This window comes from Mytilus galloprovincialis, chromosome 8, assembly GCF_965363235.1.
Source record: "Mytilus galloprovincialis chromosome 8, xbMytGall1.hap1.1, whole genome shotgun sequence".
NCBI classification, from domain to species: Eukaryota; Metazoa; Mollusca; class Bivalvia; order Mytilida; family Mytilidae; genus Mytilus; species Mytilus galloprovincialis.
Genome location: NC_134845.1, coordinates 93,539,193 through 93,602,317, shown reverse-complemented (window position 1 = coordinate 93,602,317; position 63,125 = coordinate 93,539,193). Strand labels below are relative to the sequence as shown.

The following is a 63,125-nucleotide window of genomic DNA, read 5'->3' as shown; positions in this document are numbered from 1 at the left end:
TGAAATGTGAAACTTTGAAAATTAATCAAAACACGAGGTCACAATTAATCACGGAGTAAATAATGCCACGTGTGGACACTAGTATTCATTGAAAGTATAGTGAATTTAAACAAACATCTGTTATGAGGAATTCAATGCGACCCCCTTTTCTGTGAGACATTCAATTTGATACAAATGTATCAAATTCTACTTTACTATGCACATCAGTCACTAATAATATATGTATCTCCGTGCCGGATTCAGAAATTTTCACAAGTGTCACAGGGCCAACTGACTCAGACTATGAGGTGGCCTGCTCCAGTCCTGTCTCTGTGATTCTCTAGTATATTATTATTATTTTTTATTAAACCAATCATGGGCCCTTGTCGGGCAAGATACAATGATTATATAAACATTAGTGAAAAAATACACAATATTATAAGTAATACACAAAGAATAAATTGATAATATGAGCAATGTAGGATATAATTAAGGTAAGAGGCATTGAGTGCAATAAGGTTGATTTAATATTAAAAGAATATGATATAAAGTTTATTAATACGGAAACAAAAAGTAAAAATAGAACCATGAATATAGTAGTCTCAGATATAATCAACAAAAAAATTCCCACAAAAGGGGGGGGGGTCATATCCTCTTAATCCGCCTCTGTTTCTATACTTGTTTGTATTGATATGCTATTGCTATTTTTCAATTCTTTATTAACCAAATGTTTTACAACATATAGGTACATGCATAATCAATATATACTAACTAAATATAGATTACTAAAATATACGATCATAACAAAACAGACAGTATTACATACACAAAAAATAAATACTATGGTATTAATGAATGGGTGTTTTTATAATGACCCTGTTATATGTCCAAGGTCTGTAATAATGGTCGAGGAAGTCTGTAATGGCCCGAGGCAATGCAGAGGGCCATTACAGACATCCGAGGCCATTTTTACTGACCGAGGACATATAACAGGGCCATTATAAAAACACCTATTTCTTAATACATTTATTAACCAACTGAACAAAAGTATATGTCTTGCTACCGACTTGATGTACTCTCTTACTCTTTTAATGACAGTTTAGTTTGAAAAAAATAATTTGTACTTCACCATGATAAAGCTTTAAATATACCAAATATCCAAGATATCAAGTTGAAAGAAGTTATGTGCTGAAAAACAGGATGAACAGTGATCCCTTTATATGGTTCTTTATAACTCTTTAATGGTTTACTCTTTACAACTTAATTTTATTAACTTTATTAAAAACCTTAACTGGGCTTAATACAGACAAACTGGGCATTAATACAGGGCCATTACAGAAAAACAGGGCCATTACAGAAAAAAACAGGGCCATTACAGAAAAACAGGGCCATTACAGAAAAACAGGGCCATTACGGGAAAAAAACAGGGCCATTACAGAAAAACAGGGCCAATACAGAAAATAGGTAATTTTTAATAAATAGTCATTTTTGGCAATAATGTACTTAGTTGGTTAATAAATATAAATATAATTCCAAATAGCAAATATTTGTAACAAATGAATTACAAATCATCTTACTGAAAACAATCATTTCTGAGCTTCAGTGCTCTAAATATATATTTTCCCAAGTTGCACAAGTCTTTTACATTAATAGTGCTTATTAATTGTAAAAGTTTACAAACAGATGGCTTACGCCAATAATATGGTTTTATCAAACATTCACGAACATTAGAATATAATGGACATGATAAAATAAAATGCATTTCATCCTCAATATCATGTACAGGTTCTAAGGTTTCTATTAACATTGCTACTATACTCAGGGTATTCGTTGTTTTGTGATAATTATGTGCCCTTCACGAATTTCTATTAATTCAAACACAACATAAGTCAAGGATTTGTATAGTCTCACTATGCAAATCGTTGGTTGGTAGAAGCTGTTATAAAAAAATATTGTCAGCAATACAAAAACATATAAAAGATAGTAAAATTGCTAATATTATATATACATACATTATATGTGTTTATGTGCAACAAGGATTTTATAATAAGAAAATTCTCACTACGATTCCCTCAATCTCATTAAAATCTGATGTTCTGATACGCTACCCTCCACTCAGAACATCGGATTTTAATGAGATTGCAATTCCTTGCAAATGCAAAAAAATGCAATTTTTCCGAATTTGATAATTTTTTGCGTCTTATTCAGCTATATATGTCACATATGCCAACACATGGTATGGCAGTTTTGTTGTTGTTTATTATGTTCAATCTACTTTTAAGTGTTTTCTTGTATTGATGGACCAGTGAAAAATTCAAATGTGTTTTTAATATTAGCATAATTATTCAACAAGTTGTGACACTTTCAGTATAGGGGTATCTCAGCTACCCCTTCTTTAATCTCAAGGTTATGCTTTTTTGTTTGTATTTTGTCCAATAATTTCATTGTTTTTTTTGTTGTTGTAATATTGTACAAAACAATATGTATATAAAAGATCATAAAAGGTAAAAGAATGGAACTTTTCTATAAATTACAACAAAGCGCATCAGACGTTCCGTAAATTTGATGGGATTCGGAAATTGGTTTGTATTTTGTTGGTACAGTGTGACTTCCGCCCTGATTGAGAAGTGAGAGGTATATAATACACAAGGTTCCTGATACAGTCACCGTAACTATCACCGTGGTCTGTGCGCATGCGCAAGAAACGCCCACTGAATTTCCTACTTTCATTTTTGAAAAATCTTCTATTTGGAGATAGATTTGTACGCATCTATTTACATTTTATCTGCGAAAGAAAATACACTTGCTCAGTTGATGAAGTGGCTATCTTTCTCGTCCTTAAGAGCACACATAACTTCTAAAACGTAAACAAACATGTGAAAGGTATGAAAAATAATGCATTGTAACAATGAAAACATACATCATCTTTAAATGCAAAATAACATTTTAAAGGAAAGGAGTCTTCACCCCCCCCCCCCCCCCTTTTCCTTTTCCAACTACAAAATGTGATCTGGTTCAAAAGAGTCGGACAATTAATACGTTTCATGTGTATGTGTCAGGTCAGTGTTCATAGGAGGTGGCCCAAATGATTTCTTGGGGAGTCCAGAAAGTTTTAAAAAGATTGTTATGGATCGTGCATGTATGAGGGGGATAGGACCTTTATTTTTTAGTTTCAGGATTTTGGGATTATCTATTTAGGTATCCAGGAATTCTATTTTTGAATTTCGGGATGTAGGGATTTAAATTTATTTAAATTCGGGATCTCGGGATTTCATGTTTTTAAGCCCAAGATTTTGGGATCATGACCCCTCCCACCCTGGTCATGTACATGTATGAGGGTGATACTTGTAATCCCCTGGGAATCTTGGTACCCCTGTCTTCACGAATAACCGTAAAAAAAATTGCCAAATGACATTTATAACAGTAATTTTTGATGCATGACAATAAAAAAGTACACATTCCTTTAGGCCATATTAAAATCAATAGATTTTGACACAGTCAAGAGTGGATAAATATCGTATTGCACAAGATTTGGAGGTGAAATATATTTCTCTGTCTTTTCATGTCGTCACAATGGGAATTTCAGATGCAAGCATGAAAATTTTACGTCATAATCAAATATTGACCAATGAACAACTACAATGTAAGATCAAACTAACCACACCTACATTAAATGAAAATAATCAACAGGTCGGAAATGCGATATATCGAGTTAAAAAATATTTATAATAAAAACAATATTTATAATAAAAAAAATATTTATTTTTTATCACCAATGTAAACATACATGATATATATTACCATTGTATATATCTATCACCATTGCAAACATCTATCACCACTGTATATATCTATCATCCTACTGTTTTTATATCTCTCACCAATCTATATATCTATCACCTCACTTTATTTATCACTACACTATATATCACCAATATATTAAAATCTCCACACTAAATATATCTATCACCACACTATATATTTATCACCACTCTATAAATCTATCAATCCACTGTATATATTTATCACCATTCTGCATTAATCACCACTTTATACAACACTGTATATATCTATCACCACGCTATCTATTTATCACCATTCTGTATCAATAGCCACTTTATAGAACACTGCCGTATATATCTATCACCACACTATATATTTATCACCACTCTATAAATCTATTAACACACTGTATATATCTAAAACCACTGTATATATTTATCACCACTTTGTACAACACTGTATATCTATCTAACACCAAAGGTGTTTTATTCAGATCTTTCTATATATATTTTCCATTATTTATCACAATATATATCTATCACCATCTACAATATCTATCACCTAACTTTATCTCTCTATCACCATACTTTATATATATACCACTTCAGACATAGATATCCACTAACTATATATTTATGTCTTTACTATACATCTATCACCTCACTTAATCTATCACTACACTTTTGTATCATCAACATATTTATCCATCACCACTTTATATTAATATCACCACACTGAATATATATACATGTATTACCACTTTTTAAATATATTACTGCTTTATAATTCAATCAACAAACTGTATATAACTAAAACCATTATATTTAACTATCACTGTTCTGTATAAATACCAATTTGTTCAATACTGTCTATATTATCACCAAAAGATGTTTATATTTGTATCTCTCTGAATACCTTTTGCACCATACTGTAGTCATTAACTGCCTCCCTTTATATGTCTATGGCCTCACTGTTTATATTTATCGCCTCACTAGATTTCTTTAAGGTAGCTTCACATTTCTATCCCCACACTTCATATATCCATCACCTAACATTATACACCAATCACCTCATTTTTTTCTCTTTCACCACACTATATATATATATGCATCACCACTCTTTATAAAGCTGTCACCACACTTTATATCTACCACCTCACCTTATTTATGTATCACATCACAGTTTTACCTATCATCTCTCTTTATATTTATATCAACATATTGAATATATCTATCACCTCTCTTTATATATATATATATATATATATATATATATCACCACACTAATAATCTATTACTTCTCTATACTTAAATCAATACATTTTTTATATTTATCACCATTCTGTACAAAATCATGACTTTATACAATGTTATACATATTCACCATAAAAGATGTTTATATTTTTATTTATTACCACTCTATGTATATATCTATGACCTCACTGTATACATAGACTATCAACTCTCTAAATATATATCACCATATTGATAAATATAAACACACCTTAATAGAAATCTATATCACCACACTTTATGTATCTATCACCACATGTTATGTCTATCACCACACTATATACATCTATCACCACACTATATACATCTATCACTACACTTTATACATCTATCACCACACTTTATATATCTATCACCTAACATTATACATCTTTCACTTAACTGATCATATATCACCACACTTTATGTATCTATCACTACACTATACATCTATCACCTAACTGATCATGTGTCACCACACTTTATGTATCTATAACCACACTTTATACATCTATCACCCTACTACTCATATGTTACAACACTTTATATATCTATCACCACACTTTATATATCTATCACCTCACTATATACATCTATCACCTAACTGATCATATGTCACCACACTTTATCTATCTATCACCACACTTTATATATCTATCACCACACTTTATCTATCTATCACCACACTTTATGTATCTATCACCACACTTTATATATCTATCACCTCACTATATACATATATTACCTAACTGATCATATGTCACCACACTTTATGTATCTATCACCACACTTTATATATCTATCACCTCACTATATACATATATTACCTAACTGATCATATGTCACAACACTTTATATTTCTATCACCACACTTTATGTACCTATCACCACACTTTATGTATCTATCACCACACTTTATATATCTAACACCTATCTGATCATATGTCACAACACTTTATATATCTATCATCACACTTTATATATCTATCACCACACTTTATATATCTTTCACCTCACTATATACATTTATCACCTAACTGGTCTTATGTCACCACACCCCATATATCTACCACCTCACCTTATTTATCTATCACATCACACTTTTACCTATCATCTCTTTTTATATTTATATCAACATAATGAATATATCTATCACCTCTCTTTATATATATCCCGGCGAGGGAAGAACAAAAAATTTGCGAAAGCAAATTTACAGATCTAACATTGTTGGGTTGATGTTTAGACGAGTTGTATATATATTTAACATTTGTTGGGTTGATGTTTAGACGAGTTGTATATATATATATATATATATATATACAACTCGTCTAAACATTAACCCACCAATGTTAGATTTGCTTTCGCAAAATTTTTGGTTCTTCCCTCGCCGGGATTCGAACCCATGCTACTGTGATATCGTGACACCAAATAGACCCGCTAGACCACACGACCACCTGGGCTCTACAATAGTAGAGCTTTTGCTGGCCGTGTGTTACCTTTCCACGTCAGTTTTAATCTAGCGGCGTACTGCAGTACATGATATATAAGGCATGAAGATGTTATTGTTACAGATCAGCTAAATTATCTATAGTAAAGGATCCTACAAATTAATGTAAGATACAGTCACAGAAAATAATTATATTTATAAGTACGTCTGAGTCAGTGACAACTCTGCCACACTTATAATCTATGACTTCTCTATACTTCTATCAATACATTTTTTATATTTATCACCATTCTGTATAAAATCATGACTTTATACAATGTTATACATATTCACCATAAAAGATGTTTATATTTTTATTTATTACCACTCTATGTATATATCTATGACCTCACTGTATATATATACTATCAACTCTCTAAATATATATCACCATATTGATAAATATAAATCACCTCAATAGAAATCTATATCACCTTACTATATATCATCTCTGTACTTAATTTATCTATCACCACACTATTTATCTATCATTACACTTTTTATTTTATCACCAAACTGAATACATCTACATTGTTCAAATCTATCACCATATGTTACATTTCTATCACCACACTTTCTTTATCCATCACCACACTCCCAAAAGCTATCATTACTATATGTATTTCTATCACCACATACTGTATATCTATTTTCACACTATTCACACTATGCAATTATCACCACAATCTAAAAAATAAATTTGTCTTTCCTTGTACTATATAGATCTATTACATATTTTTTCTTTATATATTAAAGATTCGTATATCCATATGTTAAAAATTAAAAAAAACAGCTTTAATATATGTTAACAAGTAAGAATGGGCTTTATATAACAGTTTGTTGATATGGTAGAATGTCATTTGATTTACTGAATTTGTAATGTTATTTTTTATATGAATTTTTCCAGATTGCTATTTAACAGTGGACCTTGATAAATTCTGATGGAAAGGAAGTAATACAAAGGTACACATCAAGAAGAAAACTGCTTCTCATTTTGATTATTCATTTTAATCATGCACAACTTGCCAGAATATTCATCATATTTGGAAGAAGAAAAAGCTATGTCATGAAAAAACTGCTTCAAATACAGTTGGTGTATCTAGAGGAAAGAAATGGATTGATTCAGGTTTTTTTTTATAAGCTACCAACTATCCTGATTATATTGGATATCCCCACACTATATATATCAACAACCACACTGTATATATATAACAACACTAATAGTACATATAACTACACTTAACATGTATATCATTCAACACACTATTGATACTTGTCACCCCTCTGTATATATCCATCACCACTTTGTTAATATGTCTATCACTACACTGGTTAAACCAATCACCACACTGTTTATATTTGTCACCACACAGTATATATGTATACCTCATCTTTGCTTATATATCACCACACTGTATATATAATCGCTATTCTGTATATTCTTCACCGCACTATATTTACAAATTACAACTCTATTACAATTACAACTCTATTACAATTAAAATTACAATTTTCGCAAATTTACAGATCTAACATTGTTGGGTTGATGTTTAGACGAGTTGTATATACATTATGTACACAGCCATGTATCACCATCATTGATGGCGATCCGATGGATACATCTGTTGTAGAGTTGTCACTGACTCAGACGTACTTGTATATATATATATATATATATATATATATATATATATATATATATATATATATATATATATATATATATATATATATAATATATAACTCGCCTAAACATCAACCCCACAATGTTATATCTGTAAATTTGCTATATATATATGTCCTCACTTATCACCACTCTATATCTATGTATCACCACTTTATCATATTTATATTTATAAATTACCACACTATATATCTTTCACCACCTCATCTTGTTATATATAATTAAACCCTTAAAAGTAAACAAAACAGTAATGAAGTAATTATTTATAAATATTTTGTAAACCTTCATCAGTATGATCATGATGTAAAATGAATCACATCAATCTTCTTTGAATAGATTATAACAATTTTGAAATTTATACAATAAAACAGTTAATACCGTATAACTAAGTTGTAAAACTTGTGTCTGATCCATTTGTCATTTTGGACAATACATTATGTTTAAACTAGTTAATACCGAACATCTTAGTTTAAACACTTGTACAATTCTAAAATATAACATAGGTTATATAGCTTCTTAATATTTTAAATTTTAAAACAGTAGAGAAATTCCAACAAATTCGGCTTTTCCATTGATATATGTTTGTATAAGCTTGTAAACCTATAATGACTTCATGTAGGAATTATTATTTATATTTTGATTTTTCTTACAGAGATACAAAACACGATTTTAAAAGAATTAAGATGTAATGGGTGAAAATGGAAGAAAAGAAAAAGGTATATTTAATTTCAAATAAAATAACAAGTATAATTTAATGATTTATAACAAAGAAGCACTCAGCAATTCTGTTTATAGTGATGGTGAAGGGTTTTTTAGAAAATGATTATTAGGAAAACTGCTACAGCATATCACACAATATTTGTATCAATGACTTTTCTACATTCTTGTAATCATGCACATGTATTATGTAAATAATAATAGGAATATGGTATAATAAATGTTGGTCAAACATCCTTATTGAATAGATGTATATATCCTTCAGTAAATAATTTATATAGTGACTATTTTAACACATGAAATTTCATTTTAATCATACCACACACTGCATATCTATTGCTACAGTCTCTATATCTATTACCATACTCTCAATATCTATCACTTCAGTCTGTTACTTTATTTGGCCTTTTTAACATTTTTGGATTCGAGCGTCACTGATGAGTCTTTTGTAGACGAAACGTGTGTCTGGCATATATACAAAATTTAGTCCTGGTATCTATGATGAATGTATTTGTATATTACCACATTATAAACACCTATCACCTTACTATCAGCTCATGGTATATATCAATCACCACACTCTATAATTATCATCATACTGTCTTTATCTACCCCTATAGTATCTATGTGTATCACCACATTATATATACCTATCACCTCATATATCAACCACCACTCCCTATATCTATACCTATACTCTATAGCTATCCAAACAGTCTCTTTGTATATTACCACATAATATACACCTATCACCTAAGTTTAAATACCTATCACCTCAATTAATATATCAATCATCACACTCTCTATATCTATACTTATCTATACCTATACTCTCTATATCTATCCCAAAAGTCTCTATGTATATCTCCTCATTGCCTCACCTATCAACTTATTTAAGATACCTTTAACCTCACATTATATATCAATCACCACACTCTATAACAATCACCATACTCTCTATATATATCCCCACAGTATCTATATATACCACCACATTATATACACCTATTACTTACTTTAAATACCCAACATCTTGCCTTATGTATCAATCACCTCACACTATATATTATAATCTCACTGTTTATATGTAAACCTCTATTGGTATATCTTTGACGTGACTATATATGTTACTCAACAAATAATACATCTAACACCTTTCTGTATATCTATAACCTTACTTGATACATTTATCACCTCACTTTATATATTTAGCACTTCACTATAGCTATATATATTAATGTCCTAACTCTCTCTCTCTATATATATATATCTCACCTCATTTTATATATCTATCCAATAATTTTATGTATTTATCACCTAACTTTATGCATTTATCACTTTATACATCTGTCACCACACTGTATATCGGTCAACACACTTTGTATTTCTATCACCACACTTTATATATCTATCACCACACCTTATATATCTATCACCACACTTTATATATCTATCATCACACTTAATATATCTATCACCTCACTATATACATCTATCATCTAACTGATCGTATGTCACCACAATTTATGTATCTATCACCACACTTTATACATCTATCACCACCTTTTATATATCTATCACCACACTTTATACATCTATCACCACACTTTATATATCTATCACCACACTTTATACATCTATCATCACCTTTTATATATCTATCACCACACTTAATATATCTATCACCACACTTTATTTATCTATCACCACACTTTATATATCTATCACCTAACTTTATACATCTTTCATATAACTGATCATATATCACCACACTTTATGTATCTATCACCTCACTATATACATCTATCATCTAACTGATCATATGTCACCACAATTTATGTATCTATCACTTCATGTTATGTATTTATCACCACACTATATACATCTATCACCACATTTTATATATCTATCACCACACTTTATATATCTATCACCACAATTTATATATCTATTACCACACTTTATATATCTATCACCTAACTTTATACATCTTTTATTTAACTGATCATATATCACCACACTTTATGTATCTATCACCTCACTGTCACCACACTTTATGGATCTATAACCACACTTTATACATCTATCACCCAACTAATCATAATTCACAACACTGTATGTATCTATTACCACACTTTGTATATCTATCTCACTATATACTTCTATCACCTTACTAATCATATGTCACCACACTTTATATATCTATTACCACACTTTATATATCTATCACCTAACTCATCATATGTCTTAAAACTTAATGTATCTATCATTACACTTTATGTATCTATCACCTCACTTTATATATCTATCACCTCACTATATACATTTATAACCTAACTAATCATATGTCACCACACTTTATGTATCTATCACCACACTTTATATATCTATCACCACACTTTATATATCTATCACCTCAATATATACATTTATCATCTAACTGATCATATGTCACCACACTTTATGTATCTATCACCACACTTTATGTATCTATCACCACGTGTTATGTATCTATCACCACACTATATACATCTATCACCACACTTTATATATCTATCACCACACTTTATATATCTATCACCACACTTTATATATTTATCACCATACTTTATACATCTTTCACTTAACTGATCATGTATCACCACACTTTATGTATCTATCACTACACTATACATCTATCACCTAACTGATCATGTGTCACCACACTTTATGTATCTATAACCACACTTTATACATCTATCACCTTACTAATCATATGTCACAACACTTTATGTATCTATCACCACACTTTATATATCTATCACCTCACTATATACATCTATTACCTAACTGATCATTTGTCACAACACTTTATGTTTCTATCACCACACTTTATGTATCTATCACCACACTTTATGTATCTATCATCACACTTTATATATCTAACACCTATCTGATCATATGTCACAACACTTTATATATCTATCATCACACTTTATATATCTATCACCACACTTTATATATCTTTCGCCTCACTATATACATCTATCACCTAACTGGTCATATGTCACCACACCTCATATATCTATCACCTCACTATATGCATCTATCACCTAACTGATGATAGGTCACAACACTTTATGTATCTTTTACTTCACTATACATATGTATCACCTCACTTTTTAAATCTAAGACACAATTATAATCTAAAACCAACCTTTATATATATATATATTACCTCACTTTATATATCAATCTCCTCATTTTATTGATGTATCTTATTGGCCTGACTGTCAATATTTTTCTTCTTCCTCACTTTATATATGCAGTCCCTCCTCATATGAATCTGCCACCTCTCTGAAAATATCTTGATGACATCATTGTAAATGTTCTTTCATCCAGACACTTATCTATAACCAAACTATTTATATCTATTACCTCACTATTTATCTATAACCAAACTATTTATATCTCTAATCTTACTATATATCTATTACCTCACTTGTTACATTTATCATCTCACTTTATATATTTATCACTTCACTATAAGCTATGACCTCACTATATTATACAAATATAGCCTTTGTATGAGGTCGATACAAGGATATATTGACCTGAAAGAAGTATATTGACTGAGGACGAAGTCCGAGGTCGATATACTTCTTTGGGTCGATATATTCTGTATTGACCTCATACAAAGGCTATATTTGTTATATTATTAATTTCCGACCATATTTGTATCAAAATCGTCATTAGGTTTGTTGGAATTTTATAGAATATTACATTGTTTCCTTGACAATAACAACATATTAGTTGTTATTTCATTTACTTTTTTTTTTTTACATCTTATGTATTTGAAGATTTTTTTCGTCAAATAATCGATCACAGATATCATGTGTTTCAAAACGTTAAACAATATCCTGAAATTCATTACATGACGTCACAAAGTATATCGGTTTTTAGATATTCTAAAAATAACCGTGCGATATGCTTTTTGCCGGTCAATATGCATTTTGCTATCCGCCGTTTTCTCTCTACCTTCGAAAATATAGTTTAACATGTGACTATCCCTAAACGAATCAAATTTGTTAAAATATACGAATTAATAATATATATGTATATACATATCAATCACATCACTTTATTCATCTATCACCTCACTTTAAACATGTATCACTGCACTTTATGTATCTGTCACCTCACTCTATATATCTATCACCTCAATTTGTATATCTATCACGACGCTGTATATATGTCACCACAATTTTGTATATCTATCACCTCATTTTATGTAAGTTAGACCTCATTTCATATATCTATCACCTTATTTAATATATCTATCACCACACTGTACATATATTATTACATTTTATATCTCTATCACCTCACTTTGTACATATATCATCACACTGTGTATCTGTCACCACAATTTTTATATCTCTCACCTTAATTTATATCTATCTCCTCATTTTATATATGTGTGACTTTCCTGAAAATATCTTATTGACCTCACTGTTGATTTTTTTTCATCACATTTTATATATATTTTTTTATATATGTATCCCCTGCACATATGTATCTATTAACTCACTACACTGTTTAAATCAATCACAACACCATTGATACATATCACCACACAGTATGTATATATATATCATCCTTTTGTTTATATATCATCACACTGTTTATATCTTACTACTGTTCTGTGTATCCTTCACCTTATGTATATACACATAACACAACTATAACTAAGTCAACACTTATCACCAATCTATATCTATTTATCACCATCTAATCATATTTATAGTAACACAACGATTACATCTATCATCATTCTTTATCTGTTTTTCACTAGACGGTATACTATTGTTGTATCTTCTAAAAGTGAGAGAAATGGACTGGTCATTGTATAATTTACAGTGGAAGGAGATATGCAGATATGCAATGTCCACTGAGATATGTTTGTATAAGATTGTATACTTATCATGTAGCAATTATAAAATTGATTATTTATATTTGTGTTCTTCTGACAGAAATACCAAACAAGATTTTCCAGGGATTTACAGGTCATTGGTGAAAATTGAAGAAAAGATAAATGAAATAACATAAATAGTTAAATGATTTACAACCAAGCAGCACTCAACAATATCACTACACTCTTCATACCTATGCCAACAGTCATTATGTATATCATAACAGTTTCCATGTATATCTCCGCATTATATAGAAGCTACCCCCTTACTTTATTTATCAATCACCTCACTTTATATATCAATCACCACACTCTCTATATCTATCCTCATACTCTTTATATCCATCCTAAAAGTCTATCTGTATATCTCCACATAATAAACACATATCACCTTACTTTATTTAGCAATCACTTCACTTTATAATTCAATCACCACACTCTCTATATCTATCCCCATACTCTCTATATCTACCCCAAAAGTCTGTCTGTATATCTTCACATATTAAACACCTATCACCTTACTTTATTTATCAATCACCTCACTTTATTTATCAATCACCTCACTTTATTTATCAATCACCACACACTCTCTATATCTATCCCCATACTCTCTATATCCACCCCGAATGTCTTTCTGTATATCTCCACTTAATAAAAACCTATCACCTTTCTTTATTTACCAATCACCTCATTTTATAAATCAATCACCTCACTTTATAAATCAATCACCACACACACACTCTCTATATATATCCCCCACTCTCTATATCTGCCCCAAAAGTCTCTGTATATTTCCACAAAATAAACACCTATCATCTTACTTTATTTATCAATCACCTCGTTTTATAAATCAATCACCTCACTTTATAAATCAATCACCACACACACACTCTCTATATATATCCCCCACTCTCTATATCTGCCCCAAAAGTCTCTGTATATTTCCACAAAATAAACACCTATCACCTTACTTTATTTATCAATCACCTCACTTTATATATCAATCACCACACTCTCTATAATTATCCCCATAATCTCTGTGTCTATCATCACATTCTCTATGTCACTCACCACACAGTCTGTTTATCTATGCCAATACTCTAGATATCTATCCCCACAGTCTCTATGTTTATGACCACATTATAAACATCTATCAACTTACTTTATTTATCCATCACCTTACTTTATATATCAATCACCACACTCTGTAGTCTATCCACATAATCTCTATATCTACCCCTTTAGTCTGTTTGTATATCTCCACATATTAACCACCTATCACCTCATCTTATTTATCAATCATCTCACTTTATATATCAATCACCACACACTCTCTATATCTATCCCCATACTCTCTATATCCACCCCGAATGTCTTTTTGTATATCTCCACTTAATAAAAACCTATCACCTTTCTTTATTTACCAATCACCTCATTTTATAAATCAATCACCACACACACACTCTCTATATCTGCCCTAAAAGTCTCTTTGTATATTTTCACAAAATAAACACCTATCACCTTACTTAATTTATCAATCACCTCACTTTATATATCAATCACCACACTCTCTATAATTATCCCCATCATCTCTGTGTCTATCACCACATTCTCTATGTCACTCACCACACACTCTCTATATCTATGCTCATACTCTAGATATCTTTTCCCCACAGTCTCTATGTGTATGACCACATTATAAACACCTATCACCTTACCTTATTTATCCATCACCTCACTTTATTTATCAATATATACAATATCTATATCTATTCCTATACTCTCCATTTCTATCCCAACAGTCTCTTTGTTTATGACCACATTATAAAGACCTATCACCTTACTTTACATACTTTCACCTACCATAAATTATCAATGACCACACACTCTCTATATCTACCCAAAAAGTCTCTATGTATATCTCCACATATTAAACACCTATCACCTTACTTTATTATTCAATCACCATACTTTATATATCAATCACCACACACTCTCTATATATATCCCCATACTCTCGATATCTACCCCAAACTTCTCTATGTATATCTGCACATAATAAACACATATCACCTTACTTTATTTATCAATTACATCACTTCATATATCAATCACCACACACTCTCTATATCTATCCCCATACTCTCAACATCTCTCCCCACAGTCTCCATGTTTATGACCACATCATAAACACATATCACCTTACTTTTTTTTATCAATCACCTCACTTTATATATCAATCACCACACACATTCTATATTTATGCCCATGCTATCCATATCAATCAACACAGTACCTTTGTTTATGTCCACATTATAAACACCTATCACCTTACTTTACATACTTTCACCTCACATGTATTATCAATGACCACACACTCTCTATATCTTTCTTAATTAACCCTATATCTACCCCAAAATTCTCTATGTACATCTCCACACAATATACCCTATCACCTTACTAAAAATACCAATCACCTCACCTTGTAAATCAATCACCTCATTTTATATGTTTCACCTCACTCAAAATATCTATCACCTTACTCTTTAGATTTTCACCTCAATTTATATATTATGTCTATCACACCACTGGGTATATCTCTCAAAGCCCTATTTATACCAATTTGAAAGTGGATTAGCATGAAACAATCCTGGTTGAAATGAAATAATTTAAAAAATGTTTTTAAAGAATAACTGCTTCAACATATTATGCAATATTATATGTAAATATCATGTTAGGTGTCTTTTCAATAAAAGCAGCAAATATGGTTTACTAACTGTCGGTCAATGATTCTAACATTCATGATGAGTAAACCTTATAAATATATTGTTTCAGTGTTATTGTACTTGTAGCATTGTCGACATAATACATCTACTGGCACACAAATAATGTATATACCACCACATATTATGTATCTACTGCCACACATTATATATAATTATGACCACATATAATATATCTACTGCCACACATAACCAATCACCACACTGTATAAATCTGTCATTACAGTCTGTATATCTATCACCACACTATGTTTGTCTATCACCACACTATTGTCTCTCACCACACTATGTTTGTCTATCACCACACAATGTTTGTCTATCACAACACTTTTTCTTTTAATCATCACAGTTGTAAATCAAAGAAAAGTAATTACCCAAGAAAAAAATGATTTGAACTTTTTTTTTAAATGATTGGTCTCACAAGTGAATTGAATTTCTGCATTATAAGTTTTACATTTTGATACTATCTTGGGATTCTGCTATTGCAATGGTGAAACATCCTATTTGTCTTTAGATATAAAATAAATAACAACTGTTTGAAGCTTTTAAATTTTGTATTGTTTTGGAATAATCATTTGTTCAACTGAACCATATTGTTATTTTTTAGGTTAATCAAGATTTAGTGCCTACCGCACAGTTAAGAAAGCATGAGAGACAAGAATGTCTACTGAACAGAGGAGACTATTTTTACTGCACTTAGATTTGTGTTTTAGTTATATTCAATTAGTATTAAAGAGCTACGTACAATAAATCATGTTATATTATGTTCTTAGATACTTTATGTCATTTCTCCTTCTCATGCTTGGGGTTCTTTGCCAACATGGGATACTCCTAGTAAAGTGAAAAATGCATATCTTTTTTTAACCTTTTTTCTAACATGTGTATCTGTAACAACTAGTAATTTCAGAAGCAGTTTTAATATGCCTTTATACTTGATTACCTTTAAACTGAATGTAGCTCCTAGTTAAGTTAGTGTTTAGAATTCATTTTATAGGGGAGTCATAATCAGTGCCAAACAATTATTATTGATGGAGTTATTCCCCTTGGATATATAAATCATATGAAAAATTGCATGGAAAGCTTTTTCAAATCTACATCATTCATAGGATTGCTACGAAATTCATATTGAAGGTTTATCTTAGCAATAATTGGGGTTAGTTTGAAATTCATTTCAATTAATCCACTATTTCACCATGAGTAATGTCCCTTGGAAATGTAAATTTTATAGGAAATTGCCTTACACATGTTTTATATCAAATGCACTTTTGGCAATTACAGAATGATTTTACACCAGACTAAACTGGATTGATTTTAACCTACTCACTTTCTGAATGTGTTGACCCCAAGTTTTCTACACTAATGACATGACTGGTTTTCTCCTTTGAACTAAATTTTACAATATGGTATGTGTTTTGCCATTGTTGAAAGTCTCCATTGGATAGTTATCTTCTTGATAATCATACCACATTTCAAGTGTTTAATTTTTAAGCATATGTGAAACAATGTTTAATTGAAAGATTACTTCAAGATTTTCTTCGTGTATTAGAATAACACATGATATGGGTATTCTTCCATGACACAAAATAAGATCATGCACAGCAAAAAGAATATGCTTGATTGGTATGAAGTAAAATAACAAAATTACAGAGCTCCTAGGAAAAGCAGAAAAGGAAACGTCCTGATCAAATGGCAAGATCAAAGGCTCAAACACATCAAACAGAATGTATAAAAAGTGAAATAAATAAATACTGAACTCCGAGGAAAATTCAAAAAGGAAAGTAATCAAATGATAAAATACATCAATTGAATAAACAGCAACTGTTATATTCCTAACTTTGTACCTGCATTCTTAAATGCAAAAAATGGTGGATTTAACCTGACTTTATAGCGCTTGTATGACTGTCACATCAAATTCCATTTATGTATAACGATGTTTGAAAAAAACCAGACATATTTGGTATAACACCTGTCTTTTAACTGAAAGGGTACAGGCATTTTCTGATGTAGAAACTGGTGGCTTTAACCTGGTTTTATAGCTAGCTTAACCTCATAGGTGTATAAAATTTCATAATATTGACAACAATGTGTAAACAAGCTTACATAATAGGTGGGTCGTTAATCCACTTAAACCTATATGTATTGCATGTGTTCTTAATGTATTGTCTAATTGTTAGGTACGTTAGTGTGTTTTGTATGTGGTTCTCCTTCACAGTCTGAATGTATTGTCTGTGGTTCTTAAAAGTAATCTGAATGTAAATAGTCTGTGGTTCTAAAAACAGTCTTTGTATTTCGGTGGTTGTAAGATACATCTACAGTTTTTTTTTATTGTCTGTGATTCCCATATACAGTCTGTATATGTTTTGTTTATGGTTATGAGATGGTATGAGATATAGGCAGTTGGTATTGTTCTGGATTCTGGGCACCAGTTTGTATCAGCCGTGATTCTGAGTATTTTGTTTGTTTGTATGTACTGAAACTATTACACAGTTGATCAGCTGAAACTTGTTTGTTACTCAAAAGACGTTATCTCATGATTTTGATAATAGTTGGCAATTTATTATAAGGTGAAATATCAAATCCCAAAAGACATAAGCCGAAAGAATTGATCTCTTCATACTAGCATTGAGAGAATCAAGTCTTAATTATTCAAAGCAAAAAATATCATGAAGGTACCGGTAGATATTTTTAACTTTTTGTAGGGAATGGAATCTACACGGTCTTTACTATCTTTTGATAATACACTTTTGTTCACAACAACACACGAACAAATCTAAGAACAATGGGGAGAAATATGAAAAAACTACAGTCATGCGTTTAAACTTTATTTGCCAAACATTAATATACAGTTTTCATGGAGAAAATATGTAACTAACATGATATCATCATGGGTCTTTATAAGTATATGTGCCATATTCATCATTTTCCTGACCGAAGAGGACATGCTATTAGTTGCTGATAACAAATGGCTATTTAAAAAAACATTTAACCATTGAAATGAAAATGAAGTACGCGAATCAAGAAGTCATGAAGTTATTTAAAACCTCCAAGAAGTTCAGCTTTAGAGAGGCGATCGATATAAAAGGGACTTACAAACTGAGAAGTCGAAAATAAAGTGACAACATCAGGGATAAAAAAGAAAAAGACCAAATCACAAACACAAGCAACAGTATAAAAGCACATAAAGACTTAGCAACACAAAACACACAAAAAATCTTCACTAAACATATCTTTTTCCGAGGGTGGTTTAGAATGATTGAAGAAATACTGATATTTGTTAATACTACAGATATAGATAAAAAAGATAAAAAGATGAAAAAAAATATATGTTGTGGAATACCAACCAGAAGCCGCAATTATGATGATTTGTTTTTTAACTGAAGATAGTCATTTTATTTAAGCAAATTGTCGACTCTCTCTTATACATGGAACTTTGAATGTTCAATGCATGATTTAAGCTCAGATCCGGTTGTGATATAAAATTACTTGACATAGATACTTTGATATTGAACGAAGATAATTTCACTCTTGTGGAATTTAATCAAGTATTACCTCTTACGACTATCACATTGTTTGTAACTATATCATTAGCTGGATTAACTTTTCTACGTTTTCTGAGTACTTGAATTTTTTTTTGGTTTATATATTGATTAATTCCTGTTGCATGCTCAACACCCAGCGACGAATATTTCATGCATTGAAGTCAGTAGCAAAATTAGTTAGATGTTGAACTTGATACGTGTACATTTGTCACGATACATATGAATAAAAAAAAATATAATATGATTAAACTTTGTTATTTGTTAGAAACATACAAGATGTAAGATTTGAAGAAGTTTTCGATATATTTTTCTGTTGGTTTGCATTCAGTTATTCAGTAATAATAGAAATGGACGTAGCATTAACACATTTGTTTGACTAAAAACTACTTTAGCGTCTGTCCGATGTTCAGATTTATAACATATTTTACAATGGAATGAAGAAAATATTTTAATTGCTTACAACACTCTGTTAAATGTTTCGATGAATGATGATACTTTATAAACTATAACCCGTTGATCTTAAAGTTTGATGTGAAAACACCAGTTAAAATATGATTTACACCTATAATGTTGGACTTTTCAATACCATGTTGAAAAAGGGTTAAGTGCTTTATGGACACTTGATATAACTGTCGCATAATTGATTAAAAGTTACTCCTCAACTTGGACCAAGTTTGTCTACTATTTTAAAAATAAGGAAAACAGTTTGAAACGGCGTATTAAATTGAAGCAACATCGGTTATTCTGAAGACAATGCCTTTCTTCATTTTTATCAATGCGACTGAGAGAACAGCCTTTCTTGAAATTGTGTATTAACTACTAAAGATTTAACCTTATATTTGTAAAATAATTGAGATATTTTATTAACAGTGAATACAGGTTCATTTAGGGATTGCTGTATATGTGTTCAAGGTCCTATGACGCATATTTCGTGTAAAGTGCCCATTCAGTGTATAATATTTAATTGTTAAATAGTTTATTGCTGTTGTGTGTTTTAAGAGACTTGCAATTATAAGTTGTCTTTTATCAAAAGATATGTCCTACTGCATGCATTTTAAATTGTTAATGTTTATAAATCATTTTTATATAAGAAAATGTGGTTTGAGTAAGATAACTAGAAAAAATTACATCCAAGTTTAACCAGATTAAGTGCATACAGATTTTTTTTCAACTAATGCCAAAACGAATTTGCCTTAAAGATAACTACAATTATATTTTGAGCTTGCGTGCCTGTTAATTTCTGGCTTTTCATGGGAATATTACTGTATCTCCAAGTGTAAAGTATACGCTATAACAAATCTGATAAAAAAATGAGATGCTAAAAGATTATATGGTTAAGATCATGAGAAAGTTTATTTTATTGTTATATAGGGTTTTAGAAAATTAGGTGTAAAATCCATTATCATGTAATATGGTTAAGATTATAAGAAGGTATAAATCATTTTAATAAAGGATTTTTAGAATTAGTGGATAAAAATTGGCAAGAATTTGTATAAACCGCAAAATCCTTTTCACTATACAAATCCTTAACAATGTGTATCTCTCATTTAAACCTATTGCAAAATACGTTCATGCTTCGGCAAAGAAACCCACATACAGTTTTGACCCAAAAATCTACTAGCATATAAATTGCACTACAACATAAGAGAGTAAACATTATGCCAAAAGATTATTACATTTCGGTTAGGAGTTTTGGAGCAGATGGTGATAATTACAATGAGTAAAATAATGAGCAGATATGATGAAGCGCATCTCCCACAAAAGTGAATACAAAAACAACTTGAAGATGAAGACACAGATAAAGAACTAACGATTTACGTTTTGTGGGTGGTGCAAACATAAACGATACGATAGTTTGTGCAGATTCACAAATTCTAACCATAATCTTGCAATTTTTATTATATCAAATGTACACAAAGGATTGTAGGTGTTGTTTCTCGAATTCAAGCACATACTGCCTACTGTATAAATGTACATTGATAGATTTCAATTATACCTAAGTAGCTATATAGCTCCTGAAGTCGGTAAACTCCCAAATGTGTACTTTTACAATAAAGGTTGTGGTTATCCTTGTGAAATTGTTTAACATATAATCCCTTATTTTAATGATTTTGTATTATCATTGTGGCATATATCAAACTCATTCGTTCAGTGTATATATTCAAGTTTGTGGTAATATGTCCTTTGATTAAGTTAACCCATTTTAATTCATATTTTATAGTGAGGTTTTATATGTTATGATGTCACACTATCGTTCATTTAAGGGTTAAGCTTGGTACCTTGGTATCAAAACATTTAATTCCACTGCATTTGTTTTTTCGCCTGTCCTAATGAGGTACCTGATGTTCAGTGGTTGTTGTTTGTTGACGTGGTTCATAAGTGTTTCACGTTTTTTTCATTTAAATAAGATCGTTTGTGGTCCCGTTTAAATGGTTCACACTAATGATTTTGGGGCCCTATATAGCTTGCTGTTCGGTGTGAGCCAAAACTCTATGTTGAAGACAGAACTTTGATTTATACATGTTATAATTGGTTACTTTTACCACTTGTTAATTAGATGGAGAGTTGTCTCATATCACATCTTCTTATATCTATTTATGAAGGATTGTAGATGTTCCTTCTCAAATATCACCACTTACATCCCCCTAATTATAAACAAGAGTGCACACACTGAAATATCTCGTCTTCGTTACTAATCATTGGTATTATGTTGATAGTCCTAAGTAAAAAGCTTTATTACAACTGTCACATAAACTTAACATTAATCAAGATAGCTAAACAAAGACCAATGAACCATAAAAATGAGGTCAAGGTCAGATGAACCATGCCAGGCAGACATATACAGCTAACAATGCTTTCTTACAACAAATGTAGTTGACCTATTACTTATCTTATAGTTTAAGAAAAATAGACCAAAACACAAAAACTTAACATTGTGCAATGAACCGTGAAATTGAGGTCATGGTCAAATAAAACCTGCGGAACTGACATATAGATCATAACATATTTCCATACAACAAATAAAGTTGACCTTTGGCATTTAATATTAGATAAAAAGACCAAAACTTAAAAACTTAACTTTGACCACTGAACCATGAAAATGAGGTCAAGGTCAGATGACATCTGCCCGCTAGACATGTACACCTTACAATCATTCCATACACCAAATATACTAGCCCTATTGCTTATAATATCTGAGATATGGACTTGACCACCAAAACTTAACCTTGTTCACTGATCCATGAAATGAGGTCGAGGTCAAGTGAAAACTGCCTGATAGGCATGAGGACCTTGCAAGGTAAGCACATACCAAATACAGTTATCCTATTATTTATAATAAGAGAGAATTCAACATTACAAAAATTTTGAACTTTTTTTTCAAGTGGTCACTGAACCATAAAAATGAGATCAAGGACATTGGACATGTGACTGACGGAAACTTCCTAACATGAGGCATCTATATACAAAGTATGAAGCATCCAGGTCTTTCATCTATTAAAATATAAACCTTTTAAGAAGTTAGCTAACACCGCCGCCGCCGATCACTATCCCTATGTCGAGCTTTCTGCAACAAAAGTTGCAGGCTCGACAAAAAAGAAGATATGGTATGATTGCCAATGAGACAACTCTCCAAAATAAACCAAATTGACACAGAAATTAACAACTAAAGTCACAGTACGGACTTCAACTATGAGCACGAACCACAGCTTTATAATTTTCCTTGAAATATTTCATATTTATGTCATTTCTTATATGTCTTGCAGTCGGTAAAATACATAATGTGTATGAAGGATTGTAGATTTTCCCTCTCAAATATCAACACTTGCAGCCTACTGTATAAATGTTCTTGGTAAAATTTCATCCTTACTAATAAACCTATATATCCCTTACAGTTAGTAAAATATCAAATGTGTATGAAGCATTGTACATATATATATATATATATATATATATATCTCCTGCAGTTAGTAAAATACCAATTGAACTGTGTATGATGCATTGTTCCCACTCAAATATCAATAATACACCCCACTATGTAAGTGTCTTTTTGATATTTCACCCTGACTAAAGTACCTATGCATGTCTTACAGTCTGTAACATATAAAATGTGCATAACAGATTGTAGATGTTCCCTCCGGAATAATCTGAAAAATTTCGGAAACCAATAACTCTATTTCATGAGCTTAATATACAACCATTTCAAGATATTCCAAGTCTCCCTATTATAAGACTGTTTACAATTTCTTATTATCATCATAGACACAATATTTAGTTCTTGTCAATAAAGTGATGAAGAATTTCATTATATATATAGGAAAGCAATCATATAGCAATTGTTGCTGGAAAATAATCACATTGATATTAAGTAAAAGTAATAATAAAATTTTAGAACTTTTTATTTCATGAAAATCAAACCTACATAACATAGAATGAAGGTTTCAGAAAATTAAACATATTGTACAATTCTAAATATTCCAATATATAAATGCATAAACAACGTAAATATATTCTTAACTACACAATACAACTGCTTTGATTTGTATTCAAACAACCAGGAATCTGTTTACTTTCACCTTTCACCTTTCAGATAACATTTTATACATGTAAATAAATTCTGTGTTTGTTACTTTAATGATAACCATTTTCCAGTAGTAAAACATTCATGCATTTTAAATCATTGTAGGTCTTCAATATATAAGAACACAGTTCAGTTGTCCTCCACATTGCAGATATTTTATCCAAGGACAAATTACAATTATATCAGTTAATTATAACAAAAACACAAATCTAAGTGCAGTAAAATAGTCTCCCCTATTCTGTAAAGACATTCTTGTTCTTATTCTTTCTTAATTGTGTGGCCAGCACTAAATCTTGTTTAACCTACAAAATAATATATGGTTCAGCTGAATAAATAATTAGTCTAATACAATACAAAATTTAAATGTCTCAAACAGTTGTTATTAATTTTCCATCTAAGAATAAATAGGAGCGTTTCATCAATGCAAAGACAGAAAATAATCCCCCAATTGTATCAAATTGTAAAATTTGTAATGCAGAAATACAATTCATTTGTGAGATCAATCATTTAAATGAAAAGTTCAAATCATTTTTTTCATTAGAAATGACATTACAAAGAACTATGACTCACATGATTTACATATTTTTTATGAAATGTCAATGTAGGGAGAAAACAAGGCTTGATCATAACTATTTCTTTTTATCTAGTATTGGTAATAAGAATGTGTTGGTGAAAATGTAAACTGTGATGATTAAAATATAAAGTGTTGTGATAGACAAACATACTAAAGTAATAGACAAACATAGTGTGGTGATAGACAAACAAAGTGTGGTGATAGATAAACACAGTGTGGTTATAGATAAACATAGTGTGGTGATAGACAAACATAGTGTGGTGATAGAAAAACATAGTATGGTGATTTATGAACACAGTGTGGTGATAGACAAACACAGTGTGGTGATAGACAATAGTGTGGTGATTGTCAAACACAGTGTTGTGATAGACAAACATAGTGTGGTGATAGATATACAGTGTGGTGATAGACAATAGTGAGGTTATAGACAAACAAAGTGTGGTGATTGACAAACATAGTGTGGTGATAGATATACACAGAGTGATGATAGACAATAGTGAGGTGATAGACAAACATAGTGTGGTGATAGACAAACATAGTGTGGTGATAGACAAACATAGTGTGGTGAAAGATAAACACAGTGTGGTGATAGACAATAGTAAGGTGATAGACAAACATAGTGTGGTGATAGCCAAACATAGTGTGGTGATAGACAAACATACTGTAATGATAAATAAACATAGTGTGGTGATAGACAAACATAGTGTGGTGATAGACAAACATAGTGTGGTGATAAACAAACAAAGTGTGGTGCTATATATACATAGTCTGGTGATAGACAAACATGTGATAGACAAACATATTGTGGTGATAGACAAACACAGTGTGGTGATAGACAAACAAAGTGTGGGGATAGACAAACATAGTGTGATGATAGACAATAGTGTGGTGATAGGCAATAGAGGGATGATTGACAAACATAGTGTGGTGATATATAAACACAGTGAGTTGATAGACAAACAGTGTGGTGATCAACAAAATAATGTGGTGACTGATTTTTGTAGTGTGGTGGTTGATTATGTGTGGCGGTAGATATATTATATGTGGCCATAATTATATTATGTGTTGTAGTAGATACATAATTTGTGGTGGTATATACATTATGTGTGTTCCAGCAGATGTATTATGTAGACAATGCTACAAGTACAATAACACTGAAGCAATATATTTATAAGGTTTACTCATCTTGAATGTTAGAATCATTGACTGACAGTTAGTATACCATGTTTGCTGCTTTTATTGAAAAGTTACCTGACATGATATTTACATAAAATATTGCATGACATGTTGGAGCAGTTATTCTTTAAAAAACATTTTTTTTCAATTATTTCATTTCAACCAGGATTGTTTGATTGCTAATTAACACTTTACATTCATATGTATAATACTATCAATATCAATGAAGATTACCTTTTCCTTTTCTTCTATTTTCTATCTCTCAAATATCTAGTTTACCTTTTCTGAAAAAAAAATAACAATGATAGGTGTCACATTGAGTAATTTTCAGTTTAAAATCTAAATAAACATAAACAGATTACTGTACAGAAAAGTGGATTATTATTATGCTCATATCCACTTTGAAATTAGTATAAATAGGGCTTTGAGAGATGTACCCAGTGGTGTGATAGCATAATATACAAATTGAGGTGAAAATATAAACAGTGAGTGATAGATTTTTTGAGTGAGGTGATACATATAAAATGAAATGATTGATTTACAAAGTGAGGTGATTGGTATTTTAACTAAAGGCACAGGTGTATATAGTGTAGTGATATACATAGAGATTGTGGGGATTAGATACAGAGATCATGGGGATAGATATAGAGAATGTGGTGATTGATATATAAAGTGAGGTGATTGATAAATAAAGTAAGGTGATAGGTGTTTATTATGTGCAGATACACTTAGACTTTCAGGGTACATATAGAATATGGGGATAAACAAAGAAAGTGAGATGTTTGTTAAATAAAGAATAGTGATAGCTGTTTATAATGTTGTGATATACATAAAAATTGTGGGGGTAGATACAAAGATCATGGAGATAGATATAGAGAATATGGTGATTGATATATAAAGTGAGGTGATTGATAAATAAAGTAAGGTGATAGGTGTTTATTATGTGCAGATAAACATAGACTTTGGGGGTGGATATAAAATATGGGGATAAACAAAGAGAGTGTGGTGATTGATGTATAACATGTATAAAGTGAGGTGATTGATACATAAAGAAAGGTGATAGGTGTTTATAATGTGGTGATATACATAGAGATTGTGGGGATAGATACAAAGATTATGGGGATAATTTTAGAGAGTGTGGTGATTTATACATAAAGTGAGGTGATTGATAAATAAAGTAAGGTGATAGGTGTTTATTATGTGCAGATAAACATAGACTTTGGGGTGGATATAAAATATGGGGATAAACAAAGAGAGTGAGGTGATTGATGTATAACATGTATAAAGTGAGGTGATTGATAAATAAAGTAAGGTGATAGGTGTTTATTATGTGCAGATAAACATAGACTTTGGGGTGGATATAAAATATGGGGATAAACAAAGAGAGTGTGGTGATTGATGTATAACATGTATAAAGTGAGGTGATTGATAAATAAAGTAAAGTTATAGGTGTTTATTATGTGCAGATAAACATAGACTTTGGGGGTGGATATAAAATATGGAGATAATTATAGAGATTGTGGTGATTTATACATAAAGTGAGGTGATTGATAAATAAAGTAAGGTGATAGGTGTTCATAATGTTGTGATATACATAGAGATTGTGGGGATAGATACAAAGATTATGGGGATAATTATAGAGATTGTGGTGATTTATACATAAAGTGAGGTGATTGATAAATAAAGTAAAGTGATAGGTGTTTAATATGTGGATATATACAGAGAGACATTTGGGGTGGATATAGAGAGTATGGGGATAGATATAGTGAGTGTGTGGTGATTGATATATAAAGTGAGGTGATTGATAAATAAATTAAAGTGATAGGTATTTAATATGTGGAGATATACATAGAGAATGTTGGTGTAGATATAGAGAGCGGGTGATAGATGTAGACAATGGGGATAGATATAGAGAATGTGGTGATTGATATATAAAGTGAGGTAATAGGCTAGGTATGCAAAGTAAGGTGATCAGTGTTTATTATTTGAAAGTATGCATAAATCTGTGGGGATAGAGAGTATGAGGATAGATATAGAGAGTGTGTGGTGATTGATATATAAATTAAGGTGATATGTATGTTTATGAAGGTGGTAGGTTAAATATAATGTGGCGATAAACATAGAAACTGTGGGAATGATGTAGAAAGTCTGGTGATAATCAAAGAGAGTATGTGATTGATTTATAAAGTAAGAAGATTGATTAATAAAGTAATGGAGTAGGTTTTATATGGTGAGGAGAAATACATAGAGACTGAGGAGAAAGATATAGAGATTGTGGGGATTGATATCAAAAGCATGGGGATAGATATAGAGAGTGTTGGGATAGATATAGAGAGTGTTGGGATAGATATAGAGAGTGTTGGGATAGATATCGAAAGTATGTGGATAGATATATAGAGTGTGTGGTGATGGATAAATAAAGTAAGATGATAGGTGTTTATTATGTGGAGATATACATAGAGACTGTTATGATATATAGAGATAGATGTATGAATATGTGGTGTGAGTGCCAATGAGACAACTCTCCATCAAAATAACAATTTAAAAAAATAAACCATTATAGGTCAACGTAGGGCCTTCAACACGGAGACTTGACTCACACTGAACAACAAGCTGTACAGGGCTCCAAAATTACTAGTGTTAAACCATTCAAACGGGAAAACCAACAGTCTAATCTATATATAAAAAAAAAAGAAACAAGAAACATGTATAAATTACATAAACAAACGACAACTACTGTACATAAGATTTGTGACTTAGGACAGGTGAAAAATTTTGCAGCAGGATTAAAAGTTTTAATGGTACCAAACCTTCTCCCTTTTTCTGAAACAATAGCATGACATCACAACATAGCAAAACGCACGATAAAATATCAATTGGCAGGCTTAAATCAATCAAAAAATAGAGGCTATTATGATATAAATACAGACAACTATGATATACATAATGACGACTGTTTGCTTTGGAATGGAGAGTGTAGTGATAGATAATCATAGTATGGGGATAGCTATTGAGAGTGTTGGGATAGATATGGAGAGTGTGGTGATGAATACAGCGACTGTAGCAATAGTGGAATATATATCAACCAGCACACTGTATATATATTTTATTGAGTATCATTTTCTAAAAACACTTTATCATCACTATTGCTGAGTGAGAATAGTATAAAGATATATACTGTCTGGTGACAAGTATCGATGGTGTTGTAATTGATTTAAACAGTGCAGTGAGGTAATAGATACATATATAAAATGTGGTGAAAAAGTATTAACACTGAAGTCAATAAGATTTTTTTCAGGGAGGCCATACATATATAAAATGAGGTGATAGATATATAAAGTGAGATGAAAGATATACATAGTGTGGTGACAATGCACAGTGGGTGATATTTGTATAAAGTGAGGTGAAAGATATACAAAGTTGTGGTGATAGAAAAACAAAATGTGATGATAGATACATAAAGTTAGGTGACATATGAACAGTGTGGTGATAGATGTATATAATTTGGTGATAGATACATAAAGTGTTTTGACATATGAAAAGTGTGGTGATAGATGTATATAAGTTGGTGATAGATACATAAAGTGTGGTGATAGATATATTAAGTGTGGTGATAGATATTTAGAGTGTGGTGATAGATATATAAAATGTTGTGACATATGAACAGTCTGGTGATAGATGTATATAGGGTGGTGATAGATATAAAAAGTGTGGTGATAGATGTATATAGTGAGGTGATAAATATATTAAGTGTGATGATAGATATAAAAATTGTGTTGATGGATATATAAAGTGAGGTGATAGATATAAAAAGTGTGGTGATAGATACATAAAGTGTTATGACATATGAACAGTGTGGTGATAGATGTATATAATTTGGTGATAGATACATAAAGTGTTTAGACATATGAATAATGTGATAGATATATAAAGTGTGGTGATAGATATATAAAGTGTGGTGATAGATATATAAAGTGTGGTGATAGATATATTAAGTGTGGTGATAGATATTTAGAGTGTGGTGATAGTCATATAAAGTGTTGTGACATATGAACAGTGTGATGACAGATGTATATAGGGTGGTGACAGATATATAAAGTGTTGTGATAGATATATAGTGTTGTGACATATGAACAGTGTGGTGATATATGTATATAGTGATGTGATAAATATATTAAGTGTGATGAAAGATATATTAAGTGTGATGATAGATATAAAAATCGTGGTGATGGATATATAAAATGAGGTGATAAATATACAAATAGTGGTGATAGATACACATTGTGATGACAGATGTTTAAAGTTAAGAGGAAAATATGTAAAGTTAGGTGATAGATATATAAAGTGAGGTGATAGATATATATATGTATATATGTATATACAGTGAGGACATCAATATATATAGCTATAGTGAAGTGCTTAATATATTAATTGAGGTGATAAATGTATCAAGTAAGATGATAGATATATGAAGAAAGGTGAAAGATGTATCAATTGTGGTGTTAAATATTAACTCAGGTCATTGATATATCAATTAAGGTTTAGATATAAACAGTATGATGATAATTATTGAGTGTAGTGATTGATATATACAGTGAGCTGATAGTAAGGTGATAGGTGTTTGTAATTTGGTAATACACAAAGGGACGTAGTGATATATATTGAGAGTATGGTAATAGATAAAGAGACTGTATACAAAATGTGATGATAGATACATAAAGTTAGGTGACATATGAATAGTGTGGTGATAGATGTATATAATTTGGTGATAGATACATAAACTGTTTTTGACATATGAATAGTGTGGTGATAGATATGCAAAGTGTGGTGATAGATAAAAAAAGTGTGGTGATAGATAAAAAAAGTGTGGTGATAGATATATTAAGTGTGGTGATAGATATTTAGAGTGTGGTGATAGATATATAAAGTGTTGTGACATATGAACAGTGTGATGATAGATGTATATAGGGTTGTGATAGATATATAAAGTGTTGTGATAGATATATAGTGTTGTGACATATGAACAGTGTGGTGATAGATGTATATAGTGAGGTGATAAATATATTAAGTGTGATGATAGATATATTACGTGTGATGATAGATATAAAAATTGTGTTGATGGATATATAAAGTGAGGTGATAGATATAAAAGGTGTGGTGATAGATACATAAAGTGTTATGACATATGAACAGTGTGGTGATAGATGTATATAATTTGGTGATAGATACATAAAGTGTTTAGACATATGAATAATGTGATAGATATATAAAGTGTGGTGATAGATATATAAAGTGTGGTGATAGATATATAAAGTGTGGTGATAGATATATTAAGTGTGGTGATAGATATTTAGAGTGTGGTGATAGTCATATAAAGTGTTGTGACATATGAACAGTGTGATGACAGATGTATATAGGGTGGTGACAGATATATAAAGTGTTGTGATAGATATATAGTGTTGTGACATATGAACAGTGTGGTGATATATGTATATAGTGATGTGATAAATATATTAAGTGTGATGAAAGATATATTAAGTGTGATGATAGATATAAAAATCGTGGTGATGGATATATAAAATGAGGTGATAAATATACAAATAGTGGTGATAGATATACATTGTGATGACAGATGTTTAAAGTTAAGAGGAAAATATGTAAAGTTAGGTGATAGATATATAAAGTGAGGTGATAGATATATATATGTATATATGTATATACAGTGAGGACATCAATATATATAGCTATAGTGAAGTGCTTAATATATTAATTGAGGTGATAAATGTATCAAGTAAGATGATAGATATATGAAGAAAGGTGAAAGATGTATCAATTGTGGTGTTAAATATTAACTCAGGTCATTGATATATCAATTAAGGTTTAGATATAAACAGTATGATGATAATTATTGAGTGTAGTGATTGATATATACAGTGAGCTGATAGTAAGGTGATAGGTGTTTATAATGTGATAATACACAAAGGGACGTAGTGATATATATTGAGAGTATGGTAATAGATAAAGAGACTGTATACAAAATGTGATGATAGATACATAAAGTTAGGTGACATATGAATAGTGTGGTGATAGATGTATATAATTTGGTGATAGATACATAAACTGTTTTTGACATATGAATAGTGTGGTGATAGATATGCAAAGTGTGGTGATAGATAAAAAAAGTGTGGTGATAGATATATTAAGTGTGGTGATAGATATTTAGAGTGTGGTGATAGATATATAAAGTGTTGTGACATATGAACAGTGTGGTGACAGATGTATATAGGGTGGTGACATATATACAAAGTGTGGTGATAGATGTATATAGTGAGGTAATAAATATATTACGTTTAATGATAGATATATATAAAATGAGGTGATAGAAACATAAAGTGTTATGACATATTAACATTGTGGTGATAGATGTATATAATTTGGTGATAGATATATAAAGTGTTTTGACATATGAATAGTGTGGTGATAGATATATAAAGTGTGGTGATAGATATATTAAGTGTAGTGATAGATATTTACAGTGTGGTGATAGTTATATAAAGTGTTGTGACATATGAACAGTGTGGTGATAGATGTATATTGGGTTGTGATAGATAAACAAAGTGTGGTGATAGATATATAGTGTTGTGACATATGAACAGTGTGGTGAAAGATGTATATAGTGAGGTGATAAATATATTAAGTGTGATAATAGATATATTAAGTGTGATGATAGATATGAAAATCGTGGTGATGGATATTTAAAATGAGGTGATAAATATACAAAGTGTGGTGATAGATATACAAGGTGTGGTGATAGATATACATTGTGGTGACAGATGTTTAAAGTTAAGGGGAAAATATGTAAAGTTAGGTGATAGATATATAAAGTGAGGTGATAGATATATAAATAAAGTGATGTGATTGATATATATATGTATATATAGTGAGGATATCAATATATATAGCTATAGTGAAGTGCTAAATATATAAAGTGAGGTGATAAATGTATCAAGTAAGATGATAGATATATGAAGAAAGGTGAAAGATGTATCAATTGTGGTGTTAAATATTTACTCAGGTCATTGATATATCAATTAAGGTTTAGATATAAACAGTATGATGATAATTATTGAGTGTAGTGATTGATATATACCGTGAGCTGATAGTAAGGTGATAGGTGTTTATAATGTGATAATACACAAAGGGACGTAGTGATATATATTGAGAGTATGGTAATAGATAAAGAGACTGTATACAAAATGTGATGATAGATACATAAAGTTAGGTGACATATGAATAGTGTGGTGATAGATGTATATAATTTGGTGATAGATACATAAACTGTTTTTGACATATGAATAGTGTGGTGATAGATATGCAAAGTGTGGTGATAGATAAAAAAAGTGTGGTGATAGATATATTAAGTGTGGTGATAGATATTTAGAGTGTGGTGATAGATATATAAAGTGTTGTGACATATGAACAGTGTGGTGACAGATGTATATAGGGTGGTGACATATATACAAAGTGTGGTGATAGATGTATATAGTGAGGTAATAAATATATTACGTTTAATGATAGATATATATAAAATGAGGTGATAGAAACATAAAGTGTTATGACATATTAACATTGTGGTGATAGATGTATATAATTTGGTGATAGATATATAAAGTGTTTTGACATATGAATAGTGTGGTGATAGATATATAAAGTGTGGTGATAGATATATTAAGTGTAGTGATAGATATTTACAGTGTGGTGATAGTTATATAAAGTGTTGTGACATATGAACAGTGTGGTGATAGATGTATATTGGGTTGTGATAGATAAACAAAGTGTGGTGATAGATATATAGTGTTGTGACATATGAACAGTGTGGTGAAAGATGTATATAGTGAGGTGATAAATATATTAAGTGTGATAATAGATATATTAAGTGTGATGATAGATATGAAAATCGTGGTGATGGATATTTAAAATGAGGTGATAAATATACAAAGTGTGGTGATAGATATACAAGGTGTGGTGATAGATATACATTGTGGTGACAGATGTTTAAAGTTAAGGGGAAAATATGTAAAGTTAGGTGATAGATATATAAAGTGAGGTGATAGATATATAAATAAAGTGATGTGATTGATATATATATGTATATATAGTGAGGATATCAATATATATAGCTATAGTGAAGTGCTAAATATATAAAGTGAGGTGATACATGTATCAAGTAAGATGATAGATATATGAAGAAAGGTGAAAGATGTATCAATTGTGGTGTTAAATATTTACTCAGGTCATTGATATATCAATTAAGGTTTAGATATAAACAGTATGATGATAATTACAGAGTGTAGTGATTGATATATACCGTGAGCTGATAGTAAGGTGATAGGTGTTTATAATGTGGTAATACACAAAGGGATGTAGTGATACATACTGAGAGTATGGTAATAGATAAAGAGACTGTAGCAATATATTTGCAGTGTGTGGTATGATAAAAATGAAATTTCATGTTAAATGAAATTTCATGTGTTAAAATAGTCACTATATAAATTTGTTACTTAAGGATATGTTCATTGTGTAATCATACGTTTTTTGATTGAGTTAAGTCTGCCAATTGATATTTATCGTGTGTTTTTCTATGTTGTGATGTTATGCTATTGTTTCAGAAAAAGGGAGAAGGTTTGGATCCATTAAAACGTTTAATCCCGCTGCAAATGTTTACACCTGTCCTAAGTCAGGAATCTGATGTACAGTAGTTGTCGTTTGTTTATGTAATATATACGTGTTTCTCGTTTCTCGTTTTGTTTAAATAGATTAGACCGTTGGTTTTCCAGTTTGAATGGTTTTACACTAGTAATTTTGGGGCCCTTTATAGCTTGTTGTTCGGTGTGAGCCAAGGCTCCGTGTTAAAGGCCGTACTTTAACCTATAATGGTTTACTTTTTAAATTGTTATTTGGATGGAGAGTTGTCTCATTGGCACTCACACCACATCTTCCTATATCTATGTATTCAATAAGGATGTTTGACCAACATTTATTATACCATATTCCTATTTTCATGTACATAATACATGTGCATGATTACAAGAATGTAGAAAAGTCATACATATAGAGAGAGGTGCTAGATATATTCAGTATGGTGATACAAATATAAAGAGAGATGATAGGTAAAACTGTGATGTGATAGATAAATAAGGTGCAGTGGTAGATAGAAAGTGTGGTGACAGCTTTATAAAGAGTGGTGATGCATATATATAGTATGGTGAAAGACAACAGTGAGGTGATAGATGTATAAAGTGGGGTGATTGGTGTATAATGTTAGGTGATAGATGTATAAAGTGGGGTGATTGGTGTATAATGTTAGGTGATAGATATATGAATTGTGGGAATATGAATTGTGGGAAGAGATATATGAAAGTACCTAAAAGATATCTAGCAAGGTGATAAATATAAACAGTGAAGCCATAAACATATAAAGGGAGGCAGTTGAGGTCTATAGTATGGAAAGAAATTCAGAGAGATACAAATATAAACATCTTTTGGTGGTTGATTTATACAGTATTGTACAAATTGATATTTATACAGAACAGTGATAGTTATATACAGTGGTTTTAGTTATATATAGTGTGTTGATTGAATTATAAAGCAGTTATAGATTTATAAAGTGGTGATATATATATATTCAGTGTGGTGATATTAATATAAAGTGGTGATTGGTGATATAAAGTGTAGTGATAGATTACGTGATGTGATAGATGTATAGTAAGGACATAGATATATAGTTAGTGGATAGTTAGTGGAGATATATATATATATATATATATACAACTCGTCTAAACATCCACCAAACAATGTTAGATCTGTAAATTTGCTTTCGCAAATTATATAAACAAGTCTAAATTGAAAACTACGTTCAAACCTATGATTGTGTTGGATAAAAACCACAATTTTTATACGTGTGCATGTAAACATATATATATATATATATGTCTGAAGTGGTATATATATTAAGTATGGTGATAGAGAGATAAAGTATGGTGATAGAGAGATAAAGTTAGGTGATAGATATTGTAGATGGTGATAGATATATATTGTGATCAATAATGAAAAATATATAAGAAAGATCTAAATTAAACACTGTTGGTGTTAGGTATATATACAGTGTCGTACATAGTGGCAATAAATATATACTGTGGTTTTAGATATATACAGTGTGTTGATAGATTTATAGAGTGGTGATAAATATATAGCATTGTGATAGATGTATACAGTGTTGTACAAAGTGGTGATTAATACAGAATGGTGATAAATATATAGCATGGTGATAGATATATAGTGTTGTACAAAGTGGTGATTAATACAGAATGATGATTAATATTGAATGGTGATAAATATATACAGTGTGTTGATAGATTTATAGAGTGGTGATTACTGTTATAATTGTCATTTGTCAATTTTTTTTACGGTTATTCATGAAGACAGAGGTACCAAGATTTCCCGGGATTACAAGTATCGCCCTCATACATGACCGGGGGTAGTAGGAGTCCTGATCCCAAAATCTTGGGCTTAAAAACATGAAAACCTGAGATCCCGAATTTAAATAAATTTAAATCCCGACATCCCGAAATTCAAAAATAGAATTCCCGGATCCCTAAATAGTCAATCCCGAAATCCTGAGTCTAAAAACACCTGATCCTGGAGTCCTGATAAAATGGGTCTCATTGGGGTCTAAGCGTGACACGGGATTGCCAATTCATTTGTAAGCATGACACGTGAAAGTCAAATTATTGTGTCGTGAAAATGGGAAATGAGGTCTTGCGGGACCTGGGAAATGACAAAAAAATGAGAATTGCTTACGTATATAGTGTAAGCAGGATACGGGAATCTGATAAAACAGTAAGCAGGATCCGGGATCGGAACCCCCAATGAGACCCCTGATAAAGGTCCTATCCCCCTCATACATGCACGATCCATAACAATCTTTTTAAAACTTTCTGGACTACCAAAGAAATCATTTGGGTCACCTCCTATGAACACTGACCTGACACATACACATGAAAAGTATTTATTGTCCGACTCTTTTGAACCAGATCACATTTTGTAGTTGGAAAAGGAAAAAGGGGGGGTGAAGCCTCCTTTCCTTTAAAATGTTATTTTGCATTTAAAGATGATGTATGTTTTCATTGTTACAATGCATTATTTTTCATACCTTTCACATTTTTTTTTTACGTTTTAGACGTTATGTGTGCTCTTAAGGACTAGAAAGAGAGCCACTTCAGCAACTGGGCAAGTGTATTTTCTTTCGCAGATAAAATGTAAATAAATGCGTACAAATCTATCTCCAAATAGAAGAATTTTCAAAAATGAAAGTAGGAAATTCGGTGGGCGTTTCTTGCGCATGCGCACAAACCACGGTGATAGTTACGGTGACTGTATCAGGAACCGTGTATATTATATACCTCGAAGTGAAATAAAAACAATCAACAGACAACGCTGCTAAAATGAGCTCAAAGGCAAAGAAAAAAGAAGGAGCTGGTGAACCACTTCACGACTTAGAACAACAGTTTATTTTACGCCTTCCACCGGTAATTATCAATATTGTGAAAAGGCCGTGTTTTGTGTATGTTTTGTTTGTTAGACAGTCTGACAGTTTGATTTGTTTTCATCTTCATTCTTCCACAGGAGTTTGAAATCCTATCAATAAGGGGGGAAAAATATACCAAAGTCGACTATCACAGTGTAATAGTCGACTTTGGTATATTTTTACCCCGGTATATTTTTACCCCTTATTGATAGGATTTCAAACTACTGTGATTCTTCCTTCTTCTTCTGTACGTATATACCTCCAATTATGAAACACCTCCGCAACTGAATTATCCAGACGGGAGTATGTATGTATGTATGTTCCGTATGGAAGCAGGACAAGTCGCCCCACTGGCAAGTCGCCCCACTTTTTCACCAACTACTCGTCCCACTTTAAAAAAAAACGCCCCAACCTGGATCACCAACTCGCCCCACTTTTTAAAAAATCGCCCCACATGTGAAATTGGTTAAATCATGTTTAATATTACTCCTGCCAACTCGCCCCACTTAATGGAAAACGGTAATATTTAGATATAAAATTAAAATATAAAAACTCGCCCCACTTAAAAATAATTTTCGTATTATTGAAGAATAACTGTATTTTTTTAAGTGGGGAGAGTTGGCATTACTACATTCATCCTGGTTAATAATATAATATAAATCTAGATATTATCGTTTTCTTTCAAGTGGGGCGAGTTGGCAGGAGTAATATTCACGGAATAACATCTTTTTCCATAAGTGGGGCGAGTTGGCATTAATACATTCATCCTGGTTAATAATATATTAATCTAGATATTATCGTTTTCTATAAGTTGGGCGAGTTGGCAGGAGTAATGTTTACGGAATTTAAGTTATATACCACGGGATAACATCTTTTTCCATGAGTGGGGCGAGTTGGCTTTACTACATTCATCCTGGTTAATAATATGTTAATCTAGATTTTATCGTTTTCCATTCAGTGGGGCGAGTTTTCAGGAGTAATATTAACGGGATTTAACACATTTCACAAGTGGGGCGATTTTTTAAAAAGTGGGGCGAGTTGGTGATCCAGGTTGGGGCGGTTTTTTTTTAAAGTGGGGCGAGTTGGTGAAAAAGTGGGGCGACTTGCCAGTGGGGCGACTTGTCATGGATTCGTTCCGTATCTCCCTCCTTTAGTAGGAGCAGCACCATGGGTTATGGTGTAAAAAGGAAGACATTTAACACACTGTATCGGTACAGATATAATGTGAGCATTAACCTATCCAGTCTCCCAGCCTGGCCGTAACGGGTCTTACTACCAGAAAGTTAACCTTCCCCAAAACAATAAGTACAATGTAATAAAGCATACGAACACACCCACTCACCTGACTCGCTCATCCTCAAAAATATAAAAAATGCATAATATAAAAAAACATTATATACAAAAAATGGAATAGGTCACCCCGGATGCCGCACAAATGCCTAGACAACGAACGGGAAACCGGAGAGGACATAATTGGAATCCAAACCGATACCGCTAAACGCTAAATGCCCAGCTGTATTCCTGGTAGAGGAAAGCCGAAAATCCTATGATAAAGGATCTCGGAAAGAAACTACCGATCCATTAGGGGAACAGCTAAAACCCTCAGACATCAAATAGATTGGTCTGATAGTTTCCCACATGGAAACTACTAATGGATCCCATCTGACTACATGTCTCAAACAAACCTGAAAATATCTGCAGAAACCTTTCTCAACAAAAAAATATAATCCAAATCATAAAATATACGATGTAAGGATAATAATATTCATCCATGAAATCAATTTGACAAAACAATTTCAATGATGTTGAAGGATTGTCTCTGCAAAAATTTTCACGTCCGCTCTCATCGGCATGCTCGACTGGTAATTAAAACTTATATTGTTTTTGACTAAAAGTTTTCATCAAATAACATAAAAAATAAAAAATTTAGAATTTAGATTCACTGTACACGGATAAAATCTAAACTATTTAAGGACTGATAAAATAATTTACGCAATTAAAAGGTAAAAGTATCTAGGCCTTAGCAATATTTATTTTTAAGATTTACTGTACAAAACTAAAATCTAAAAATATAAGGTGCTTTATACAATGGAAAGCGCAGAAATCCAAAGTTTACGGATTGGAATATAAATGTAGATAAAAAACAAATAAAAACTGGACAGGATCAATTAAGATTTATACAGTAAAAATAAAGGGGACACCCTTCCTCTACCTTATCACATATGTACAAATAGCTCATATCACAAATGTTCAATATCTATGGTTTTACTTATATATACAGTTCATCGGACGGATTCACAATTTCTGCAGAATACAAGTTCTCTCGGTACGCAACCTATAGCACATATCGGTAGACATTTTTTGAATTTTGTCTAAGTCGGTACGACTGTTAATATCAGGCAATATAAACGTACTGTCAATAATCAATTTAACAATATCTACTTAATTTTTAAATCTTTCAGTCCATCCTGACGTGCCGATAAAAGAGATCACTAAGGCCTTTAGGTTATAGAATAATGCCTTTCTCTGCTGATGTAATGCAGGACAGAGGAGTAAAAAGTGTGTTATGTCCTCATTTGATGTTCCACACAATCTGCATAAGGAAGACTCTTTTCCACCACTAAATTTATGTTTATTTGACTCAAAGAGATATGTTCCAGTTAAAAGACGAATTTTTACTGCTCCTTTCTTAACATCTGAGATTGTTGACGATAAGCTGGTCCAAACAGGGTGTACTGATCCAATGTTTAAGAGAGCTCTATCCAGGTGTACCAAAGTAGTTTTAGATTCTATTTCTTCCAGAAAAAATTTTGTCCAATATTTTTGAAGCGCCATTTTTACCGATGATTTCCACTTGAGTTTGGATGGAGGCTGTTGCTTTAATGAATCAATGCTTGGCAAATCATACATAGCTAACGTACCTGCGACCTTACAGAAGAAGCTTTGTTGATTATCCATATTCATAATTAGTTGTCTGTCTACCAGATCCAGTATTGTTGAGTTGTCGCATGAGACAATGTTATAAAGGAAAGAAAGTTGCCTTTTATGGATTTCAGCCTCAATTGTAAGAGCGCCTAAGATGAGATATACAGCTCCAGTAGCTGTTCTTGCGGGCATTGACTGGAAATTTCTCATGTTTTTCTTATGAAAGCGTGACAAGATGTCCATTTGCTTCTAATTAAGTGGTAGAATCTCCATGCCATACAACAGCCGTGGAATGACATAGCTCTGATAAATTTTATAAGATGTTTGTGGATTGAGACCATTTGAGCCATGCAGACCAGTGTTCATCAGGGAATACAACGTTCTTCTTGCAATGCTGATACGTGCTTCGATGTTTACATCATTTTCCTTTATTTCTGCTCTTATGTAGACCAAGATGTGTAGTATCTTCTGATGGATATATATAGTTTTTGCCTAAGGTCCATTCCTATAAAAATCATTTACCACATTGAAATTCAGAGGTTGACTCAATAAAACCCTTTCATCAGAGTGGTACATGTAGTTCTTAGCGGGACTTAGAGCTTTGATATCATATGAGACCATGTTTTTCTTGTATTGTAAACATGGTAAAGGGTTTAGCTTTAAATCCTTGAAAAATATAATTCTTATCACATTTAATATATTTTTTTTCCAAATTACAAATTGTGATATTAAATGATATATAAAAAATCCTTAAAGTTTAAAATCCATTTGTAAGATAAGTTTCTTTTGAGATAACGTCCATGTCAGTACATGTATAAATCACTGTTAGAAGTCAGAAGCTGCTGATGATGTACAAACCTATATTAGTAAAGACTATTTTAATTTCAGGGATCTGCTATGGCCTTACGGAGAGAGGTCCAATCAGGGTCTATGACACTTAAAGACAGAATAAGTATAGAACTGAACCAGGATCATAGACATGGAGCTGTTAGATATGGAACAGATATATTTCATGCAAAGGTAAAACTTACACATGTTACAAGGGAGATAAATATTACAAAATATTAGTCACACCCTAGATTTCTTGGGTATGTTGGGAGTTTTGTATTTTAAAAAATGTAATGTATAACTTCTTTTGGTAAATTATTCTGAGCTACAATAATATATAGTGTACTGATAAATATTATACTATTTCAGGAAATGCTGTCTGCCTCTTGATACAATATGTATTATAATTTCAAAATTTTAAGTGGGAAAGTTTTAGATACAAATGTACTGGAATTCTTATCATGTTAGTCCTACACACAATAGTGAAAACATGTACATCATTGAAAAAAATCAGAATTTACATCATCTAATTGTAATAATTTTGTTTATTTTAGCTGATGGATTTGCCTTGTGTAATAGAATCTTATAAAACCATTGATAACAAAACAGCTTATAAAACAGCAGATTTATGCCAGGTATGGATATTAATTATAAGAGTTAGATATTAGATAAATAAAATAGATAAATTTTATTTCCAATAGAGGACACATAGGCATAATCACTACATTGATTTTTTTATATCAAACTTTTGCAATAGACAATATACACAAGAAAATAAAAAAAATATACAACTGAAATATAAATTGAGTTAATAATACATGTAGTCACATAAACTACTTAACTAGTATACTTACTTACTTAATCCTCTCCGTGCATACTTGCACATGAGGTCACTACGAATGCCCTCTGGACACTGTTATGCCTAAACGGGTAATGAGTGTGTTTAGTGATTATTGACCATGCACTAGAAGCAGCATCACATCCATTATAAAAAAAGCTTTTGAGTAAAGTCCTTCCTCGTGGCTGATGCATATGAACAAACTGTTTTGTTGTTCATATGCACATGATGCAGGAGTCACCAAGGGTAGGTGCTTAAAGGACACTAAAGCCAATATATGTTTTTCACACTAATCTATCACTATCCTGTCAACACTGAAGTTGTGAGTTTGATTTCTGCATGTGGCTGGTGCACTCAACTCCAATCTTAATTGACTAGGAATTATAAGTTTTCCTATCAAATGCCAATAATATTTGTTATGTTGTGTCCCATACTATAAATATGAAGTTTTATGGCAATAAAGATTTGAATTGAATTGAAAAAATAAATAAAAACTGGACACCACAAAATAACCTATCAGTGTTTAAAGTGGCATTAAACACCAATCAACAAATAACATTGTGAGATAGACAGGGTACTCAAAATCCACTTATTTTTTAAAAATGTACGTCTGGAGGTATAAAATTATAAACCTGTTATCATTTGATTCACCTCTATATATAAAATCCTAGATAAGGCTCAGTGAAAAGCCCCTTCAAAATGGATGTGGGCTTGCACCTAAATCCAGAAGACTTGTTTAAATAATTCCTTCAGGTTCTCCATTTAGGTCACATTTGTTCAAAAAAAAAGGGGGGTATACATCATAAATCTTTAGGCATAAAAATACAAACAAATCAATGACCAAGAGAATCAAGTTAAGGGAGTTCACTTCTCAGTTTCAAAATGATTAACCTTTTCAAAAACACTAGTTTATATTGATAGGGGATTAATAAAGGAATCAAAAGAGCAAAAAAATATATAGGTTAATGTGCATGTTTTTGAGATATCAGCCATCATGGCCATCGAAATTTTGGCTCGAAAATATTCTCTCTTGACTTTTCATAGCTTTAGCATTGACAAGTTTAAGTTCTCAAAAGCTATTAAAAAATAATTAAAATTTATTAGGACTTTAACAGATGGCTTATGATTATACATGTAAACGTTTTGTAAAAAGAAAAATGGGGTCAATGGGCATTTTTTTTTAAGGCATTCAAATGGATAAAACCAGAAGATTCTGAAAATCTGACAAAAAATCCAAATTATGACTAGCCAGTTTTCTTAATCAAACAAACACCTACTTTTATATGTATTTTTATGTGATTTTAAGGATTCAAATAAAAAAAAATTAAAATTAAATTTCAGATGCTGTTATGTACAAATGATGAAGAACCAATGTCAGATGAAAATGACAGTCTTAAGAAAAAAGATAAAGATAAAAAGTATCAGTATATTCATGGCAGTAAGTACATGTACCAGATTGTTCATTAAAGTAAGTGTTAAATCAGTTGCACAAACGGTAACATTTAATAGGAAGAAAATACAGAATTTAAAAAAAAAAATTAATAAGTGTTCCACGGAACCCAGTGTCTCTACTTGTTTAGGAATCTAATAAAAGTTTAAGAACTTTTACTGCAGACTGTTTTTAATGTTAACTGACAGAAAAACGTCCAAAAAAGTCCATTTATACCATGTTTACAATGTAAGTAAAATATGAAAATAAAAAAGAATTTTTTTTTTTACAAATTTTAATTCTGGATACTATCTGATGATCACAAGCAAACTTCTATCCACGTTGGGACGAAATACAGTGTAGTTTAAGAAAGTTTTTAAATTTTAAAAACTTTTAACCACAGAGTGAATACTTGTGGATGATACTGACGATGGAATGTAGGATCGCTATGTCTCGCTTTTTCAAAAAATTTGGAGGCTTGACAAAAATGAACATGCAGTACAAAAAGTACTTCAGTAAAAAATTAAGTTTGTGATGGAAGTTCGACCAGTCTAGTTTGAATTGTCTCACATTTTTATAATTTGATTGCAGCCTTCTTTGAATATAAGATGAGATATACGTATCGATAGGAAAATCCATATTGATTTCATGGTCACTAATGACTATGTCCAAGAACAAGGTCAAAGTTAGTAAAATAAGACACATTTTTGAGGAGGAAAGTGATTTTTAGAATCTCATTCAACTACTAGATGGAATTGCAACCTTTCTGAGATAAATGGTCATGTGTGAGGAGAAGAAAATGTATTTTTTTTTTTATCTTAATTACATTTTTAAAATGCATAATAAGAGGAAACTATGTTTTTACTGTGTTTTTCCTTTCTTTTTAGTAACTCCACCTTTAAAAAATGTGAAGAAAAGAAGGTTCAGGAAAACATTAAAGAAAAAGGTAATGCAGAATTTCAACATACACTATTAGATATGCATGAAATATTTGCAACTGGACATTGAACACCAATCCATACTTTTTATTTTTATGCCCCCACATAGGTGGAGGTGTGAGAAGATGTGATATGTGTGCCAATGAGACAACTCTCCATCCAAGTCAGAATTTGTAAAAGTAAACCATTATAGGTCAAAGTGCAGTTTTCAACATTGAGCCTTGGCTCACACCAAACACTAAAATTAATGTGGCTTGTTTAATTTTCATTAAATTTTGACAAAGTATTTACTTTGACCTTTCATCAAAAAATCAAAAAAAATTCATTGGCTAAATAGCAGTTTGACAAACCCTAATTTTGACCATTGAGAAGCTTAATAATTCTGTAACAATAAAATGTGATTCAAACATTCAGCTGATATTAATGCGAGATCTCCCTGTAGTGTCATGTACCACCTTAACATGTTGTTAATGTCTTGTTAAATTTTCAGTACATGGAACAACCCGACATTGAAAAAGAAGTAAAGCGACTGTTCAGACAGGACGCTGAGGCTATTGATGTTAAATGGGAGTTAATTACCGAGGAAGAGAAAGTCTCATCAAGTCAGACGAAAGGAGGAAGTGATAAACCACTGATACATAGATCTGATACAACCACTAGTCTAGATTATGGTGAGTATTAACAAAACACCTGATACAGAGTTTTAGGTGTAAAATAGGTAATGGTGAGAACTGAGTAGTATATATTCAATATTTATCAAAGGTACCAGGCTTATAATTTGATATGCCAGACGTATGTTTTGTCTACAGAAGACTTATCAGTGACTCTCAGATCAAAATAGTTATAAAGCCAAACAAGTAAAAATTGAAGAGCATTGAGGAAACAAAAATACGGATAAGGTAATATCTCTGGGATAAGAAAATCCATAGTATTTTGAATTATTTATACTTTTGCAAACAGTAAATTTATAAAAATTACAATATAAATAATTGATATTTATGTCAACACCAAAGTGCTGACTACTACTGGGTGCATGGTTTTTCAACAGCAGAAAAATTGTTATATTAATATTATAAGTTATTAGACAGTCATACTTGCAGGTATGCAGATTTTCAAGAAGGGACTTTTATTTATAATTTATATTGAATGAAACTTTTGAAAAAATTTATTTATAAAATTTTATTTTCACTTCTGTTTCTAAATTTATTATTAAATTAAATAATGCATGTACAATGTTATTTTCAGCCATATTTGGAGAATTAAGCAGTTCAGATGAAGACGATGAAAAAGATGTGAACATCATGGATAGTGGCGAAGATGAAATGTCGCGTAGTAGTTCCTTTATCCCTCGACAGACTTCGTATGCCAGTCTGGACATGGCTAACTCTGAGAGTCAGGACGCCATGAATGATACAGAATCGGCAGAGTTGGCGGGTAAATTGACGGAGTTAAAGAGACAGGTGGAGGAGATCAGGAGAAGGAGACAGTCACAAGAAGATCGAGTGGCAACGTTAGAGAATCCAATGTTAAAGGTAGGAGTTATCTTTCTTGTATTAGTCAAAGTTTTCATTTATTATCCTGAACACTGAGGTTGTGAGTTCGTACCCTGCTTGTGCGGGTGCACTTGACACCATCTTAATTGACTAGGATTGTGAGTTTTCCTATTGAAGCTCTATAAATTTCTTAGGGAACTCCGGCTTCCTCCACCAATAAATAGCGGCTGCCACGAAATAGCCCATAAACAGTACTTAAAAGTAGCTTTAAAACACAGAAACTGTAAATCAAATCATTTGTTATCCTACTGCCTCAATGGCCTCCTATTAGCATGTTTACCTATAGTGCAAGTCACCAGGCAGGTCAAACCATAAAAAATAAAAATGTGTATTTGGTGATTTATCTCTAAATATCCACCATCATGTAAGTTTAACCATAATCCAGGAAAATTTGCACCCACAATAATAAATGAATCCACAGTGCATTTAGCATGATTCCAGTTATGGAACAGCTATGAACAAATAACTTACTTTCTATAATTCTTACTTGTTTTATCCTTTTCCTGACCTGTTGATAATTTTTATTTAATCAACATGTGGTTTGTTTGATCTCAGATTTTCATTGGTCAATATTTGTTTATGATGTCAAATCTTCTTGCTTTCCTCTGAAATTCCCATTGCGACCTCATGAATAAAGGCGACCATGCCTGATGGCGTCACATAGAAAGAACGCATCTTTCTGCAGATTATCATGAAAAGAAGGAATAAGATTGTCTGCCTATCATCTTAAAATCATTAGAGAAACAGATGGAAACAGATTGCACCACCAAATCTCTTGCAATACAATTTTAATTCACTCTACACAGTTCAATTTTAAATATATAAAACGCTGGAGGAGTCTAGCGTTTTAAAATTGAAGATTTAGCTGTTGAGTGGATGAATATTGTTTCACACTTAATGCAGTGGTTGAATCCATATGTATAGATTATAATATGTTAGAATTAACATGTGATATAAATTGTACAATGGGTAATGTAAAAGTTTTGTGTTAATTTCAGCAAACAATGCAGGAAATGCTGAATAAAACTATTAAAGAAGAGGATGAGAAAGGCAAAGAGGTTTGTTAATTAGAGGCTGAACTCAATTTATATTTTACTGTGGATTCATTCATATTCTTTGGCTAACAATTTTTTGTAAATTTTGAGTGTACTTATCAGGAATTAATTCGGACCACATATTTAAATGTTAAAAGAATTACAAATTTTCAATTGGAACATATGCACCATGAAGTTTCCTCAATGCTAGAAAATTGGTACACATGTATATAATGAATCCACAGTATGCTTTTTGCCTATAGTTAAAAAAAAAAGATATGAAAAGGTGAAATAAAAATCTATGTCAAAGAAGGACAACCAATTGAAATCAATAAGAACACTTATAGAAAAAGATGTGTAGACTGAAATGTCATTGAAACATTCAACAGGCAGTGAAATATTGAGTAAAACAAAACCCACAGACAAAAATTGTTTGTTTAATTAATTCATAAGTGTATTCCAAAAGATGTATTTTTCATTTTCATTTTTCAAATATAAATGAGAAAAAAGCATTGTTTAGATGTCAAGATTTTAGGGTTGAAGGAAATGTAAAATAAAATAAAACTACAGATAGAAGTGTTCTACACTCCCTGGATTTTTTCTCAAGTTTTGCAGTTTGTAGGTCTAATACATTGTAAGTAATATTTATATTGAGGCAAATGTAAAGATATATGAAAAGAACCAGTGGAAATTAAAGACAATGAAATGAAAATGTACCTTTTAGTGTAGATTCAGAACTAATTACAAGCATGTATTATTGCAATTTTTCAAGAATGGACAAAAATGGGAACTCCTGAGTATTCATGAAAATTTGCATACAGATATTTGTATCAGATTTCAGGAGGCAAATTCTTATTATTGTGATACTCAATTAGTCCCATTATCATGATTATTGCATTCATTTCTGAATTTCTGAATTTCCAGTGATTAAATATTATAAAAGATTTTATTCAATCCTAAAATTTGTATTATTATTTATTTGCAGTTTGAAATATTATCATCAATGTTGGGCTGAGAAAATTGACCAGAAAGATGTTAGTTGAAAGAACAAGGATTAATACAAGAGCCAAAAATATAACTTGTTTCTGGGAAAAGTTTTTGACATTGTTGTAAACATACATGTACTTATCTACTATTCGAAGCAGAGGTCCTCTTTCACAATGAGAAGACAGTTTAAATGGATTGGCAATCACACCACATCTTCTTATATCTATGCAATGATAGATATATCAGTTTGTTGCAAGGTTAGGATTGGTTTGGCTCCAAATTGTTTGTGTTGCCTGTAAGCAAAGCTCTATTGACAAATCTGGATCCTATTTGCTTGTTATGTGTCATCACTCCAGATTTTAAGATGTTGCAGAATTCTAAATTTAGGAGATACTATGCAATTAATGATGTATTTAACGCTTATAAACAACAGCCCTTTTAGATTTTGTTTTTTACAGCTCACCTGTGCCTACTCTAGCTTTATTCTCTTTTTTTTTGTAAAGATATTGATACAAATGATTAACTACCTTTTCAATTGATTTTACCTACAAGTGTATATCTAAAGAAATTGCATACCCACTCCTATTGGAAGGCAGAGTGGACAATCTAGAAATTTTGCCCAACCGTTGCCTACTCCAACTGTAGGCGAGTGGGCAAATCAAAATCCAACTGAGCTATAGTGTATCTCTAAAATTTATTTGTTAAAAAAGAAAGGCAACCAATAAAATTTATATAAAAATTCAAACAGGGATTATTTTACTTGTTAAATCAGTGTCATTATCATCTGATATTAGTAAATTATTAAGATTGATTTAATTTACTATTATCTTTGATTTGCTTGAAATCATGAATCAAAGTTGTATAAATTATTTATTGATGTTGTGTATTCCTCATTATATTGCTATTTAAGATATAAGATATTTGTTAATGTGTATTTGAAATGAGGAAATGTATTTATTGCAATGGATAATAAACAACATTAAATTTAGTATTTGTTTCTTTTTTTATTTGAAAAGGATACATATTAAATGCCTGTTACAGGAAATATTTTAAGCTAGTCTTCAATAATCATTAAAATAAACCTTCTTTTGCAGATTCCCTTGTCTTCTTATCAAATTCATTAAATTGAAAAATGTTTATGAAGTAAGAAGATGTAGAAAAAAAGAATGGTCTGATTTATATAAAAAAATAAGAATGGCTGGATCACAGCACCCATAAAAGGCATAATGCTTTGAAGTAGTTTTTTGCATCACATTTTATTGCTACATGTATATGCCAATATGTATATAGAGTCCAAACACTGTTCAGTTAACAACTCATTGGAAGCAGCTTGTATCTTTAAATTTTTCATATTTATCATCAGGAATGACGTGCACCTACTCATATCCAATATTGGTTAATTTATCGATTTGGCGCCAACAAGCTGATGAAGGTACTGAATAACGTCTGGACCCTTAAAATATGTAATGTATCATCATCATCAAATAAAAGATATATTCAAATATTAAGACTAAACAAAAGTGAGGACAAAAACATCCAAATGATAACCACATGAATTAATGATGCTAGTACCTGGTACATGTGCATTTTAATGTGAAAAATAGTCCATATGTATGAGGAACGAAAGATACCAGAGGGACAGTTAAACTCGGAGCTCGAAAATAAACTGACAACTCCATGGATAAAACAGTAAAAGACAAACACACAGATAATAGTATACAAGACACAACATAGAAAACTAATAACTAAGCAACACAAACCCCACCAAAAAGTGGGGGTGATCTCAGGTGCTCAGGAAGGGTAGGCATAATAACCGTGAAAATGTTATTCCATAACAGTTGATCAACTCTTGGTGGCGTCCATAAAATTTTCGAAGGAATGAAATCACCTTCACCTTTTGGAACTCTTGGTTTAATACCTTCTTTGTGAGCAGCAGTCCTCTATCAAGGAAATCATGATTTAAAAATACAAGCCCTGGAATATCGTATCAATTGCCAGATATAAACTCCGTATGCACGTGCTGTTGGAATGTTGCTACATAGAAATGGAAAGTTCACAATTGGAGGCTGAAATAATCTCTTTTGTTATAGTGTTGATTTCATTGTCAATTTCTAGAAGTAAGTCGAGACATGTAACAAAAGTATTCTTCCTTTCAATAAATAGCTAGCAGTTTATATATTTAACAAAAGTCCTATTAGTAGTTCCTGCTAGTATATGAAGTCAGCACCAAGGGACACAGTTATTTCCCATGGTAATGCCGATTGTTTGTTGTAAAACACGTTAGGAGTCTATTATTCAGTGTTTACCGTTTGACGAACTGGTTTCCCGCTTACTGATTTTAGTTATGATTGTCGGTTTTCACGTTTTTAAGGTCGGGTCGGAGCGTTTTTATTTAAGCTAAATTTACGTATACGTTATGGTTTGTACCCATTGTTAAAAGCCAAAGCTAATATCTATTGTAGTCTCCATCATTATCTGATTGATAGCGGTCTTCTTAACAATCACACAATATATTTTTATATTCAGATAGATACGTGAAAATGTGAAGATGTTATAAACTATTAGTATGTCAATTTCTTATTCTCATTTTGAAGTACATATAGTTCACAGAATCGTGAGACTTGAACACGTGGTAGAGATAATAACTTAAGTATTTCTTATGTATACATTTACATGTTGCAAGGCTCATCGGTTAATATAGTCCATGATCTGACTATTATTATATAAACTATCAATATCTGAACTTGGCATAAAGAACTGAGCTAAAATGAAAGGGTTATGGATATTTGTCGTTTTAAATATATTGGCAATTTCAAAAGGCAGGAAAAATGTTTTATTCATCGTGATGGATGATTTAAGACCACAGCTTGGAGCATATAATGGACCATATTTCCCAGGATCAGGTCAGTCACAGATGCATACACCTAACATCGATGGCCTTGCCTCCAAAAGTCTGCTTCTAAAAAGGGCATACGTTCAGCAAGCACTTTGTTCACCAAGTAGAGCATCATTTATGACTGGTAGACGGCCAGATACCACACACGTATATGATCTACACACATATTTCAGAAGCGTCGGTGGTAATTTTACAACGATTCCACAATATTTCAAATCGAAAGGTTATGAAACTGCTGGAATGGGAAAAATTTATCATCCAGGCGTTGCTTCTAACAATAACGATCCTTTATCATGGAGTTTGCCATATTTGAGAGGAGATCATAATTGGGAGGATACAAATCATAGTTGGAAAGGCATTCCAGATTCATTGTTAAAAGACAAACCTTTAGTAGATAAACAGATAGCTGATTATGCCATCTCCACCTTGCAGCATCTCGCACCGGCCGCAAAATCCGGTCACAAACCATTTTTCTTAGCCGTAGGATTTTATAGACCACATTTACCATTTGTTTTCCCTCAATCGTTTATTCATAATTACCCATGGAGTGACGTCCATCTGCCGGATAATCAGTTTGCGCCAAGATCAATGCCAACAATTGCTTGGACTCATTCTAATGAATTGTGGAGTTATCAAGACATAAAGGATACGAATTTCACTGGTGACATTAATACAACTCTTCCACACGCTACAGTTATAAATCTTCGTCGTGCTTACTATACATCTGTTAGTTGGGTAGATTCTTTAATAGGTAATGTGTTAGCCGAGCTTTCTAGATTAGGACTCGACAGCAATACTGTAGTGTCATTTGTTGGGGATCATGGATGGAAACTAGGTGAGCACGGAGCTTGGGCAAAACACACGAACTTCAACGTAGATACGCATGCTCCAATGATGGTAAAGATACCTGGCATGACTGATAAAGGTATTGTGAGTGAAAAACTAACAGAATTTGTTGATTTATTTCCGACTTTAGTTGAAGCCGCTGGAGTGAGTCCAGTCCCATTGTGTCCAGAAAACTCTGCCACTGTTTCCGTATGCCACGAGGGACAGAGTCTTATTCCACTTATCAAAAATCCAAACATTGCATGGAAAAATGCATCCTTTTCTCAATACCCGCGTAGGCATAGTCACCACGATATTATGGGATATACAATTACTACTGAACGTTATAGATATACAGAATGGGTTAGATTCAATAAACCTACTTATAAACCCGACTGGAATACTGTTGTTGACGCTGAACTATACGATCATCAGGTAGACCCCCATGAAAATATCAACAAAGTCCACTATCATAGTCAATCTAACATCAAAATGCAATTAAGTCAACAGCTACGTGCTGGATGGAGAGATACACTACCAAGCAGTGCAATATCACATGGATTTGGACGTTGAAACTCATACCTAATAAATATCGGGCAAAACTATTTTAAAAAATAAAAAAAAAAGCTTTTGTTTTCTTCATGTTCTTGTTTGTGACAAAAGTAATTGCTCATTGTAATGGACGTGGCGTTACGCGCTTCAGTTTTGCCCTTAATTTGTTCAAGGATATTTCTCAAATGTTATCATCATCTCCAGAAGAACATATATAGCTATAAAATATATTTTTTATTCTATCATTTATCTAAGGATAGTATTTGTACATGTTCTCAACAAAGAAATAAAACAAGTATATTCAAGTTTTAAAGAGAAGTAATTATTTTAGCAAATGTAAAAACGCGTTTCATCGTGAGCAATGGCACTCGAATTAGAATAGATAGAAGGCCAAATGAAGTTTGAAGATGAGGAGTAATACCTATGAATGAAAAAAAAAATGTTTTTGAAAATGGTCCGGAAGGGATTGATTAATTTTTTGTTTGTACATGTTGTACCAGGACAGCCTATTTTGTTGTTGCGGTGGTTGTTGTAAGTTGTTATTTTGTAACAACACTTCCTCGGAGTTTAGTATTTTTGTGATTCTACATTTTACATGATGTGATGCAGACCCACATGAGTGCGGGCGACCAAACCATGCAATCCGTTCTGCACCATATTTGAACAGCACAGCAAAATAAACGACTACAAAAATCTGTGAAAAAATGAAACACAAAGCACTCAAAACAACTAACGAAAAGGCTAAAAACACAACATCCGATCAATTGCAATTTAACGAACGCTAGTTTAAAGCCGTGAAAAAAACATCCAAATCTGAGTTAACTGTCATAAATGATGTGTAAGCACTCCGGATGAAAAGTGGATTCTTGAGTGTCGGAACATCATCAATTATACCTGAAAATAAAAATAAGGAACTTAACAAAATGATTTCTCGTCGTGATAAGAAATCGCGGTATTTAGTTTCATATGATCACAAGACCAAGTCTGCCACTTAAATACTGAATGTCAGTTGCACTCAAACTAAACAAAATGTTGTCAATTAAAATGTAACGCATTTTGCTCATATCATTTTCGATATATTTGTTGTTTAAATAAGTGTGGTTCATTCACAAATTATGATTTGTCATGATCTAAATCAAGGCAACAGTAGTAAAACTAAAACCGAGGTAAACACATCAACTATAAGAGGTAAACACATCAACTATAAGAGGTAAACACATCAACTATAAGAGGTAAACACATCAACTATAAGAGGTAAACAATGAAACAACAGAAACACTGAAGTGAAACAAAAAAAAACAAAGCGACGATGCAACACACACAGTTAAAAAAATGGTGGGTTGAACTTAAACAAGGCATAGAAAGCTTGTTCACGGCCGACACTCGGCTAACCGAGAGATTGGTCGGTTAATCTATATTGAGTATGCGGCTATATCGGCGGTTGGTATGTTAATCGGGTTGGCTAAGGCAGCAACCATTTGATTTTCTGGGGGGGGGGGGCTATGGTTTTTTTTGGAAAAAAAAGTTTGTTTCCAGTTTTTGGAAAAAAAAATAATTTGTTTTTGATTCTGAGAAAAAAAAATTGTTTGTTTCACCCTCAGCTGCCACTGTATGTAATGCTAACATTGAAAGAAAAAAATTGTTTTCGATTTGTCGCGAAAAAAATAGATTGTTTTTCGCCAGAGGCGAAAAAAAATAATTTGTCCAGAAAAAATAACCATAGCCCCCGCCAGAAAATCAAATGGTTGCTGCCTAAAGTCTGTTAATCAGGTGTTATCGAGAAAATCATTGAAAGTTCAGCATGTTTCATTGTATAACTTTCTAAATATATTTTCTTCATAAAAGGTATTCATGTCTAACAAAACAGTTCAATGTACTGAATTCAGTGGTGTAATTATTATTTTTCTAGCTTCGATGTACGATCTATAAAATGAAAAGGCGGGTTACTCATCATTAAATTTATACACATTTTACACACATGAAATGTACACAAAATGACACATTGGTTAAATTTACTTGCATTCAATATTTTGAACATCGAAAAAAGAAAAGCATTATGTTTGTTAACCATATTGATATCATTGTGTGAAAAATCTACACGAAAATCTGTATTTTGGTGACATAAATCAATCTTTATTTAAAACCTGGTCTGTTAATGGGTCGGATGTATAAAACTCGGTCTGTTAATTGGTCTGTTAAGAGTTATGAATGGCAATAAAAGTATAATGTTATTGCTATATGGGGTGTTATTGGATCAAATGAGTAGGCTCAAGACGAGCGGCTAAATTATACGAAAACAACACATAAGCAATGAAACATAATATATACGGAAACAACACATGAAATTGAAAATTGATAAAAATGGTTTCAAAAAGTGTAATATTAAAGTGATATTAATTTCATCCAAGAATGATCGTATATATCATGTTGATTCTGTTTAATTGTCATGAATGACACAAATTTGTCATCTACATTGGTAACCAGTATATAAATCAGAGATAAACGTCGTAATGTAACTAAACATCAGTAAGTAAAATATATTGGGATGACAAAATATGAAAAATAAAGAAAGAATAATGAGTAAGATAAATAAAATGTAGAAAAAAATGACATAACAATTTAAAGAATACAGAAATAAACAATACCCCTAATCTGGACCCTCATGGTATACACGAGAATCTGGATGGAAACGCAGAATATATAATAATATATAAGGACAGTAGAGAGTGATACATTGCTAAAAACAGATGACGCACGCCTCTGGGTGCAGACTCTTCTCGCTGTGTTGGTGGCCTTATGCTGTTTCCGCTCTTTGGTCGGGTTGTTGTCTTTTTGACACATTCCCCATTTCCATTCTCAATTTTATTGTTATACCAACAAGAATACAACATCAGATCTATCTACATCGGGGTTAATAGATAGCTAAACCTTTGCTCTGTCTCATTCAGTATATGAGTTTGATTCCCATCCACGTTTTCCGCCAGATCGTCATTTTGAGTGTGTTGGGCACATTGGTAAATTTCTTTATCGCGGACTATAGAAATGGTCATAAAATCATAGATCAATGGTTTAACAAAAAATACACATATGAGAACATAGTACCAATTAGCATATACAAAGTGCTTTTTTAATTAGTGTGTCATTCGGTGTTGACATGAATATCAATAATGTGGTCATTTTATAAACTTCCTGTTTACAAAACTTTGAATTTTTCGAAAAACTAAGGATTTTCTTATCCCAGGCATAGATTACCTTAGCCGTATTTGACATAACTTTTTGGAATTTTGGATCCTCAATGCTCTTCAACTTTGTACTTGTTTGGCTTTATAAATATTTTGATATGAGCGTCACTGATGAGTCTTATGTAGACGAAACGGGCGTCTGGCGTACTAAATTATAATCCTGGTACCTTTGATAACTATTGATCCGCCTTAATCCAAATTGTTCACATATTTGATTTTGACAATACAGGTTTTCAATGTTCCTTGCTTTAACTCTTAAAACTAGTTTGACATTTTCAATGTCATTCAAGAGACAATCAATTCAATCTCGACAATAGGTTCCATTCCATTCCACTTCATGCTAGTCTTCATGCGGAAAGAAAATAGGCAAATGACAAAATCAAACCCAAACAATCAAACGAATGGATAACAACTGTCATATTCCTGACTATGTGATATGGCCTTTGGCTCATTGTAGTACGGTGATCTATAGTTGTTGATGTATGTGTCATTTGGTTACTTGCGGAAAGTTGTCTCGTTGTCAAGCATACCACATCTTCTTTTTCTAAAAAGGAAAATAAAATGACCAAGTTTGAAAGTAAATAAACTAAACAATAAACACATGAAATATTAGCCAAAAGAAAAAAATACGAACTACAAACAATAATCTGATATTTGACGAATTCCATCTTAAAAATATGTGATAATACTTCTGAAAAAAATGAGCTGAAAGTAAAGTACACACCATTTTATGACAATAGATAGATTAAATAATAAAGTATTAAGGAAATAACTTACAGAAATCAAACGTTACACTTGATCAACCAACGGAAAGAATTGAATACAATTGTCATATACCTGATTTGGTATAGGCATTTCCGAGTAAAATGGTAGGCTATTAAACTTGTTTTTATAGCCAAACATCCCACTTGTACTTGTCTGAAAATTTTCTCTATTTCCGTTATAATGTTTGGTGAGCAACCCGAACAGACATCTGATGTCATAAATTTTAACTTTGAATATATCATGTTTGTAATGAGCACCAAAACATAGTGTTGATTAATAATTATAAGGTAGACGCATGTCATACACTTATCCAGGAATTACCCTTAACCCTGAAATTTACCTTTATCAAATTACCCTTAACCAGGGAACAAACATATTCTGTGATATTTTTTCAACAAAGCAAAATTTGTTAAGTATTTCTTTTTGATTAGATTTACAGTTAATTAGTAAGTTTTTATTGGTATATAGTATTTCGATTATTTTGAATAACGAACTAATATTTAAATAATTCTTCTTTGCAAAGGGAGAATACATTAAAAATGTAATTTCATGGAATGGGAGACAACTGAAACTTATTACTCTTAAACGGAAACGCGTTTACTCTTATCCATAAAATGTAATGTTTTATCATTGACTTATTGTCAACACAGGAGGGCATTTCCAATATTAAATTCGGCCAACAAATTAACCCGAAAGTGATATCAAATCTGTTTCTATGTTAATTTCGTGTTGTTTTTTTTTGTTATTAGAAAAAAACTTCAAACTCAAAACCGAGAGGCCATTTTCACCCTTCGTGAACTTATTACTTAATTTCGTCTTTTAATCAAGAATAGTTTATTCCTTGATAAAGGAGAAGAATGGGAAATTTGTATATTTACAAATATATATCAGGTATGTTGATATAGTGGTACCATTTCGTTTTTTAGACGATGCAAAATCCCACAACATTCAGATGATGCTAAATCCATTTATCATCGAATCTATATCCAATAATCAACAGCTGTCCAATATTTATCAAATAAATACGGAAGCGTATTAGCGCCACACATTTAAAAAAAAAAAATTTTCCTGTCTTTGCAAAAGGTTTGCGTTAAAACGCAGAGATATGAAAGAAAAAAAAAACGTGTGGCGCTAATACGCTTCCATGAATAGAAGGTACACATAAACTATTAACATCTATTCATAATAACTAGGTGTTATATCACTTAAAGACATAACAAATATTATTTCAATCCCATTACAAGCTATATCGTATCCAATGATTTAAACATAGATATGGATAAACTGTATTCAAGATCTGTTTATACTTAGTATCATACTGGTTAAACATTCTCTAAAAGATGTACAACTTAATCACTTTGCAAAAGACGACACTGAGAAATGCACATTTTAGAAATATTGAGTTGCTAACAATGTTCTTTGTGGAACTAATTTATTCGAATTCGTTTATTTAACATATATTAAAAAATACATTATGTCCCAAATTGGCTTTGTTTATCCGAACATCAATTAGTTGTGTGCTAAACGTTGTAATTTCTGTATATCACAAATGACTTAACATACACAGGTTGCGAAAACCAATGCCACTCTGTCCGCTAAAGTAACGTCGTAATTTTATGATCTGCCGTATTATATATAAATATTTAATTTTTTATTGCCACTTGTTATTGCAATTGCAAATAGAATTACTGGGTTGAGTAAGAAATTTGAAATGATCCCCAAATTTTTGCTTGATCTGGCTTTCTAATGCATAGGGCGAACCAGGCAAACTATAGATGTTGATACTTTTTACGGAATAAGTCGACAACGTTGTGAAGTACTTTGTAACGTTTCCTCATTTGACGGTTTGTGTAATTCCGTGAAAAAGAAAGGCATTTGTGTTGCCCAAAATGTAAACAAACATCGCAAAAGGTATGGCAGCCCGGCACCGAAGCCTTTAATTATGGCCCCCTCAACCCTACAAAAAGTCAATATGCTTCAAAGTTAATGACACTTCACACAAATATTGACTGGCATATGCAGATGTCCCACTTGAATTTCTAAAATGTCTGCTGTTACCATGGAAACAGCAAAAATGTCATTTTTTAAAAATGCTTCAAACTCCATAGCAATAGGGACACGAGGGTGACACCCGTGAATACAAATCTAGTTTTATATCTAGTTACCTTGACATTATAAATCGGAGACACATTTCTTTAATTAATAATATAATGTGTAATGAGACAAAACAATAGAGAATTACCTACGACAGACCATAACGGTAATGGATGAAAGCTTATGTCGTTTGGCCCCCTTAAATAAGTTATACAAATACCGTATACATGATATAGTATAACTCATTAAAGGGGACCGTAATGACAAAATACAAAATAAATTGGACGGCAAATTCAATTAACCATATGTTACTCAATGTTTTCAAAGTGTTATACCCGGCGATCTTCAACTTTGTAGTTGTTATAGCTTTCAAACTTTTTACATCTGAGCATAGTTTTGTGTGGATGTAGCGCGCGTCTGGCGTATAAAAACATTTTTAACCTGTTACGTATACCTTTTGATGGCTATTATTCGTCTGTTTCTCTGTCCTAAATTTTCTACCATGTATCTGTTTATTTATTGTAACCCTGTCATGTAATGTTGTCATTTTAATGTTATAATTAACACTGCCATTAAAGCGGGAGGTTTGGCATGCCACAAACTCAGGTTCAACCCACCACTTTTTAATAACATGCCCTGAACCAAATAAAGGCAACAGTAGTATACCGCTGTTCAAACTCACAAATCCATGGACAAAAAACAAAATCGGGGTAACAAACTAAAACTGAGGGAAACGCATAAATATAAGAGGAGAATAACGACACAACACCACAATGCAACTAACACACACAGAAACGGACCAAGCATCAGACAAAATCCCACGAGAATAACAAACATAACATCAAAACCAAACACATGAATTTGGGATAGACAAGCACCGCGACACGTCTTATCGCAATGTCAATTTACACCCAAAAATAAGAGAAAAAATCAAGTCAGGAAAATCGCCATTGTTACATTATAATTCGTTTTTCTGTGTGTTACGTTTCGGTGTTGTGTCTCTGTTGTGTTGTAGTTCTATTATATTTGATACGTTTCCCTCAGTTTTAGTTTGTAACCCGGATTTGTTTTTTTTCTATCGATTTATCAATTTTGAAAACCGGTATACTACTGTTGCCTTTATTCATAATTTCTACCTTTCAAAACAGGATATATACTAACCAAACCCAAGCTCGTTGATTTGCTTATTTCAGTATATTAGAAACTGAGGTTATGCTTATATAAAATGTATGGACGTAATATATGTAGGACCTCCAAACACAGAGTTTTCAATTTGATATATCAAACCTCAATATAATAAAAAGAATATATGCTATGATTGCCAATAAGACAACTCTCCACAAGAGACCAAATGACACAGACATTAACAGTGAGCAAAACCCATACCGTATAGTCCGCTATAAAAGGCCCCCGCGAGAAAACTAACGGCCTAATTTATGTATAATAATGATCGAAACACAAATATGTAACACATAAACGAAGTAACGACAACCACTGAAGTACAGGCTCCCGACTTGGGACAGGCACATATATACAGAATATGGCAAGGTTAGACATGTTAGCGGGGTTCCAACCCTCCCCTAACCTGGAACAGAGGTGTAACAGTACAAAATAACAACGAACTATAGAAATCAGTTGAAAAAAGCTTAACTTATCAGATGGATAAAAATACAAATACTACAAATACAAGTGGACGTGGCCGGCTGTGTATATAATACACTTACACAATAACACTATAAAGTATATGTATATTTAATGTATTGTATTTTTGAAATCAGGCTTTTTCATAATCATCGTGTAAATATATATACTATTTAGATCTCTCTCAGTACATGCATGTACCTGTCAACCTGTGACGATGAAAATGCAGGTCATGACCTGCATTGAATAATCAAATCTCAGGTCATAACGCGTACGAACTTTTTCGAGCTGAATTTCAGTATTTATGGTACATTTTCTTATAATGTATATCAAAGATACCAAAACATCAATGCATGTTCACTTTGTTAAGTCATTTTAAATCTAATTAAATATTAATTCATTAACTTTTAAATATTTTTATAAATTTGTGTAACTTAGTCTTATGTGCTTTACTTTTTGAGAAAAAAATACTACAATCATCAAACACTTTTAATGTAATTCTTAAATGTTTAAGACTATTGACTATGTAGCCTTTAACCACAAATTTTTCTTTTTTCAAGGAAATTAGAGTATGATAAAATATAGTAATACAGTTAAAGGAAGTATAAATGTAAAACTTTTTTTTTAAATATTGTATAAAGGTATAAAAATAATGAAAAGTTATTTTTCAATATGTATTTGAATTTTATATTTTTATGATTTAATCTTTTTCACCCATAAAACGTAAATATAAGGAATAATTTTGAATGGTGACAAATAAGGGGAAGTAACTCTAGTTCAGTTTGTAAACCAATGGTGCAATTTATTTACGACCTAAAGCTAAGGTAATTGGTGTTAATTAACAGTGTGTTTGACACCAAAGCTGTCAAGTGAAGCCATGCACTTAATGGGTCACTTAATTTGACAGTTTACATAGCTAGATGAACTTCCTGTTCATGGAAGAATTACGAATTTGCCGGTATTTCAAAGGAATATTACTTATGAAATCAATCTCAAGGCTAAGAAAAACGGGTGAAATCGGGTCATTTTCGGAATTCCCGGGTTATTTCAATGACCCGGCGGGTGTTCCGGAAGATCCCTCAGAATTGTGAAAATCTCGGGTCACACCCGCAGAATACGGGTCAGTTGACTAACCTTTCAGTACAATTGTCTTAAATCTTGTTAGTAAATCTTTTGTATATTAGTCAATATCAAAAGTTTTTGTTTTTAATTTTATATACGTTACGTGCCTGCGTAAAAATGCTAATACTACAAATCAAGTCATATACTTTCCGTTCACTAAATGAACGAGGTAATACACAATATATATATACAACTATATTTTTTTTATTGGAAAAAAAGTTAAGAATAATATATAAATGCATTATAATAATTATTAATTATAATAACTCGTCTATTTGAACTAATTTGATTCGTTTAGAGATAGGGACATGTAAAACTATGTTTTCGAAGGTAGATAGAAAACGGCGGATAGCAAGAGTGATATTGTACGGTTATTTTTAGAATATCTAAAAACCGACAACTTTTTGACGCCATGAAGTGAATCGCATGATATTGTTAAAAGTTTTTAAAACGTGTATATCTATGATAGATTATTTGAAAAAAAATAAATTCAAATACTGTATAAGATGTTTACCAAAAAAACCCCAAAAAAAACAAAGAAAATAATTGAAACAATAATTCATATGTTGTTACTATCAAAGAGACAATATGATATTCTATAAAATTCAAACAAAATTAAATGATCGAAAAAAAGAGAAAACAATGCACTGACGATTATGATACAAATATGGTTGTAAATTAATAATTTAACACTTATAACCATTGTTTGAGGTCAATACACGATATATCGACCTTTGTTCTCGGTCAATATACTTAATTCAGGTCAATATATCCTGGTGTCGATACAAAGGCTATAATTGTATAAAATTAAGGCTTATGAATAGAAACAAACCAAATATTACACATTCGGCTTAGATAAATAATGATGCAAAACACTCGCTGTTGATCAAAACCCAAACTATTTTAATAATCACGATAAATGTATCCTTACTTTCTGTCATTCGGTTGCCCTTGATAGGGGTTACGAACTGAATGTTCAAAATTAAATTCTCTATCACTACGGTTCTTGTAGGAACTGTTCTTTCTGTATTCTCAGTGACTATGCACAACTCGTCCAATAATAGTATCTCCATCTATAACTTTGGCAATTATTTTCTCGCACATATTTATTTTGAAATAATAACATCCATATATTACAAAAAACGTTATATATCCTAATAATAATTTCGCAATTTAATAAGATAAGATACGATAAGATAAGAATTTTAGGAATGTTACTAAATAACAAACAAAAACCAACTATACAAACAGGTTACATAGATATTGTTTTTTTTAAATACGTGACAACAAGTCTTCTCCAAAAGTAGTGTTCAAATCCTTATGTTAAGAACAGAGATTAAGAAGGAA

At 31.5% G+C, this 63,125-nt stretch overlaps 3 protein-coding genes and 2 long non-coding RNA genes across 5 annotated transcripts in view; 3 read left to right on the top strand and 2 right to left on the bottom strand.

Annotated features, from left to right (window-relative positions):
- The window catches only part of LOC143042872 (magnesium transporter NIPA2-like), a 14,722-nt gene extending 14,501 nt beyond the window's left edge, over positions 1–221 (bottom strand). Inside the window, exon 1 of the mRNA XM_076215365.1 lies at positions 1–221. This exon is cut by the window's left edge and continues 314 nt beyond it. The gene's annotated coding sequence lies outside the window, so the exon portion shown is untranslated.
- Positions 222–2,734: 2,513 nt separating this feature from the next.
- On the top strand, positions 2,735–14,130 carry LOC143043693 (uncharacterized). The gene is made up of 4 exons (XR_012968550.1): positions 2,735–2,862; positions 7,427–7,645; positions 8,856–8,919; positions 13,933–14,130. It is a non-coding gene; the product is annotated as an uncharacterized LOC143043693 (long non-coding RNA).
- Positions 14,131–24,580: 10,450 nt separating this feature from the next.
- Positions 24,581–37,843, bottom strand: LOC143042868 (uncharacterized). Its single transcript, XR_012968151.1, has 3 exons — positions 37,735–37,843; positions 26,757–26,806; positions 24,581–25,074 (listed from the first exon to the last, which is right to left on the bottom strand). It is a non-coding gene; the product is annotated as an uncharacterized LOC143042868 (long non-coding RNA).
- Positions 37,844–37,979: 136 nt separating this feature from the next.
- LOC143042866 (transcription initiation factor TFIID subunit 7-like) lies at positions 37,980–49,629 on the top strand. Its single transcript, XM_076215352.1, has 9 exons — positions 37,980–38,110; positions 41,923–42,054; positions 42,417–42,497; positions 44,042–44,138; positions 45,017–45,075; positions 45,558–45,738; positions 46,313–46,599; positions 47,619–47,678; positions 48,640–49,629. Exons 1-9 carry the CDS (start codon positions 38,027–38,029, stop codon positions 48,667–48,669), a joined length of 1,011 nt encoding a protein of 336 aa, XP_076071467.1. The 5' UTR covers positions 37,980–38,026; the 3' UTR covers positions 48,670–49,629.
- Positions 49,630–51,318: 1,689 nt separating this feature from the next.
- LOC143042862 (iduronate 2-sulfatase-like) lies at positions 51,319–53,004 on the top strand. The gene has a single exon (XM_076215346.1). The coding sequence runs from the start codon at positions 51,409–51,411 to the stop codon at positions 52,933–52,935; it is 1,527 nt and encodes a 508-aa protein (XP_076071461.1). The 5' UTR covers positions 51,319–51,408; the 3' UTR covers positions 52,936–53,004.
- The last annotated feature ends 10,121 nt before the right edge of the window (positions 53,005–63,125 follow it).

Excerpts from the sequence above, each read along its gene's own strand:
- LOC143042862 (XM_076215346.1), top strand. The coding sequence starts at position 51,409 with ATGAAAGGGTTATGGATATTTGTCGTTTTAAATATATTGGCAATTTCA.
- LOC143042866 (XM_076215352.1), top strand. The coding sequence starts at position 38,027 with ATGAGCTCAAAGGCAAAGAAAAAAGAAGGAGCTGGTGAACCACTTCAC. Across the intron at positions 45,739-46,312 it reads AACCACTAGTCTAGATTATG|CCATATTTGGAGAATTAAGC; the intron begins GTGAGTATTAAC and ends TGTTATTTTCAG. Across the intron at positions 47,679-48,639 it reads AGGATGAGAAAGGCAAAGAG|TTTGAAATATTATCATCAAT; the intron begins GTTTGTTAATTA and ends ATTTATTTGCAG.